Here is a 71,710-nt window from a genome sequence, read left to right as displayed (position 1 = left end):
GCGCCCGGGCTCCGCGGCCAGCCTTTCCTCCCCATCGCCTTTCCTCCAGCGGGCGGCTGGGGCAGGAGCTTTTCCCCCACAGCCCGCGGGGAGAGGGAAGGCTGCGCCGCTCCCGCCCCGAGTCCCCCATGCAGGAGCTGGGCCGCTTCCAACCGAGCAACACGCACTGCACCCCGGTCCCCGCGGCCGGGGGGTGCGCGGGGGCCGGGAGGAAGAGGAGGAGACATGATGTAATGCAGACAGCGATGGGCTTCGCCGCCGCGGCTGCGTTTTTTTTTTGGGGGGGGGGGGGTTGGGGGGGACCGGGGGGGGCGCAGTAGCTGCAGCGCGGTGCCCTCCCCCGGCCGCCCCCCCGCTCCCTGCGCAGTGCAGCTGGTGCCGGAGCCGAGCGGGATCCTCGCCCGCAACCCCGCGCCCCGCCCCGCAGCGCGCCCTGCCCGGCGCTGGGGCCATGGCCCCGGGGAGACACGCCCGGCCCTTTCCGCAGGGGAGGGAAGGCGAGGCGGGGTGGGAGGGCGCGGGGCCGGGGCGCCCACACGGCAGGCCCAGGGAAAGGGGAAGGAAGCGGCGGAAGAGGAAGGGCCGCAGCACCGCGGCGATCCCGCGCAAGGCGGCGGGGGGTGGGGAGAGGGAGAGTCCGCAGCCACCAACCCGCTCACCCCGCGGGGACCCGGGCGGGAAGGGCCCCAGCGCGATTCCCCCTCCACCCCTGCTCCTCCCCGGAGACAGCCCGGCTCCACCAACCCGACCGTCCCCAGCTCCGCAGCGAGCGCCCTGCGCACCAGCCCCCGCGCCAGCCCAGGCACCCCGTGCCGCACCCGGCCGGTCGAGCGAGCGAGCCCCCTACCATGGCGCGGCGGCGGCGGGCCCGGCGGCGGCTGCACGAACTGCGCGACCACGAGCGGCGGCGGCGGCTGCTGCCTCCTCCCGGCGCGGCTCACAGAGTGCTCGGGCTGTGAGCCTGCGCCGCCCGCTATATACGTGGGGCTGTATCCCTCCGCCGGAGCGGGGCCCTTTTCCCTCCTCCCCGGCGCGGTATGTGCGAGGTGACTGCGAGGGGCGGCCCTGCCCCCTCGGCGGCCTGGCCCCTCCCCCGGCGGGGCCGCTCCCGCTCCCCGCAGCCCCTCGGCCGAGCGCTCCCAGAGGGGCGAGGGCAGCCCGGTCCCGGTAGTGGCTCTTCGCCGAGCACTGGTGCCGGCGCAGCCCGCGGGGAACTGCCTAACCGCCGGGTCCCCGCCGTTCTCCAGGCTGGAACCCCCGGAGCGAGGGCATCTCAGCCAAGCTGGTGCTCTTTTAATTTTCTAGACAGCATCCTCGCCAGCGGGGCGGGCCTGCGCTCCCCTGGGGAGCCCGGAGGGGCACCTGGAAGAGGACGATGGCGCGGGGACGGGGGGAAACGTTAATAAAGCACTTTTTTTCGGTGACAAGGCGTGTGCGACAGCGACTGTAAAACTACAACGTTGAAGCGAGCACAGCTGCCTTTTTATTAATCATAGGGCTTTTGTCAAGCACCAAAATCCAGACGACGGCGAAATCCAATCCAGAATCGGATGGTCTGCAACTGAGGTGTCACTTCAGGCTCTTCAGAAGCCTGCAACTGAGAGGCAGCAAAAGCATGTCCTGATGTCAGAGGGTTTTCTTCATTTCTTCCCTGTCAGCTCTGAGGATTTTGTCCACACTGGTAATAACCCAAAAATATATTGTAGTATTCACATTGTACCTCCTTTAACAGGTATGGAAGCACAAACAAATATGGACCCACATTGGAATCTAGGATTTTGGTTCCATTCATGACAGGTTCCCTTAGATTTTTTTTTTTTTTTTTTTTTTTGTAGTTCAAGATATTTTTGGTTGAAGGTTTTAGTTTGGGCCTCTCTCTGGATTGGGAGGCTTGCAGTATTTCCAGTGTGGTCATAATTCTGATAAATCTGCTTGCAGTATAGCAGGAAATCTTTTGAAATTCATTTGTCTATTCTGTTTTTGAAAAATCATGCATACACTTTCAGTGTTTGCAATAAAGACAAAATCAGTTTGGTTCTGTTTAACAGTTTCAATAGCTCTGCTACTGAAGTTACAATTTATTTGCTTGCCTTTCTGGAACATAGTGATAGGTTGGCAAGCACAGCAGTTACCTGTTTGCAATGTAGAGGGATTTCTCAGCAAACAAAATAGCATATTTAACGTGTTATAGTTTGGTTCCCAAACCATTCTAACATTTGTTTAGCAACTACTGTATGAAATGGTGTCAGAAAACCAATTTGTAGCTGGCTAGTGTGCCAATGATAGGTTTACAGACAGCTTCCATTTTAGATGTGGAATGCCCAGCCTCCTATTTTTAATATACTTTTTTTTTCACTACCAAATAGTGATGCTGATTTTTTTTTATTATTATTTTTCTTTTTTCTTTTTTTTTTTCTGTAGAAGAACATGCAAATAATTGATCTTGCATTTTCAAACAAGACCAGCAATTTTAAGCTCTTGCTTCTCTAGCTTAATTTCTTTCTGGAAAGCATGGTGCAATGTTTGATTGGTGTGAGCTACAAGAGTATTTGCTTGGATAAGCGAATCTTGGAACTCTCTGAGACTCACAGGGATATGTAAAGAACAATTTTCATGTACAAATTGTTCAACTTATTGTGCTGGTCTTACACAGTTGAAGATCTCATTGTTAAACATTGAATTCTACATAATTATGGGGCTAATAAATGTGTACAATTATCTTGCAAAGAAAAGGTATTATTGGAAGAATAATCTTACCAACATTTAAATGTGACAGTTTAGAATGTGGGTGCTTTATTTCAGTCTCCTTAAAGTTAATTTTAAGCACACGTAATATGTTCTTCCATTGATCCAAACCTTCACTTGTTAAAAAGTGAAGGGATTAGATTTATCTGTTGATTTATCTGTTGAGGAGAGACTACAAGACAAGTAATTAAAATTTATGTATATTGTCTTACAAACTATCAGTATTACAGCATTTGGACATACGTGATGAAACTTGGAAATGTGAAGTAGAAAGCCACTCAGTCACATTCAATGAATGTTGCCTAAGATTAACAGGGCCTTTGAGTAGAAGGATTGCTGTGCATTTATTCCTATTTTTTTTTCTTTAGCCTTTTGTGTCTACTTTTCCTAACTTGAAGGTTCATGTTAATAATTCATTTATATTTAAAATGAAATTTGGAAATAAGGTTACTTTTAAAGTAGTTTGAAATATAGTTATCTTGCTTTATTTTAAAAAAATTTCAGGATGATCAAATAAGGTGCCACAGTTGGGTTCTGCAGTAGTTTCTGTTTAAATTGCATCATTCTGTATTTGAAAATATTTCACAGCTCATGTTCCGAAATACCATTCTGACTAAGGGGAATTTTTTCCCTAAATTGACATATGGCAATGATAAATGTACACAAAACAGAATACTAATCTTTTGATGCTTATTTAATGCAAATAAAAAATCGTCTAAACTGGCATCTCCCTGCTCCTTGTAAATCTGCTTTCACTCAATTGTACAGCTAGATCTTGATCAGTATTCTTTGTTCTCTTAAAATTTACATTTGGTTGTGGCCAGGCAAGAAATGCCCCTGTCATTCCAATGACATACAATGTCAAATGATTTGCCAGGATCTTCTACAGCCTCATTCAAAATCTCCTGAATCTCAGTGGGAGCTGGACTGGGCCATGGAATTACTCAGTGTTTGTGCCTGAGACCATAGAACTTGGCCATCCCATTGCTATAGAGCTTTTCTATGAACAGAGGGCTATGCAACAGCTATTAAGATGAATTTTGACTGTATAAATTTACTGTTCTAAATTACTTTACTCTCTAAGCGTGCTCTTGTTGACTTGTGTTTGAACTGTAACACTAAGAAAACACTATTTTATACATTTATTTGTAAAATAAATAAAATGGTTGCAGTGGAAGACTTGCAACCATTCTACCTAGTATACCTAGTATAACGTTCCTCAATTTCACCATGATGTGATAGTAAGATTACAGTCTTACAGTCGGTCTTTGTTTCGCCAGAGACTTAATACGTCCATTCCATGGGAACAGCCTAAGATATAAAGGAGGAATTCTGTTGAGAACCTGACAAAATAATAAACCTCACTACTTACATACAAGGTGTGCTTTTCAGCTCTGGCTTTGTTAACATAAGCACCGATGAACACGGCCTCACACGCATCACCTGTTTTCTTATATTATATATACATAAGTTAAACCCCCCCCGAAAAATAAATTAAAACATTTCACAGACATCTGTCCTGAGAGAATGGATGTGAGAACAGATGGACAGAAGTTGTCACATCATTTAATGCACAGCTGGGAGGCTGATATTATGGCAATAAGCATAGGTAACCAGTTTACAATAAGTTAGATGTACAAGAAGCCAAAATCAAGTATATATGTGCATGCAACATCTGTGCAACTGGAAAAATTAATGATTAGTTTTCATGGGTATAATATTGCCAGTGAGCTACCCAAACTAAATTTGTTGTACTGCTTTTCAAGTCAGGTGGAATTCTGTTGGTACATCAATTTTTTACACTGTCGACAAAATTACCTTCATATAAGAAATGTTTTTTGGGGAGACCATTTTCCATAACAATTAATGATTCTAAATGCCATTGGCAGCTGTGCAAACCTAAGCAAGTATCCTTATAAACTATAAGCATCACTAAGATTGCAAATAAGTGGGTGGAACTCCATTGAAATAAAAAGCTAGAACAGAATTGATTTTGACCACATTTATACAAGAGGTGAAAATAAAAGTTGCTTTCATCTGAACATTTAAAGTTCCACACCTGGAGCACTTTTTAATGGGTACATACATGTTCCTGTAAGTAACTGGGTTTTTTTCTGAAAGAAATTTTAAAAAATCCCCAAACTCCCCAATCTTTTATATGCTTGTGATTTTTTTTTTGCATTTGCCTCATTCCTACTGGTGTGCATCAATAATCACATACAATTATGGATTTTCACTGAGCATTTAGTGTTCAAAGGCCACCTATGTAATTGAATCATCAGTGATTGTTACCTACATTGAGTGTCTGTCGTCTTGTAAAGTTTTAGATGTTGATATGAAACTAATTAGTTAGAACTAAATTATTTACACATTGCAATTAAATTAGTGAATTCTTTTTCATGTACCTATGTAAAATGGCATCCTTGAGACCCAATAATTTGAAAGTTTCATGTTTTAAACTTAGCATAATTTGAGTTGGGAACCTTAAAAATCCTGTTGTAAAAAGACGTGGAAATATGGGAATTACAGACCTGCTTCCACACATAGTCTCACTCATATAGCTTGCAGGTTAAGCATCATAAAACAATTCTTTTAAACCAAAGTGCTTTTTCCTACTTTTTTTTTAACACTTGCAATGTCAAATAAATGAAAAAAGAAAAAAACTTTTCCGCATAGTCTTAAAACCCCCAACCTTTCTTCATTGTCCTATAAAGAGTTCTCTAGAGACATTGGAATATGTGAAAACAGGATTTTCCTTTTCAGTTTTTGCAATTGCCAGTTTCATAGAAAGGTAAACATTGGATGATTCATGATATAAACAAGTTACTCGCTCCATTTTTCTGTGTTTTGTTACCGTTAGTGTTTTTACAGATAAAAGGCAAATTGTATCCACTACTTTTCAAGAATCAAATGCAGAAGAGGAAAGGATATTTATGTATTATGTGTTTGCTGAGTATTTCATATTTTTCCATCACATTGTCAAGCATACCTAGGTCTTGCTTCTTCGCTGATAGACACACGTATAAGAACTATATTCCCTTACAATGAGTCCAGGTAATGCATCTGTCAAAGGAAAGTAATGTATTTTTACCATAAATATATTTTAAAATATTCTGTATAGCATGATACTTATAGGAATGGTTATTCTAATGATAGATGAAGAACTCTGTTTCTAATTTAAGTAGATGCACTCCTCAAAATTTTAAGTGCTATAATGTAACAAACCATTTTTGTCAGATTCACCTTATTAGGAATGTCTTGAGTTTGCATTTTATTTCTTAAGAATATGCTGGAAAAATGAGAGGGTCAAAAACTGGTTTACTTTATATGTTCAAATTTCTGCATTAGAACTGAAAAAAGCTGAACAGCTGTTGCCATTAGCTACAGCTTTTGAACTAATATATAGCTTATAATGGTACAATAAACAATGGTAAACAAATATCCTTCAGAATTTAAGTGCTGAAGAAAGGCTGGAAATCAGTTTGTTCATTCCCAGTAATGTTGCTCCTCATGTCAGTTTGTCCTGCTTAACATAGGAAAAAAATCTTCACAGATACTTAGAATTGCTTTTTTACATAATGGAAATTATTAAACGAGCTGTTTGCATTGTTTTTTATACCTCCCCTTTGACCATGAGTGATCAATTTTCATCTGAATACTCCTGTGGAGCAAATTGGGATATCAACTTTGCAATAAAAGTCCCAGATAAGTTTAACAAATATAGGAATATATATGATACAGGCAGACAGGTATTTAAAATCCACAGATACATCCTCTAATGGCCAAGTCTCCCTTACTTAACTCCAAATTGTAATTTTGTAGTAGGTCTACGTTAAATGAAATTTCTTTGGGTCAGGTGAATCTGTTGTAAAAGTCTGTCCATCAACTCAGGTTCAACCCACTACATCATGCCACAGCTAATGGTAAAAACTTCAACAACTCCACGTATACGGTTCAAGGGTGATCATAATTTTAAATCAGAATCATAATTTCTGCTACAGATTTTCAGCAATGTAAACATGCCCTGAAGTCAATAAATCCATGTTAATTGCATCAGTTAGGGATTTATTCTTTCCTTCCTTTCCCTCATACACTTGAATCGAGGTGTTTCAATAAGTTTGGAATAGAATCTTATCAAAGGATAAGAAGCTACAAGATCAAAACCACCTGAATTAATAATGGATGTCAAATACTGTCATCCAAGACACATCCAGCATTCTAATCTGCCATACTGCAAAGCTGGCCTGAGGTGGGAAGTATAGATGCATTCCAAATTACAGATGCTGGAAGGCAGCACCATTGCCAAATGACACTTCTTCCTTTGTCTTACATACAGGAAGAAAACTATGGAATCATTACACTTCTTTGGATAGCTATTTTATGTTGTTTGTGAATGCACCAGTAATAAAGCCACCTCATAATGAAGTAAGTTCTCCAACTTATCAACACTTCTGGGGAGGAAAAACCCCTACTTTTTCAGCAACCTTGAAGAGAAGATGCATTTCTAGTATAAAACTATAAATTCCAATCTCTGTAGCATATTGTCAGAGAGCCAATAGACTGCCTCTCCCCTGGGAACATTCCACGGCAGTACCTAGGAAGTCCTCTCCTAAGGGCTCATCTCTTTTAAAGTCTTGTGGTGAACAGGGACATCTGATGCCTCCAGAATGTAGGTTCTGATATCTCCCTTAATGTTTCTCTTTGATCCAGTTCTTTGTGTAGAACTTCAGCTTTTTAGTTTTGGGGACACTAGCACGTGTGAAGTTCAGCCTCTTAAAATGTCTAACCCTCAGAGTATGCGTCTCCATCGTAAAGCACCTCCCACCATTGTTGAAACTCCAGAAATTGTACCAAGAAAATCCATCTTTCTTTGTAAACTTAAAAAGTAGAGCTGTCCCATGGGGCTTTATATTCTTCCCCATGTTTTTGTGAGGGTACAGTTCACATCAGCTACCTAATTAAACTGTTCTGCCTGCTTTATTCTGAGGCTATCACCTTCTGTGGAATAAAAATATGCCTAAAATCCGGTCTGTCCCAGGCATGTAGCACTTTGTGCACACCTTTCCTAGCAAGCAGCATTGACCTTCCCCACAGTATGGCTATTTGTTGTTATTTCTGTGGTAGCAGAAGTATTCTAGATGCTAATGAAGTACTTATATTTAGTAAGTGCACTGTTATGTGCTGGCTGTGAAGCTGTCAGCAGCGCTGTTAAAGAGCACAAGCTTAACACAAAGGTGCACTGCACTGAGAATGGGGGGTTTTATGCTATATAGAAGGGAAGTACATTTAATGAGTTTATTTTGGTTAGCCTTTGGTTTAGTTTCAGATCTGCCAATACTGACATCATTTTTCCAGGCAGGGAGCACCATCTAAGACTTCTCTGCATCACTACCCTCAGGGTGGGCCTGTGTGTGGGCTGATGCAGTGCTCAGCACTCCAGATCATTTCACTTTGGCAACCATTCTGCTTCTGCTGTCTCTATCTCCATATTCTATTTTAGGGGCTTATGGAGCACCAATCCTCTCAACTAAAATATAACTGAAACAAGATATTCAGCATTAAATAAGCAAAAAGCAAAAGACTCAAAATAGGCTATTTTGTTATTACTATTATGGGGTTAAATCACTTAAACATAGATATCTTCCTACTCCTCCTCCCACTTCTTTCTTTAGTTTGTCTCCTCTTGTTATCTCAGGACCTACTGATGGCCCACAAGCTTGTGCAAAAAAAAGATGAACTCTGTTCTGTGATGGGTCCATGGGTGCCAAATAGTCATCTAGCTTAAATCTCAAAAAAACCCTGTTATTGCTAGAATTTTTCTGTCCTGAGATCCTTGCACCAATCCCTCAGCCTCCAGTGGGGCCAGGGAGTATCCTTTAGAGAGCGATCTCACACGGCAGAATTGTGTTGGCATGAAAACATAGCTACGCCTGAACCTGCACTTCAAAGTGAAGTGAATTTATTACTTGGTCAGCGGGTATGGGGAAGCAGGTGGATTTTTAAGCAGGTACACCTTTGGTAGGTGTTTGGAAGGATATAGTGGAACAGCTGTCCGTATGCTGGGGACTTCACCTTGCCACAGAAGATCCAAGTTATTTGGTAAGACACCAGGCTTCCCTCATGCCCTGCCCCTCGCACCTCTCCCCGGGGCCGCTCAGCACTGCGGCTGCTGCCGGCTCTCCCGAAGGCGCTGTGGCGGCATCCGCAATTAACCGAGAGCCACTGCAGGGCTCTCAGCTGTGCCCCTCGCAGATGCCATTTGCCGGCTTGGCACAGGCAGCTCTGCAGCTCCTCTGGAGGCACTTTAGGATTCGCCTGAACCGAGGCTTCGGCTCAGCTCGGCGCTGGTGATTCTCCCGCTCTCCACGCAGGAACCGCCGATGGCGATTAGCGTTACACCCAACAGCGGGGGCCCGGGCGGCACAGCACAAACCGCTTCGTTTTCCCGGAGCCTCCTGTGCCCTCCCGAGGGACCCTGTTTTCCCCCTCTTTCCCGCAGGCAACGGGGCCGCAGCGGGAGGGCTCTATGCCGGACTCGGCAGCCGTTCGCTGCCCGGGGGATGGCGGCTGCACCCCGCGCGCAGCCAGGTCCTGCAGCGCCAGCGAGAGGGAGGCAGCGCTGGAGCAGCCGATCCGATCCCGGTTCCCTCCGTCCCTCGGCGAGCAGTTCCCGCCAGCGAGCCGCTGGGCGGCGGCGGGACCTACATGCTCTGGCGGAAGGTTACCGCTGCCTGGCACAGCGAAGCCCGACGGAAGCGGTGCTGAGGCATCTGAGGCAGCACTTTGTCAAGGAGCGCCTGATTGGCTAACGGGACTCTGCAATGGTTATCTGGTAAGAGTCAAGGCCTCTGATTGGTCGCGCGGTACCTGCAATGCGTCAAGTGAGGATGCTGGGGTGCGCGTGCCAGAGCGCTGCCGGGGGGCGGCCGCGGCTCCGCCGGGAGCGGCCGCCTGCAGCCGGCCCTGCCCGCAGCACCGGCCGGCTCTGGGCGCTCTCGGTCCTTCCCGGCAGCATCAGCAGTCCCAGCGCTAGATTTCCCGCCTCTTCGTACCGCTGCAGCTTGCAGCAATAGCAGTTGCTTGGCTCATGTGCCAGAGCTGGCAGGAAGGAAGAAGCTGTTCCTTAGTCGGTGACCTCTTTAGCGCAGGGTTTTTACATAAAAAAAGCAGCAGAAAGACAAAGCCTCTTTTCTCAATTCTTTTCTACAACAGAGGGTGCCAGAGGTGCAAAATGTGGCAGTACAAACCTGCTTATGCTGCCCTTGCACTGTCCGTGTGAGAAGCGTCCCTTGGACCGCCATTCCAAGTGACAGCTTGAGTGGCAGCTGGGGGAGGATATGCACGGCGAAGTGATGACTGATCGCTGAAATATCTTGCTGAAACGCTGCAAAATCTTTCAACACAAAAGAGATGCTTCTGCAAAATTAGCTCCGAACCGCGAAGCTATGCTGAGACACGTGAGGTTGGTCTGCATTCATGTGGGACTGGTAGCCCCCTTGGGCCTGGCCAAAACCCACTGGCCCAAAGCTGTGTTGCATAAGGAGCTGCAGAGATACCATAACCACTCGTGTGGGGTCTTTTGTATGTCTCTAATTGAAATAAACATAGATAAACCAGAAGCAAACAAAATCGTCTGCACTAGTAAGACGCTTACAGGAGTGCTTTAAAAACGATGGGGGTTTCAAAACAGCAAGAACTTCCTGGCACATCTGTGAAGCTTGATGCAGTAAGTGTCTAAAGGTAGAAGTAGGTTACAGACGCTCATTATCTAAATTCTTCAGTATTTCTGTTACTGGAGTGTTTTCATTGCTCTTTTTCAAAATCTCATTCTTGAAGAGTGAGTCAGCAAGAAGCCTGTGAATGTGTCAGGGAGCAGTGTTTTAAATATGGTTTTGCTGTTAAGGAATTATTAAAGAACATGTTTACATATGAAAAAATTACAAATTTGCATATGAACATAACAGCCCAATTTTTTTCACTCCAATGAAAGTTTTCTTCCAAACTACAGTTCTCAGGATAACACACTTGATGTGCTAGTATAGGGATTGTGAGTTAAATTCCTTGGTAATTTGTTTTCTTTGTTCCACTTGCTTACCTGGAAGTAGATCAGTTTTTAATTTAAAATTATCGTGATTTCCTTTTCAGAGCCCTACTGAGTACAAACTGCTTTCCTGCTGGCATGAACGCTTCTTACTGTCTTTTTTCCAAAGAACTCTTTCAAAATATTAAAAACAATCTAACCACTTTTCCTTGTAATCCTAGCCAAGTGGAGCAAGTGCAATGAAACCTTTACAGGAAAATTATATGCCTGTGTAATTAATAACGTTTATGAGTCCAAGTTTGCTAAAGTGAAACATAAAAGTGAGACTGCAAACTCATTCTGTTTCTTACCTGGTCATTTTAAGTATGATAATGTTTTTGAAAAATTAACGTTTGAACACCTTAGATCTAAAGGAGGTTGACGTCTTAAAAAACAGAAAGGAAATTGGTATAAAGCATTGCTAAAGGCATCAACTCGTTCTGGAGTATTTTCCAGAACAACCTATATGATTCATAAAACAAATCTGTTGTATTAATTTGCTATAATAATACTATAATGACTGTACAAATAGTAGAACTACATTAATGTCAGAGAACCTGAAAAAAACTTTTAGAAGTGACATCATCCCATCATTCAAAATAAATATACCAATTTCAGGGTTAACAAATAAGTAATTGTTGCCCCAAACAGTCTCCTGTAAAGCAGACTATTTAAAAGATAACCTCAAGGCTTCAGTGTGTTTAGGGCAGCAATATATTCTACGAGTTAGCTTACAATGACCAAAAGTTCTAGAATGAATCAATGGGAATAAAAACCTATTATGTGTTTATTAGAAAGAATTACATTGCTCAAATCATGGTAGTTCCCAATCAATCAGCTCGAGTGATGATGCTACATTTTATTTTCTTATGAGTGCTTTATGTAGGCCATGTCCAAAGCCATCAGATTGTATGGCAAAGGCAGTATGGAGTGATAAGCAGAGTTTGTTACAGTTCTAAATATATCACATTCTAAACATTCTGACTGAAAACATGCCCCATCCATTTAAAGGAATGGAACCATTTAAAAACCAATGTATTTGCAAGCAATGTCATTACACCAACATCTGTTAAATGTATGCAGGTCTGCCATCTTATGGAGCCTGAATGGTACTGCCAAATAACAGAATGTGGAGCTACATGTTCATATTAGGTGAATAGTTTGACTTTTTCCTTTACAGGTAATGTGTGCTTTCTTCTGAAACTCACACCATTTGGATGTACTGTTTCTGTTTAATTTGTATATTTGTGGGATTTATGTGTGCATGCAGGTGTACACACGTAAACACAATCAAATAAAGGTATCACACTGCAAGTTCAAGCATACAAAAGCTGGGAAGAGTTGAAGCTAAAGTTGGTTGTTTACATTATATGACAGCCTGGAACAACATCATCATATGCAATTTTTTTGGGGAACCCTGTCTGATCTCTCTGATTCAGCATTCAGGTTAGATGGTGCTATTTGGTGAGTAGCTGTTCAGAATTTTGCTTTAGCCTCTTTCTTTGGAGTGTGACTGTGTTGTATTTGCTGCAATCTAGTCAAGGCCTGTTCTAAAGATGAAATTATTAATTCTTCTAATTAATTCTTCTAATAATAACAGCTTTTCTGCAGCTGTTATTATTAGAGTATTATTATGAGCAGTTTTGAGTTAAGTTTGTACAGGCCAAAGCAAACAATCATCATGGCAATTTTCAGCCAAAGTGATTAAATTCTGGCAAAGCTATTAAAGTTGCTAAAATGATGCTTGTTTGTTTGTTTTTATTTTCTATTTTTATAAAAGCTGATATCAGATAAACTTGATAAGTGACTTTTGGGTCAGCCAAGAACAAATGCACAAGAACACAAGAATGTTATAATTAGTACATCAAGTATTATTATACATTATTTTCTCTTTAACTGGTGCAAATTTATTTTTAGGTGAAAAGGATTCTTCAGGAAGACCTTATTACTTTGCTTTTGAAAAGTTTGGGGTGAGTTAGGAAAGTGGTTGATCTAAGTGGTTGTGATACAGTCAGATATTGTAGTGGAACACTTAAGATAGGCAAATTGTCCAGCATTCAGTGAAGTTTTGAAGAGTTTTACCAGCTGCTGGAAAATCTAGTAGTGCCTGGAATCTAAACACATAGGAGGATGCCTGATTTTTCCCAGTTGTACCTGTACTAGAAAATACTGTACATTATACTTCTTCCATTTAGTGTCATTTGCAAATAGTCACATCTACCCTGCTACTCTTGCTGGAAAAAGACACTAAGAACAAACTGCCATTTAGATTACTGTGAACTAACTTTGATGATGTGAAGTACTGCCTGCCACCACAAGGAATTCTTAGCATAATTGGTTTTCACTACTTGAATCAGTTCATTATTGTCATACATCATTTTTTATTTGTTTTTCATCTAAAGGTTTTCCAGTTTCAGATGGATGTTAGGTAAGCTTGGCATTTTGTTTGAGAAAGTTATCTTGTATCTCAAAGGTCATGCCACATGTTGCTGTGTCTTAAACAGTACAAAATAAGACATCTTTTTTTTTTTCAGTCAACAAGAAATTAACCTGTAAATCTGTAAGCCACCTATGTTATATGATAGCAGCAAATTTTTCCGTGTCCAAAATTTACATTATCTTCAAAGTGGGTCGTTTTGAAGGTGGATACAGATACACATTCAGACCCGTTGCCATATACGTCTCACTGGAGACCTGCTGCCAGATGCAGATACCAGAGGAGTATTTCATACTGCCTAATTCTTAGCTCTAGGCGTGCTCAGGCAGGTGCATCCTCAGCATGATAGCCAGTGAGCATAGGGTTTGCTAAGTGCATTGATGGCATGTATATTACAATGCAAACAATCTCCTGCTACTATAGGTATCCACATCTTTTTAGGAAAGACTAGGAATGACAGCAAATTGGCATAACAGTATGATTTTTATATGAGTGGCACTCATCTGAAAAATTCCTAAAAACTGCTATATGAACTCCTCTGTAGCTGCATTATATAACCCTCAGTATTATATTAAATAGTTTTAAGCCATCCTCCATTGAATTTACCTCTTACCAAGTTAGGGAATATAGTTTCTAAGATTTGTCTTTGACTATTTTCAATGGCTATCCAAATTTGATTAACCCGATATATGCTAGTTAGTTGAAATAGAATACAAGAATGAGCATAGCTGGCTTCTTGTGGTATGGTTTCAGAGGTTAGTAATGGGGACCACAGTGGTAGATTAGTGTGTCACTGAAGGTGTCAGGGACCTTGCCAGTCTTATATGGAAGTTTGTAAAGCTGTTGGTAGCCAGCTTGCAGTCCTTCTGAATACCACAGCTTTCAATTCTTGTAATATTGAGAATTTACTTGCTAGAATTTCTGTATAAATGAATTCATTTCCACCCAGCAAATTTGCATGGTACTTCTTTTATTTCTTTATCCTACTGGTGTGTGTTTTTTGTAGCCATCATAAAGACACTATATTCAGCACAAACTGATCATAAAGACCATTGCTTGTGTAGCTGACACACCCACCCACAGAAGAGCATTTACTGTGCTGGGAACCAGGGGCTGTTAAAGAGCAAGTTGCTTTATGGAAAGCCCTACAGTCAGTAGTTGTGTGCCATATCCTGTCAGGTTTCTTACAACTAGGCTGTTACACAGTGAGCTTTTTCTATAGTACCCTGCTGCTCCAATTGTTTGATTTAATTCTATCACAGGTTTTATGGCAGGAGGTTATGGTTCTGAGCCTTCTTTCGTTGTGGTGCTGGTTTGATCAGTCTCAGCATGTAATTGACTTTCTGGATGTAAACTTTTAACTTGTTTGCTATCCATCCTAGCATAGATTCCATGACAACAAAACAGACTAATAGAGAGCAGGGGCTCTCAGGATTAATCTGTTGGATAGGGGCAGGCATTTGGTGCAACTGGTAGCATTATACTTCTGTCCCCAGACTGATGTGCTGGATGTGCAGGAAGATACAAGCGTCCACACCGGCCCTCTTATGCTACTTCTGCACCCGTGTCCATGAATCATATACTGAGGTCCCAAATTGTAGCTTGCTTCCCTCATCTCCAGAAAAAGAAGTCGGCTTCATTTCCTCATATGCCTACACTCCATCCATGTCACATTTCTGAACTTGTCTTGGTCCCAAAGTCTTGGAAAAGGTGGCTCTTGACTAGGTTTAGACAGTGAGGGCAATGACAGTGCAGAGACAAGAGCTGCTAACCTGGACAGCAGCCAAAACACTGCCCATCAGCTGGCTGATCTTATCTGCTGGTTATACACAACTCCAGGGTGGAGGAGCTTCCAGGCTGCAGAGAACCTGCTCTGTGCCAAAGCATAGTGGAGATACACAAAAACTTCACAGTATGCATGGTTAGTGACTGCTTAGAACTACTTTTGCAGTGGAGATTGCTCCACAGCTTGTGTATATTCAATTTGTGGCCTCCTTTGCCACAAATAGTGGCAAAGAGTGTTAAAAAGGCAAAATAATGTTGTTAATTAATGGGATTATTGATCTTGTCTGAATCAGAGACCACTTTAGCCCTTAAACCCTCGCTGTGTTTCTCTGCTTAAAGTGGCCCCAAGTACAAGTGAAAGTAGAATGTGGGTCAAGTTTTTGTGCAGAGCTGCATTTAAAAAAAAAACCAACCTAACTGCAGAGATTAAAACATAGTTGATTTACTATGTTGAGAAAAAAAGATTATAAATTGGTTTCATTGTTTATGTGCCTTATTCTTAAAATGGTTGTTACTGATAAAGCAAAATGGGGAAAAAAATTACCTGAAATTGGCATCTCCTCTGCTTTCTTCAGCTCCAAAACAGCAGGGAGATCACAGGAAGCTCAGAGGTTGCTATGTAGAAAATACTGTTCTGCATCAGACTGGAGATCAGACTAGGTCAGTATCTTTCTACAGCCATGGCAAGATGAGGTCCTTGAATGAAGTACTTGTTCCTGGTAAGAGGAAACAGTCCATCCCCATGAAGGACGGTATTCTAAACCTTAACAGTAAGAGATTTTCTTAACTTTGAAGCATGACATGTAAAAAGGCTTCCAGAGTTATTGTGAGCAACCACAGCTCCAGGTAGTTTCGTATTCATGCCCGTTTTCAGAATTTACTCAGTTCTTGACCTTGGTGGATTTCTGCAGCAATATATTTCACCAAGCAATTACTTATTGACTTGGCAAACAGTAATCAAACACATTCTTTCTTCTACAAAAACGATGCAAGATTTTATGTTCCATTACAAAGGAGGAAACATTTTGGCTCTCTTCTTTTGTCTGAGAAATTGACATACAGCAAACTGCATTCAGCTGGCTGTATCTTTTAGATCTGATTATCTTAAAATGTCATATTGGGATTCTGGTGTTAATTTGCAGTGTCAACATGTCTTAGGGTGGATGCTTAGTGTTTTACTGAAACATAATGTTTTCTGGGTTTTCCAATAATTCAAACCAGCTTTATCTAGTTATTTTCAGCTGTCATAATTATGTGTATTTTCTTTACCTCCATGCTTAAATCAATGGGTATTATTTAGTCCAACATTTGGTTTACTTCTGTTTAACAATAAAAGCCTGTACAGATGGCTGCAAAACAGAACCTTCAGACACAGTTGGATTTGTACACTTGTGCTGATTTCTTGCTTAAGGGAGCTCAGTTCAACATGCTGTACTGCCAGATCCATCCCTGCAGAAATTCTCTTGGCTTCAGTGGATGGCCACATGGGATTGCCTGTGCTATCTGGCTAAGAGATTCCGTACAATTACAAAGGGATCTGTTTGACAATATGAAAAAATGAAGTCTGAAGAGCATGCTAACTGTGTTGGGTTTTGGACAGTTCAACCATTTTCTTCAAAGTAGGGGCCATAAGAGCCAGTTTCCATTCAGAGACCACAAGAAACAATTACAACTTTGATTTACATAATGGGCAGTAGAAAATACTGTGATCACACTGGATCCCGTGCAGGTGCAGACAATAGGAGGGTCAAAGAGTTCAGCTGATTTTCTGAGGATTTAGGAATAATTTCAGAACTGAGGCAGTCTTTGGGAAGCTGCACTAATTCTGTCTGTGTGGCATTAGAAATGATGGAAGTTTAGAATACAGCTGCCTACAAAAAGTCCAGGAACTACAGGTAAATGAATTGTTCCTATTCATGTGAATTTCTTTGTGCTCCATAAATCAGGTTGTAATGCCCATTATTCGTAAAAGAACAAGGATCATATCAAATTTCATCAATTTCTTTTCCTAATGGAAAAACCCTTAAAGATGTAGAAATCTGAGCAACTCTTGGGGCCAAAAGGAATTGATACTTCTAGAGAATATAATATTCCACAAGATTGCAACATAGGAACAGGCCAACAGCTTGTTTGGCTTTGTTTGGTATTGCTTATACACGGCAGGCAAAACATGCAGAACTGCAAGTCCTGAAGCTGACTTGTTTTTATGAAGTTGTGCACCTTATCTGAATAATTAGTTGTGAATTTTTGATCATCCATTAAAGGCAAACTGCGATAGTGATTCCGTTAAAGTAAAATTACTTGTGCTCACTTCTAAGTTGGCTTGCTTTTCTCCGGCAAATGATGTTCTTTTAAAATAATCCAAAATGGTAAGCACATTTATGGTGCAATACAAATAAAACAGAATAATCAGCTATCCAGCACTAAAATGTACTTCCACACTGAGAGGTGATCATAGTTTGTAGGAAACAACTGTGCTTGTAAGCAGTGTTAACACTGTAACAACCAACCAAGAAAGAGTCACTGTGTAACTTCAGCTGAATCCTGAGGGTCATGCCGCTCAGTTGGGCTGGAGCTGACCCAAAGATGGAATGCTTCTCAACACCTTACTCCTCCTAATTGTAATGTTTCTCATTTTCTTTTGCAAGTAATATTTTATAGTGTAAATGCCTCACTGGTGGTGTAACCCTATGACATTTTGGCCTTTTCATTCTGCTCCCATACTTTCCTCCAGAAACTGGCCAGGATTCTTGCTGTTGGTGTTTCAATGCTATCTCCCCAGTTCCTTGTAGGAGAGTTTGTTGGGTCAGATATCCAAACTGGATCCGTGCATGTGTATCATATTCACCTGACCTAAAAGGCCTCCCATAATCCTGCCTGCTGGGGATCATTTCCACGTGAAGGTGCCTGCAGCTGGCCTGAAGCCCAGCTAGGTTTGAGCTGTTCCTGAGGGGAAGCAATGTGGTATGGCTGCAGCATGTTGACTGTCACTCCTGAATCTGGGAGCATGGTGAGGAAAAACTTCAGCTGTTTTTTCACAGAGGTCACTTTGGTTTTACAGAATTTATGATCTCTGGCTCTGTGGGAAGGTGCATGTAGTGTTTCAAAGCCACGCACAGTCTTGCAAAAGATGTTTGTACAGTTGTGGGCTTCAGCTAATGCCTATGCTGGATTCAGGGTGGTTGGTTTTACACTTGTGGCACAGATAACCTGCAATGAAGATAATCTAATCATAGATAATTGAGAATTGGCTCAATGGGTGTTACAATCCTGCTTTCAGTTCTGATCTTGCACAGTCTGTTATTTTGCTGCTGTCCAGGCACCACTATCAGCATGAGGTATTCCCGTTTCCTTGCTCCTGTTCCTTCTTCTGCCCGTGGCATGCCAACCATTCAGTTGTGGTAGCAAGTGAATGTGCTAGTGATTATCACAATCAATAATTCTTTTTTAACTCTACTCAGTTCCTTGACTTAGTGCTGACAACTTTTTAATGAACCTCAGTTAAGAAGCCCTGCGGGCAATTTTGTTGGCACAGCTGAGGGGCACAGGGGTATTAAGAAGTTTTTAAGCTACTAGTGCCATTTTTTATCATGAAACAGTAGCCACAGTTTAACTGTATTTCTGTAATTCCACTGATTTTAGTAACTATTCCATTATAAATTAGGAGTAATCTCAAAACAATGCTTTCATGATCACCAAACATGTTTTGAGAAGGTGAAATATTAAAAAAAAAAAAGAAAAATGATGGTTGGTAGTTGGAGATTTGAGAGAAGGCTTTTTCTGCCTTGCAAATAAAATAATTTAGGAGTGGCATCAATAATAGAATTATTTGATTTCAGCAGATGAAAAAAGTATTATCTTCATTTTAATACTGAACCACCACTTAGAAAACTGCAGGGTTACAAAATCACAAATCACACACAGTACTCTCTGAAAATCCGGATTGCTTCACTGAGCCGTGTACCACAGTGCACTTCATGGCTTGTTGGGAATGAGAAACAATAGAGCCTCGGGTTTGCCAGTCATCTTTGTCATCCACTTCAGTGAAGAAAAGGCTACAAATAAAGTTGCCGCGGGGGCCCTCTGCCTCACAGCCGGGTGTGGCGGGGCCAGACATTGCAGAGAAATAAATGCCTTCTTGTCCTTGGAGCTGCCTCTCTCACACCACCCTGCTTGTGGCGAGGGGGGAGGGAATGGACAGGGTGGAAGGATACTGATGATCATCAGGCTTCAGAAATCCCATCTAGGAGTGCCATGTGATATGTCTAACTGTGGTTTTCCTTGAGAGGGTAAGAATCTTTGTGTGCAGAAAACATAATGGAAAAGGAAAAGAAATCCAAACAAAGGGAATAAATGCAGAGCAGGCACTTTGACAAGGAGCAAACAGATTCCCTTTTGACAAGCGATGGAACTGATGAATGTCAAGCTCTTTTCTTGACAGGGAAAAAAGATGTCAGAATCTGCCGCTGGAGAAATCTTCCACCCAATCTGACTATCAAAACACAGCTGGCAACCCCAAGGAAGAAGATCCCTGAACAACAGGGAAAAACAACACATGAAAATACTCTATTTCTTTTGACCTGAGAAGAACAAATTCTATTACCAGGAATTCTGTTTGGCTACAGCTATTAATTGACACTATTGGCATTTTCTAACTCTGGCGTTTCTTACTGCTCTCCTCCCTCCCTCCCTTTCCTCCTTAGTCTCTCCAAGCACCTCTCCCCATCTTATGTTGTTCCTGACAACTCACTAACTCACTAACTCACTGTGCTAATTATTTGAATGTCCTTCTCCCTGAGCTTGTCTGTGACTGCTAGTCCTAGTAATTTACCTTCTTCAAATAGTTATTTACTGAATAGCAATAAAAAGTAATAGCTTCTAACAGCCAAAGAAAAGCCCTGATGTTAGCATTTTACAATAGGATCCTTTACAGACAAGGTCTTAAAGTCTTCAGGGTTCATATTTTTGTAGTGGTACTCTAGTACAGGGCCTCTGTTAACTATTATGGCTGTTCAAGCACTTCTATAATGTCAACATTGGAGTCTTTTTCCTTTCTAGTATAGTGTTACTGATTTTTTTCTAACAATTATGGGATACCAACTCACAAGCTGAAGGTACAGTGTTCTATAAATGAACTTGGATGAACCTAGCAGAGCCTGCTTTATGTAGCTCTTCCTAAATGAAGGCTGCTTTGACAGTGTTTAGAGATTCCGCAGTTCATATGAGGCTACTGTGTGCTTCTGCCAAGGGCCGTAACGTAGTTTGGGGTGGAGTGCAGCTTCCCCTTTCAGTGTGAAGGTGCCGGAAGTTTTTTATTTAAGCATATGGTGTACTTTCTTCATTAAATCAGCAATGTGCTTAGCTCAGGAGAATACTTAATTCTAAAATTCACAGATACCCTTTTGATAGCATTGCTGGAATACCATTTCAGTGTTACTTGGATTTTAGGACTTTGAGCAGCCCTAAATATCAGGAATCAATGGTTGTGATTCCTGGGAAATACAGCTGCAGCGTTTCATTGCTTTCAGCACAAGATTGTCTACCATGATTAGCTATACTCAATGAAGTTGTTCTGGATATACTGATGAACACTAACAATAATTTCTTAGTCATTAATTAATTGTGTAAATTATCTGCCTTCCTATTTACTTCTATATGGATTTTCTATATTGTTTTATATATATAATATGATTTCTAGTTCAGAATGGTAACCTGATGTAATCACTAGGCTAAATTATAGAAAGAAGAGCTCATATCTAATGTGGATAATAATGGAAACACTAGACAGGAATTGTTTATCAAAGCAAAGTGTATGGAATAAGAAACTGTCACTGAAGCATCTTAGAAGTTTTCCATATTTACATGACACTTCGTGTAAGTAAAGTGAATTCATGAAAATAAGTGAGAAGTCCTCTGTCAAAAAAAACCCTTATAGCCAGAGGGGTAGAAAGTATTTCAGATAATGGTTGTAGTTGAGAAAATGAACTCAGGGTTCATGAAAGCCCAACAGTCTTGAACAAAATTTATGATCTAAGAGAAAGTAATGAAGAATCTGTGGGGAATTAAAAAAGAAAGTAATGTTTATTAAGGGAAGAAAGAGTATTTGGGATAGACAGTGAGATAAATGATTGGTGTACAATACTGAGTGTCTGGAAAAAGAAAGGAACAATATATGCCTGGCCATTTGTGAGCATCTAGATGGTCATGTGTGGTCATGATCATCCTGAATTTGATTACCAAAAAGGGAATAGTATATATGGGAGACAGATCTGTGCTACAAGCTTTTTGACAAAGGGTTGTCATCTGGTTTTGTGCATGTCTGGGTGTGGAATAGTGGTTGTGAAGAGAGAGAATTCTAGAGAGAGAATTCATACAGCATCATAGTACAGGTCAGCTTGGAAGAGCCTTCAGAATATCTTCTAGTCCAGCCTCCTGCTCACATGGGAATGGTTGCAAGCATTTTGATAAAGTTGTGCGTGTTCATATTAGTGGTACAGACTAACAGATTTTTGAATCTCAATTTTCTTGGGAATTTGTAAATTTCAAACTGCTCCACTCCTGTATGTGTGTATAAAATAAGATACAGAATATTAAAATTGTATATACATTTTCGCTCTTACCCTGATGCAAGTATATGGGCATTCAAATTATTTTGGCTTAGGCTATTCTTATTCTTGCACTATGAACTAGGTTTGAATTGCCATCATCCTTACTTTTCCTCCTAATCCATTTCATATATGTACAACTGGTTCCACCTTCTGAGCCAAAAGAACCGCTTTTATGCAATTTAATGGGTGTAGCAAAACACTGAGGGACAGGTAAGGTGAAAAAGAAGTGCATGAAAGAAGCACAGACATACCTTTGAGGAAGAACCATAAAAATAAAATTAATGTTCCTTCTTCTCTACATGAAAATTAATTGCCAATTGCTGTTATAGAGCTTACCCTCTGTACTTACCTATGCATTCTCCTCTTTTCAAGGTTGTGCAGCATACTGATGCTTTTTGGGTTGCAAAGAACAGCTCATCAGCAGAATAACTGCAATCTGTATGATGGGACTTTCACTGGTAGTAAGATAGAGGATTAAATTTTAATAAATATATAATTGATTAGTCCCAGTTCATACAGTATTATGACTTAGTGATGCCATCCATAATTTAGGTATATTAGGTTGGGTTTTTTATAGGTTTAATAATCTTCAGTGTGCTGAAAGAACAGTGTAATAGTTGAGGACAGCAGGATTTCAGGCCACTATGTTGTAGATTTTTTTAACTGTGTATTTATCAACTAGCTTCAATGCCTGTCACATCAGTTGTCTAGTGACAGCAATCAGCATTCTGGCAGAGAGGTGACATTGCATACAACTCAAGCATTATACAAATTGTCTGGTAATAAGCTTTTCAATACCAATAATAGATATCTATGTGATATTATTTACAAATTGAAATTTTCTAGAAAACTGGGGAAAATTTATGGTCTTGTTGGCAGTTGAATTAATGTTACTTTGCAGCACAAAAGGAGAGCGGAGAAAGGAAACTCTGTAGGCATCTGAGCTGAATTGTTGGTGAAACATAGGGATGAGGAAGATTTCTGACAAGGTTGAAGAGAGATTAAAAAATGCAGCTGTACAGTGGAAGACATGGGCTGCTAATTCCACTACAGCTCAGATACTTGTGCAAGTGTCAACAAAAGCTTTTTATTTTTCTGGGTACAAACTGATGCTATTTTAGACTAATTTATGTAGGTAGTAATGATGGGGAGGAAACTGGTTGTGTTTAAAGTCAAAACAGAACAGTCCTCTCTCCATCCCCACCTGGTTGAAAATTTCAAATGAAATGAAAGAATAAACAAAACTTTTTGGACAAAGTTTTAGAGGGCTTTTTAAATACTATAAGAACAAATATTGATAAATTAGACATAGTAGTTGAGGTAATAAATCAGAGGCTCAAACATGACAGAGATCTGGAATTTATCTAACTCAGATACAAAAAAATGTCTGGAATTTACATTCCAGGTATGAAAGAGAGATGAGTAACTACCTTCACAGTCAGAGAAAAAACAAGGAAAAGCTCTGTATAGAATGGAGAAGAGAAATGAATGAATCAAGAAAGCTATGATTTGGAGTCTTGGAGGTGCAGACTCAAGGAAGATTTGCCAAACCTAACTCAGAGTTAGATCTTGCAGAATACTGAATCAAAATGCAAAAGACTATTTAGCATTATAGGCAGCACATTGCAACTAGCACATAAAGAAGGGGGATCCCTAAAGGTTTTGTATACTCTAGTTGCATTCCCCAGCCTAATGAGTAATTTTTGCAGCTTTCAGAACAGACAAAGATGTAGAAAGGAAAGTCAAAGCCAGAAGAGGATATACGTGAAGTGAAAAGAACTGTGGGATGGAAGCTAAACTAGGAGAGCTCAACTTGTTCAAAGGGGTGGGGAGCATTACTGACCAGCGAAAAAACTAGGGAATGAAGTTTTATGGCGTATGGTAGACATTTTAATCCACCTGTGGTATTGTGGTGGTGCTATATGGCAAGCATCACTTTTATTTTATAAACATTTGCTATATTAGCAATTATTCTGTTAGTCTACAACAACACACAAAGCTTTAAAATAAAGTTTGAAATTAATGAAAGTATGGAAATAAATGGAAGATAGGATAAAATGCAGTTCAAGTTTACCAAAGATAGACTGTGAGTTTATTTTAATGGCAGCAGAATTTTTATGATGGAAACCTGTTAGATACAATTAATTTTTATTTGACAGTTTACTACTTGTGAGATTATTAGGTGAAATGGGAAATAGCACAAGAAATGTAAGTTAGATAAAGAAGTGGCTAAAAAGAGGGATGAGAATAGGCCTGTGCTGGAAATGGGACTATGAGACCAAAGAGGGAATTCAACAGGGGCTCCTTATACCAACATTTGGCCAATATTATTTAACAAAGGCAATGACACAAAAATAAGAGTGTGCTAATTAAACTTGCTGATGGCAAAAACAGAGGCATTGCTCACAACGAGCCGTATCAAAAATTTCAGTCCTATAAAACAGGTGATCTAGCAGCTTGCAGTAATGGAAGTAAAGCTGAATTTAATACAGAATAGAAGGGCATGTCCTTAGGGATTAATAACAAGATTTTCTGGTATAATAGGGGGAATTCATAGAAGGGAAGCAACTGTTTTGAAATGCCCAATTATAGTTAGTAATTATGGTCCTTATGAGCCACTAGTATGATTCAGCCAACTAAATGTTAAATGCAGGGCTGTAGAATATTTCCAGTAGAGACTGAGTACCACCGTGTCTTGAATACTGTGTACAATTCTAGTTCAGAATATGACCTGAGAGAAGTGCAAAAAATTCAGTGGACTGAGCAACGAAAAAATTTTAAATTGCTCATTTAATGGCAGAAAGGCTGAGTGGCATATGATTACTGTCTGTGCATAGATTACATCCAGGTTAGCACCCTCATGAAGCAGAGAGCTATTTTAAGCCATAGGAAATTGCTGGCCTAGAAACAGATGGATATAAACATGAATGTAATTAAGGAGGAAGCCAGGATGTTTCTAAGCATTGGAACATCGTGGTTCTGGACCTGTCTCTCTACATCAGTTGTGGGTAGAAAAACCCAACAAATTTCAAAACTGAATATATGAAAAGACTTATGTGGTGAGGTTTTCTACAGAGAAGGCTGAACTCGGTGACTTGGACCATCCCTTCCAGACATACGGTCACAAAAGGTTAGAGACTAGGGATAAATGCCAAGAAAAACTTTACTTGGGGGAAAAGTCTAATGATAAATTAGCATGGATTTTACATAAGAAATAAATAATGAAATCCAGGGAAAATGCAGAATTGCTAAATGCAATAGAAAATGGAAAATTCTGTTTGTGTAGCTTTTTTATTTTTTAAATACTATTTAAGCATGTAGGCTGCATTTTGAAAGGTTCATTAGGAATATGACTCCTCCTCCAAATTAACATCTGATCCTATGATCCCAAGACACTAAAAAACCAAAAAACTCACTTCATTACAGTAACTGGAAGCTTCACCTGTGGCTGCATGATGAAGCCATAAAGTCACCTCAAAATTATGCAGTAAGTTGAATGTTTTCTGACAAAATGGCATGTAACACTTGTTTTGATTTGAGAATAAAGAAGTATGTCAAAAGCATTTTTCTTACAGGACGATCTATTACTGTGGTATTTTTAAAAGAAAGATGGCAGAACTACAGGGTACAAAAGATACAATTAGGCCAAAAATAAGGGTGGATGTGGGGTGGTTGATTGTTTGTTTGGTTGATTTGGTTTGCATTTTTTTTGAGGATTAAAATTTGTCGCCTCTTTTCTCTGCAAAAAAGAAACTGGATAAAATTGCATGGGTCTGGATATATACAGGAAGTTCTGATCATTCTGAATTTCTTAAAATTCTCTAGTCTTCATCATGAGAAGGCCTGTATAAAATGCTAGTGGGCCTTTCTAGCAAACAAAATGCTCTGCTTATGTCTGCAAAATACCTCCTTTCTCTTCTACTGTGTTTTGTTCACAGTAAATGTACTGGGAACAATATCAAGACCCTCATGTTTCTGGAATCTATATAGAAATAACAGATTTATATTCACATATGCATACATGCATGCATAGCAGAACTTAAAATACTTTACAAGTCTGAGGTTTATGTCTAAACACCTCATAGACCTCTCTTGAGTATGGCTTTGATACAGATTTTTCATATTAATTTTGTTGCTGTTTCTGTTTTGTATAATGGAACAGTGTATACATATTTCGAACTTGCCTACAAGATCAGTCTGACCATGGCTTTAATTTGAAGTTCAAGGCCAGCACTGCCATGCAGCTTGAAGAATCAAGTAAAAAAACTCCTTTAGGTTTTTGAAGTGTAGCATCAGAATGTGTATCTGAACTGAACCAGTTATCTTTATTACGTGTCCATCACAAATATACCTGTAATAACTGATCTACCCAGCAAGCACTTGATAGCCCAGCAAGCTTTTTGTAAGTGAAGATCTTACAGATAGGACTTGGATCAGTAAATAAACCACCAGATTTATTAAAGCATTAGAAAGATGGCCTGACAGCCTTTGTGAAAATATTAGCAATAATGCATTGATCAACTTGTGTATGTTTATTTTCTGTTTAATTTTATCTGTTGAAGGAAAAACATTTCACCTTTTCCATGTAATTTTATATCCCTATTTTATTAATAATTTGAACCACTAAGATTTTATTCAGGTATTGTTTATTACATTGTAAGAAGAAGGCGGTAGAATTGCATTTTTATAACGTAATCTTCAAAATATTTGTATAAAATACTTTAGGAAGAATATACATACTGACCTGCAAAGTAGGTCCTTTGAGGATAAAATATGATACATCAAATATAATAGCAGTATTATATAGTATCATCAACTGGAATACTTACTGTACATGTAATATAGTAGATAATTAAAAACTGAAGAGGACATTAGTAATTGGAATTTTTTGCTAAATATGAGTTATTTCCCTTTAAAAATACAAGAGAAGCCCTTTTGAAAGACAGATGTAAAATTACTATACCTTCATATCCAGCTGTGTTTAGTTTTGATCTGTCAGTTTTGAGGATTGGAAGAATAACATTAGACATTTAAGAAGAACTTTTTCTTAGAAGACATCTTCTTGAGTTGCCTCTCTCAAACAACAGCAAAGCATGAGACGATGGAGAGCTCTACATCTTTTCCTCTGTGAGATGCCCCAGCCATGCCATGCCTGATGCAAGCAGCATGAATCTGGTTAGTTGGGAGAGAAAGCAGGCAGGGAGGAGAGCTGGTGGAGGTACATCAGACATGGGAAGGGTGAAGGGCTGGGAAGTGTAACAGCAGCTTTGCTGGGAAAGAGAGCACAGCCAGTCTCCAGCTCCCCACAGCCCTGCCCTCCCCAGCCATGGGCCCCTCCAGGCTGGGCATACTTGTGGGTCTCTGTCCCAGCCTGTCCTTGTCCCCAGGGTGGTGCCTGGTTCCAGACTAGGGCTGTCTCTGGTGCTGCCAGTGCTCCCTGCTCTTGACTGGGAAGCTCCTGTCCTGGCCCACACAGCTCCTGGGCCCCCAGGAGCTGCCAGCCCACACAGCACCCTGACAACAGGGTAGAAAGAGGAAATTAAATAACTATAGGGACTTCAATAGCACCATTGAAGTCCTAAACATGTGATGGTCCTGCAGGAGATAATTTTTCCGTGCTGTTCTCCTGGCAAGGCCAGCCATGGGATGGTGCTGAGGTTACAGCCCAGCAGCTACACGACGCACCTGGCAGAGCTGAAACCAGAGTTCTTGTGTTTCTGCCTGCTTGAGTAGGTGTCAATAAAAAATTAGCCCTTGGTAAAATTACTGAGTAGATCTCAATACATCTGAGTAGTGCTGGCATAGACAAAAGGATTTCTTAGTGAAAGAAACATGAGGAAGGGCTGGAAAAATGTAGAGTAAGGCTGGAAACTCCTGTTGTGCTCCACGAGTCCCACTGCAGGGAGATAACAGCTATAGCCCCTTCCTTTTACATTCACCCAGTTCCTCTCACTCTTGGAATATGCTAAATGCAGGGTATCAAAGCCATGTCGGAGTAAGCTGCACAAGCATTCTAATCATGATATGAGTGCATCATCACATGATGCTGGCAGCACTCAGTTCATCAGTGAGGTTTGAAAAGGCTGGAGCAAAAGCCTGCTAGTCCATCGCATTAGGGTTGTTCAGGGGAGCCAAAGATGGCTCCCAACTGTTCCTCTAGCTCTGTGACCAGAATGGAGATCTGAATTACTGCTTCACATGGCACCCATTTCACAAATGTCAGATTCACAAATATCCACTACAATTTCATTGTAATAAGGAAAATGGGTCTCATGAGAGGGCTTTTTTTTTGCCCCTAAATATAATGCCATGATTTTAATCGAATCATACAAAAGAACTCAAATTCTAAATCTACTGTAATCAATCACTCTCACATCTGTTTAGGCAGTTCAGTACATTACTCATTGTAAAGTTTTTCAAAGAAGAAAATCCTTATCAAAGAACAAAAATCCTTAAAATTGATTAATTAAAAAAAATTAACTCTACCAGACTTTATCATGTTAAATAGGTAGAAACAAAAAAAGCAGACCAGAGTGTTCTTAAGGGACTTGTTAGTTCCTCTAGTTGGTTAGTTCGTTCCTTCTTATTAACAAGGAACTCATGTTGTATGCACCTATTGTGGTTTTGCCTGCAATGTAAAAGGCTTGATGGTTTGCTTTTATTAGGATAGAACTGAAAAAAACTATGCTGAGTATTTTTTTACTCTAGACATCAAGAGGTCCTTTGGTTAGGTTTTTTAGTAAATCCTAAGGAAAACTGTGGCTAAACTCTGTTGAGGCAACTTATTTATTTAATACATTCAATACATTGCAGAAAACTACATTTCATCAAAATGGGCCCTGCTCGCTCAGTAATACAAGGAAATGTCAAAGTAGATTTTACTAGAGAGCCAACTTCTACTAACATTAAATAGCAACTATTTGTGCAATAATCTAAGAGCAACATTCACACAAGTTTAACTTCACTTGTGATAATGGAAGAAATTGCTTTCAATTTTGTGGTAGTGTTAAATATGTTTGGTTGGGGTTTTTTTGTCACAGTAAGAGATGTATGGCAACAATAATAACACTTCGTTAATGCATCCTTCTCTTTAGCCATAATTTGGTATGACTTTCAGGGACACAGGGCATAAATCTGTGTTTAGGATTCTTATAAACTCTATCTTTGGTCTTTTGCTTTACTCTCGAAAAGCACATTTTCTGTATTCTCTTTGTTGAGAAGCCATTAGCTACCATCACTGTGAGCAGCTGAGAGACAGTGTGAAAAATGACATTCAGCAAATAAACTGAATGCTTTTTAATTAAATCTATTTAGTTTCTCTTGCACTAGAGCATCAAAAGCTTGAAAGCGCTTAGAGTCTCACTCCTAAGAGAATAGGGAAATAATTATTCTTCTGTAGATTGGTGGTAGTTTTCCCATTGCTGAGGTATGCAGAATAAACACATTTACAGATTTCAGAAACTATCCAAATAAGATGATAACAAATATTTCCATGAACAGGAGAGTTCTGACTCAACTTTCTCAGTAGGACAGTCTCCCAATGTGAACTGCATGCACACTGGAGTTTTGCTCCCACTCAAAATCCTGCTCTGACTTCCTACCTGTTTTCATCTGATTTGCAGCAATGTAATAACCTGTAACCTTCTTTTAAATTTGGTTGATACTGATCATGAGTTCTAAAACTACCTGGAGAAATTATGCCAGGCAGACAGAAACACAAAATTACATGTTTTCTCAGAATAAAGGCTAAAAGGTGCACGTGGAAAGGTAATTACTTCTTAATTGTCTCTTCAAAATTGGTAATGTGCCTCTTTTAGGTGTCTTCCCTATCTTCTGTATCAGTTCTAGGTAGATACATATTTCTGTATGTTACATACTACATTTTCTACTTTCTAATGTTTTACTACAAAACCTCATAGATGTTAACATACCTGAACAAAAACTTGGCTTCATATCAGTAGGTGAGAATAAACTTAAAGCCAAACTTTCAAAGCTGGAAATCAGGCCCCACTCCTTTGATGACTTCCAGACTATCAGTGTCCATGACCACTATTTTGTTCTGAATCCTCTTCTCTCTGTACTTTCATACTTATCTGCTGTTGATGAATAGCATTTTATGGACTAACAATAAACTAAAGGTAGTAAACAAGGATTAAGAAATAGTTTTAGAGTTTTCTAAAGAATGAACTCATCAACATCTAAAAAAAGGCTGCAAATGGCAGCGACTGTAGAGTTGACAAAGTCTGCAGATGGTGCACAGGTATTCATGGCAATCAACTGGAAATCTGACTGGGAAAGGCTGCTGAAGTATTTAAAAAATAAATTATAAAATGACAAAAATATCAGCTCGGTAGATGTGAAGTAGTGTGTATAGGGAAGGTACTCCTATCATCTACACACAGTAGTTACCTATTACCTTTTGCCAATCATAAATGGTCTCTTGACAGATACTGTAGCTCAGGAGAAGACAAAAGCCGAACAGAATGATCCGAAGGTATTGAAAAAGGAGCACAAAACAAGCCAGTTGTCATAATTCCATACAATCCCTAAACTCACTAGCTTAATCATGACATGAAATTCTGGTCATGCATTAGTATTAATGTAAGAATTAGAAAAACTAAAGAAATTCAACAAGGAGACTATTATGGAGTGGCTTTAGCATACAAAGAAAAAAGGCAAAATTTTCAGTCTAGGAAGGAGAATACTGAACTACATTAATAAGATATAAAATTTTGCAGAAAAAGGGACTAGGGTGGTTATTTTTCCCCTCACAATGCAAGAATCAGGCATTGGCTAGAGGAAAAAAAAGGAAATACTGGTTCAGACAATACATAATTAAGAAGCAGAACATCCTGTCCCAGAAGGCACAAAGAAATAATTTTTCCAGTTCCTTTGTGGAGAGCAGGCTCATGGATGCTATCAGACATGATGGGTGACTCCCCGGTCAGGAGGCTGAGAGAGGCCCGACTGCAGCAGGTTATTTGTTCCCCGTGCCCTCCCTGACGCTGTTGAGACAGGCTACGAGGGTGCTCGGGCCTCCAGGCATACACTCACTAGTTCCCAACAGAAAGGCCACCTGGCCTTTTACAGCATCATCTTTTACACAGCTGAGCATTCCAGTCTCCTGGAGACATCGCTTGGGAGTTCTGTCCCGGAGAACCTCATGAAGGATGAGGGTGGTGGGAAGGAAGGGCTGGCTCTGGAAGCTCCATCCCGCCTTTTCCCGCAGCAGTCCCCTCCGCCAGTCCCGCAGTGCGGTGGCGGAGGGCGCACGATACACGAGAACCCGCAGAAAACCGGCCGCCCGCAGCGGCCAAAAGGCCAAGCTTTCCGGCCCTCAGCCGCCATCTTGGGTCCGGCCGGCAGAACTACCAGTCCCAGCGCGCTTGGCGCCGCGCCGCCATCTTGGCGCCGGGCAGATCGGGCGGGGGGCGGCGGTGGCCGCCGAGACATGGCGCTGTTCCCGGCCTTCGCCGGGGCCGCCCAGCCCGGGGAGCCCATCGCCGGCAGCTCCAAGGGCTCCACGAGAGGTAAAGTCCTGGGAGAACCGTCTTTCCCTTAACAGCTCTCCAGCGGCCCTCCCCACACACCGCTGGCCCCGCTCTGGTTGCCGTGCTTGTCCGTGCTTCCCCCGCCGTGGAGCGGCGGCGGCGGGGGCGGTGCTGCCGCTGGGCCCGGGCCCATCGGCCCGTAACCATCGCCCCCGGAGGCTGCGGAGCGCGGCGCGGGGGCTTGTGGTTTGTTGTTGTTACTTTCTTTTTTTTTTTTTTTTTCCTTCCCCACTATCTTTGGATATCTTGAAAAATGTTTTTTAATTCCTTGCTTATTAAGCCAAATCACAGTTGTGAAGGACGTGTTTTGGATTATGATTCATTCTATCACATTTACCTGCAGTTGCGAGTAATACTTCTAATAAGTAAATAATAATATTAAAGGAAATAACACTTTCTGGTGTAGTGCCAAGCAGTGAAGTAGGTACTACGTTTATTAATTCTACTGGACAGGATTTGAACTAACCGTTCCTTTTGCTTGCCAGGTTCTACCACCCTTAAATCTTCCCATTCTCTAGACACCACAGCAAAGGGAAACAAGAGAAGCATTTACCTAGGCTGAATTTCTTGTGTATTTGGTCCGGTCGGTATGGTGCGTTAGCTTCTTGTTCTAACCAGTTCTGCCTTACCCCGATGGCATAACAGTGGTTGATACTTGCTCTGCCAGTACAGAAATGTTCTAGCTGCATTTAGGACCCTTTCTGGTAATGACTCTTGGTGTAGGGAGTAGTGGACATAATAAGATACCAAATTACAGCTTCTAGGAATAGAGGAGCTGTTCTGCCAGGGAGAGATACAGTAAAACTCTCTGGTAATAAGACCTTGGTTGTATTTTAAAACTTTGGGAATTTAGCCTTTAAGGTTGTTACGGTAGTCTGTGTCGCTTCAGGCCACCTGTCTGGAAGATCAGATTATACAGAAAAAGATGTGAGATTGACTTGTGGATCCAGATTTCAGTTGTTAGCACTGTTTATGACTTACATTTTGGTATACTGAAAGATTTTTGTGTGAGAATTATTGACAAAACTGGAACATAATTTGTTTGGTTTATGTTTTAGTAAATATTGTACTTTGGTTTTGACAGCAACGTTTTAATGTAAGTTGTAAAAATTAAATATTAACTCAGAACCACATTTATGGTGGTGTATATCAAATTTCACACATTCAGCTTGTGAGAACTTGAGAACTTGACAGGCAACTTTAGTATCTCTCTGATAGATGGTTCTCTGCTCAGAGCTGCTGTGAAGCCAAAGTGCATCGTAATACAGAGATCCCAGAGTATTTTGATTTTAGTGTTATGTAAAACTGAGGTGCTTTTTGCAGACATTTAGGACTGCTTCATGGCTTTATTGTAAAAGTTGAAGTAATAATGTATATATGTTGGTCATGTTTCATTCAGACAACCACTTTGCATCATACTTTTAAAAACCTTCCTACACCACTTTTAAAGCGAAGGTGCTGTCTGAAACAGAAGTGGTGCTTATGCTTCCTGTGTTGCCCAGTTGCTGAGTTGCAGCAGCCTCTAGAGTGCTGCAATTTTGTATATGCTTTGTTACAATTATGTTGTCAAGCTTAATTAGTCTTTGGTGGAAGATAAATTGCAAATTTATCTGTAGCCATGAGGAGAGCAGTAGTAATTAGTAACCCTGATGACATTAGTAAGCGCCACATGCAGCATTATTTGCAGTCTGAACTATGCTATAGGTCAGATGGTGCAGTAAATTTTGCTGAAAGCAGATTTTCAGGATCCTGAGAGGCAACAAAAGGCTTCGTTTAGCTCTTAAAAGTTGTTGGTGTAGACATGCACTGTAATTTTGTAATTTTTCTTTTTGCTTGAGAAGGTATAAAGAGAATGCCATTGGATTACTGCTGCGGTTGTGCTCATAAACATGTAACAAGTACATGCATATTATCGCAAAATAGGTCTTTTATATCTGGTCTGTGAAAATGATAAACTTCTTAGACATTCCGCAAGAAAAAAGCCTAACAACTGAAGAGATAGCTGGATACAAGCATTTCGAACATCACAATGCATTCCAAACTTTAAAACACTAACTGATTCACTTGAGATTATTTACAAGCGGTTTGAACTTGCATGTTGCAAAATGGCAAAAATGGCTCATTTTTTTCTGAGTATTAGGTCAGTTTGATTAAATTCTTCAGAAAATACTGTACTTGGAGAATTCTGAGCTTCCCTGCTGTAGTCACAGATGTATATTGACTGTGCTACAGGGCTTGGTTCTCACAAAGTGATTCTTCAATGCATTAAAGATGCAACTTGATCTTAGCTGCTCAGGTAGAACCAAGCTACAGAAACAGGCTGGGAAATGGTGCATGGTGCTGTTCTGCAGCATGTTGGTTAGGCTCGTCGTGGGGGAGTGTGATTTGGTCTTGACAGTGCCATGAATTGTGGATTCTCCCATGCACAGAGATGGAGGTTCAAGACGAGCCAGGGAGGTGATCCCTCCTTATGGGGCCTTTCATAATGGGAGTGGACTCTTGGGAAACACAAACTGGAGCTTTGCTTTATCGTATGTACTTCTTGATGTGTTTAGCTTAGGTTAACAAGCTGTTTTGCAGTCTGCTCTGCTTTAAAATCCTTTTGTGGACAACAATTCAGGGACATGAGACAGAAGAAAGCTTTTCATACCAAAATTCTGTTTATGAAAAAAATACTTTAGAAGTAGGAGAGGTATCTGGCTTGACAGACAATAAGTTCATTCTGTTGAGGGGTAGAGGTCAGTGTAGTCAAGAACACAAAGACAGGAGTGTGACAGGAAGAGCACTGAGGCAGAAGTGATTGTAAAGAGCATGGAGGAGAGGCAGGGAGACCAAATTTGTTCCTTTTGTTATTATCTCTATCAGTGTGACACTGGAGGGGCTGCTGTTAAGTTCTGTATTTACACAAAATAACTTTTGTTGTTTAATAGCTAAGAAATTTCACATGCTTAAAGAATTCTAGAAATGAAATCTCTATGAAAATTGTTATAAAACTTTTAATATCAGTAAAATTGTGACAGAAAGTTTCCCTTCCACATCCTGTCAGTGTCTGATCTTATATGGTGACTGAAATGCAGAGGTCTAGGTGCAGGATGCTTAATGCTGACTAATATATACAAATTAGCATCCAGTGGCTTTCTTTCACACTATTGATAAGTCTAATGATATTTCAGTGACATGTTTTGGCCATGTATAAAACACTTGAGTGTTACTTATCAGTAATGGGTGTGCCTATCAATAAAATTGTGTGAAGAGTATTTTCTGCACAGTCAGTAATGTATACTTTTGTTAGTTTGTATAAATTGTATTGCATTCATTAACTACACCTTTTGTTTAATTATGCCTTTCTGTAATTTTTTCAATTTCACTTTTTAAATATGTAAATATTTCTATTCTATATTGTATATAGACATTAATGTATAATTAATATATAGTGGTAAATATATTATGATACAGTAGATCTTATATATATGTAACAAATTTATACATATATAAATATATAAAGTTAGAATTTTAAATGATAAAAATGAATGTTGGATAGGTTCTTTTTTTGTGTGTAGAGCTGTGTATTTTTGTGTATAGAGTTATGTATTAAACATAGCTTTCAGTATGAGCTAAATGGAAATTTCATGGACTGCTTTCGAATATGCTCAGTTATTGCACATGACTTAGTGACATTTACTGTGAATTTAGCTGTCTGCTGACTAGATTAACCCCTAACTTAAAAAAGCACAGCAAGCTAATTTGTGTTGATCTCACACTTTTTTTGACCTGCAGATTTAGACTGGCTGAGTAACCCAAGCTTCTCTGCAGAAGATGCACTATTACTGCACCAACGAACTACAGAAGATGCCGATCTCATTCCTGAAAAGTCACCATTAGTAAGGTAGAGTGTACTCCAATGTCTTTTGAAATAGCCTCTTTCTTTTGTCTTGCTTTTGTTATGTGAGACCAAATTCAGAATCTAAAAGCTTTTCGTTCTACTGTTCAGTATTTTAAAATGCTTGAACTGAGTCATGTGTAAAAGTATGAATAATGCTTCCAATGTCTTTTAACTTAAAATAATGAGAAATTGTACGTATGCAATTACATTCCCATTTTCTTTTTTTCAGAGCTGCATTTAAATGATTGTTATTTTGGAATGGAGAGGGAACTGAGCAATCATGATTCTTCATTAGCTTTTGAATGTCTTAAGTGACCCTTGAAATAATCTAAAGATTAAGCATTAGCTTTGTGATTTCTCTGTGGAAACCAGAGAAATCACCCATTTCACAGTTGAGTTTTTTATTTTTTAAAAAGCAGTTGACAATGTGAAATAATGAAGTATTACATGTATCAGGTTGTGTCTGGCTGTAGAATATGCTGGTCAACTGAAGTGGGTGATGATATCCTTTTACAGAAATGAGCTTTAAGCAGCCGTGTTTGCTGAAAAACTGTTTTTAATATGTTCACTAGACTCATTGCTATACTTGGCCTATCTACACTGTAACTAGCACTCAATAGTGAATGCAGTCAAGTTGTAGTTGTCGAGTTCAAAACTTCAGTCACTTTTAATTTGATGCAAGCTTCCATTTTTATGATGATTGGTGGTGGTCATGATATGGAAAATCTTTATAATACCAAGCACACCTGAATACATCTTTTTCTGTACTTATTCTTGCATTTACATGCATTGTGTGTTTGAAATGCAATCAGTGTTTTGTTTATCAGTCATGTATTCTAATTCTGTTTCTTCAAATCTTTGTAGGACTTTAATGTCATAAAACTAAGGATTTTGCAAGTTGCCATCAGGCAGAATCACATAACAAACCCACCATAATAATTTTATCTTTGAAAAAGACTGTGTCAAAAATTAGTGTGCAGAAAAATGTTTGGGTGTTTGTTGTTTGGGGGTTTTTTTTGCCTATTACTCAGGTACTTGGTTTAACAAAAACTAATTTGTTTTATCTCAGTTCAATAGAAACTAATTGCTCCAATGTAGTTGGTGGTTTTGAGAGGGTTTGCTTTGTTTGTTTGGTTTGCAGAAGTGTGTGTGTTTGTTTTAAAGGTCTGCTTAAGGTTCTTCCTTCGTTTCTTTTTTCTTTCTGTGTCAGGGCTGTTACTTGAGATACCTTGTTTCTGAAACACAGTATTTTCTTTTATTGAAATATTCAGAATACTGAGAGTTGTAAGAATTGAAATTAAATCACTGAAATCTTTCATTGAAAGATTGCAGAAAAAATAAGTTTAAAAAGAAGTTGTGCTTTAATTAAGGGTTAGAGAAGACCTCCCTTATTCATTTGATTATTAAGTGTGGGAGTTTATGTGGTATGTACAGTAATATACATGTGTTTTGCCAAAACTATGTGTCCTTTATGTGATCTCTCAATAACTCAGTTGTCTGTTGCACGTAGTGTTATTGTATTACATTATACTGTATTATATGATAACAGTTCCGTAGTCATAAAAAATTGTTTCTTGATTGGTGAGATTTGATTTTCTAATCTGGAAGTGATTTTAAAAGTGTGGTTTTGATACTTCCTGTGTAAGTCATAAAAAATCCCAGGGAAAACAAATCAGACTTTTTTCTTTTGCAGGTCACAGTGGAAGATTTCTCAGTCGTTTAGCTTGAGCTAAGTTGTTTAGAAAAGTTAGGAAATTTTATCATCTTGGTCATCTTCTTTAGTTTGGCAATGTTAACAGATGGATATTTGTGCAGATCACACATCAAAATGCCTTGACAATTAAAACGTTAAGGCTGGTTGTCAGTAATTCCAGCAGCTGAAAAATATAGTTGTTATTTAATGCAGATTTATATCACTTTTGCTGTATGTGTTACTCTACCTTCTCAAATAAAATACAGGGAGAAAAAATGTAAAGAGTAAAATGTTCTGAACTTTCTTTTTGTGGTATTCCTTAACAGTTTTACTGCTTAGCTGTATAGGTGTGTATATAGATGTATGTATTTTTTTCCGAGCAGGATTACTTCAAGATCTGAGTTGTCCGAGGAGAGTGATACAGATGAGAGTCTGAAACAGACAAGTAAGAAAAGGAAAAAGAAAAAGCATCACCACAGTAAGAAGACAAAAAAGAAAACCAAAGGAGATTCCAGTAGCAGTGAATCGGATGTGGACACTAAGCACATCAAGGACAAAGGAAGTGGCAAAAAGAGTGAAAGGGAAGCAGCAGCAAAGTATGTATATATTAATAGCATGCAAGATGTAAACTCATTGTGTTCTTGTGCTTGTCTCTTCAACTGAAATTTTTACCACTGGTTGATGATCTTTTTCTAAGCTTTATATGACTAAACGTGCATTCAAAGCAAGGGAAACAGATTTAGAACCACTTGTTTAATCGTATAAAAAAACTGTGACTAAAATATTCAGTGAAGTACTGTTGTGCAGAGCAAAAGCATGGTATGGTGATTATGAAATAAATTTTTAAAGTCATGTAGAGGCTTATGTTCAGTTTTTGTAAGCATCTTGTTTCCTGTCACAGATCTCTTGTGAGGGTTTGGAGAGGGGTTGCATTAAACATTCTTAATTAGTGCAAGAATCTTAATATGTGGCTGGGTTTGCCTTGTAGTGTAACTTCCTCCTCACAGAGTTAACATTTCCTTGTTTTTCATTTTAAGAGAAAATTTGTTGTATGATTTAATGTTTCTTTTATTTCTGCAGTCTAGGTAAGAAAGCATCAAATGTTACGAGCAGTCGCTCTATTTGGCTTGATGATATCCAGGCTCCCACAGCAGACACCTTTCGGATAGACAAGAAACCAGACCCTGCAAACTGGGCCTACAAATCCTTGTATCGTGGGGACATAGCAAGGTATGGAACATTGTTCTCTATTGGTATCCAAACTATCACAGAGTTGCTTGAGTCTGGCTGTGACGTTTTTATATAGAAGATGAGAAAAGATAACTGAGTAGCCTATTTCAAAATTTGACTTGGCTTTGGGCCAGTGTCAGTGGCAAGTGGTATCCCCTGGGGGTCTGTACTGGGACCTGTGCTATCTCATGTGTTCTTCATCAGTGACAAAGACAGCAGGATCAAGTGTACACCCAGTAAGTTTGACAACACCAAGCTGAGTAGTGCAGTTAACGCTTCTGAAGGATGGGATGCCATCCAGAGGGACCTGGGCAAGCTCAAGAAGAGGGCCCTCATGAGATTTAACAAGTGGAAGTGCTGCACCTGGATCAGGGCAACCCTCAGTGTCAACAGAGGCTGGGGGATGAACAGATCCAGAGGAAGGGCTCGGGGGTGCTGGTGGGTGAGAGCAATGATGAGAGCAAGTGGATGACGAGCTGGAAATACGCGCTGGCAGCCCAGAAAGCCAGTTGTATCCTGGGCTGCATCCCAAGCAATGTGGCAGTAGGGCAAGGGAGGGGATTCTGCCCCTCCACTCTGCTCTGGTGAGATCCCACCAGAGCAGAGTGCTCTGAAGTGCTGCATCCAGCTCTGGAGTCCCCAGCACAAGAAGGACATTGACCTTTTGGAGTGAGTCCAGAGAAGGGCCACCAGAGAGCTGGAGCACCTCTCCTATGAGTAAAGGCTGAGAGAATTGGAGTTGTTCAGCCTGAAAAAGAGAAGGCTCCATCCAGTACCTGAAGGGAGCCTACAAGAAAGATGGAGAGGGACTTTTTATGAGGGCATGTAGTGACAGGACATGGGGAAATGGTTTTAAACTGAAGAGTAGGTTTTGATTGAATATTAGGAAGAAATTCTTTACTGTGAGGGTGGTGAGACATTGGAATAGGCTGCCTAGAGGAGTTGAGGATGTCCCATCCCTGGAAGTGTTCGAGGCCAGATTGGATGGAGCTTTGAGCAGCCTGATCTAGTGTAAGTTGTCTCTGCCCGGGGGGTTGGAATGAGATGATCTGTAAGGCCCCTTCTAACCCGAACCATTCTATGATTCTTGGATAAATGTTTTAAAAGGCAAAAGATGGCATGAAATAATGGGCATAAAGTGCATGATTTTAGTTGTTTTTAAAAACGTTCTGTGTAGCAAACTACAGGGCCATCTGGAGATGGCAGCATGGGACGGATTCAAAGATAAGTTTTTGAGGTCAGAAATCCCAGGTTGCGTTATGAATCATCTTTGGGCAAGTGCTCTCTTTGGTCTCTGTTGTTCTGTTTCTATGTTTGAAAGGGAGGTGAAGGTATTGATTATTTTATACTAGATTTATCGTGAGATTTATTTGAGTAGTTAGATACCCTTGTAAAAAAGCCCAAAAGCTACAGGTATATTCTTAGCAAACAGATTTCAGCCAGGCCTTGTACTAAAATGTGTCTGTCCTATGCAATGCTGCATTTCAAGTTAGTAGAGATGAAATTGCAAGTTCAACATCCGTAGTGGGTTACTGGTCCTATGATGACCCTTCAGAACATTTCCTTGCATTAATACAGAAGCCCATCCAAAGGAGCCTACACTTGGCTCGTGCATTATGTATGTACACTTACTTCTTTATTTTCTCAGGAAAATTGTTTACTGTATATACAATAATACTGTGTATAATTCTTTGTGGAGGAGGGAGGATTTATAGGTTATATTTTTGTAGCGTTATATACCTTTGCAATAAAATTGGCTGGTTACAATTCATTTCAATTTTCTATCACCTTTGGACTGTCAGCTATTTTCTGAGATGAAGAGTGTTATTTTAGCATTGCACGCCACTGTATCTGCCACTGAAATTACATTCTTGGTAATATTTGAAGATGGTATTTTCCTATCTTAATCCATAGGGTTATTGTGGCCTTTATAAACATGGCCTCTCTTTTTCTCTTCATGCTTCTCTCCACTTTTTGATGTATAAAATGGACAGAGGCTTAGGGATGCAGAAGAAAATTACTGGACTGAACAACTGGTATCTTATTTTCAGTTTAAAATAATCTAATCTAAGTAACCCTAAATAATGTCTGTTGTTCTTTCTCCAGGTTTGTCTACATGGCTTAAAATGATAGAAAGGAAAAAGGGTTTTCTTCTGCTTGAGTATGACATACATTGTTGAACTCAGAGGAAGCTTAGTATGATATTAAAAGTGTGATGACACTGAAAGAATTTAGAAGTTGAAGTCTTAAATAAGGAGAAAGTTACCAGGTTCTTAAACTTTTGAAGCTCTACACATACATTATTTGGGTCAATTTGAATGAAAGTATTTCTTTCAAAAGGAGGTGTCTTTTCTAGTGTGTATTTTGGAAGATGTTTAATTCTGTTTTCTCTTTCAAGATATAAAAGGAAAGGAGAGTCCTGTCTTGGCATAGATGCAAAGAAACACTGTATAACTTGGGACAGTTCTGCATCAAAAAGGAAGCAAGTACAGAGTCGACCTGAGCGCTACTTCACAAAGAACAACGTGAAGATGCTGAACACAGATGGGATTCTTGTTTGTAATAAAAATTCTCCATCTGACTCGCCTGCTTTTATACCAGTTTCCCAAGTGGAAACTGATGATTCTTCTGACACAACAGAAGTTAATCCTCTTGGGATTTATGATCAATCAACCACAGTGTGGCTACAAGGAAAAGGGTGCAAGAGTGCAGACAATGGGTCTGTAAATACACAGCAAACAACTCAAGAGCCTGGGATAAACATGAACTCCATTCTAATGACAAAAGTGGAAGAACATAACAAGAAAGTCAGAGAAAACCCAAGAGATATTAATGCTTGGATGGAATTTATTTCCTTTCAGGTATGTATTCTAATGGACCTTGTTGCTTATTATAAGTAATGAACATCATATTGTAGTTTCATTTGTTTAGAGCTGTATATCTTCTGTTGGTTAAGAATGAGCTGTTAACTCATCTTCACAAATGGCAGCATTCTTGTGATTCTAGTGATCGTTCTTCCTAAGGTTGTAGTGATGTTTCTTTTTGTTTTAAGGATGAATTAATGAGAGGACCTAGCCTGTATGCCAGTAGCGGAGAGCAGGAATTAAGAAGAAAATCACTCAAGTTAATCCTGGAAAAGAAACTGGCTATTTTGGAGAGGGCAATTGAAAGCAATCCAAGTAATATTGATCTAAAACTTGCCAGGCTGAAGCTTTGCACAGAATTCTGGGAACCACCAGCTTTGATCAAAGAATGGCAGAAGCTAATTTTTTTACATCCCAATAATCCAGAGATGTGGAAGAAATACCTTCTGTTCTGTCAAAGTCAGTTCACTACCTTTTCTGTTTCAAAGATCAACAGTCTCTATGGAAAGTGTTTGACAACACTGGCAGCTGTACAGGATGGCAGCATGGTATCCCATCCTCTCCTGCCTGGCACAGAGGAAGCTATGCTGGGTAAGGTACTTTCTGTTTCATATTATGGTCAGATTGGTCTTCACAGGAGCTAACTGCATTAAGAAAAGATTTTCCTATGTATTGCACGAAGCTTTTCTCCTCTTCAAAATGCCTGGCATCCTGATTTCTTAGCTGAGAATTAAAGCAGATACTCCAACCAAATATGGATGTAGCAGATCCTTCTCTTCCCCAGGAGAGCTTATGATACAACATCCAGTAAAGTCTAACGTGTTGAGTGGTTTATAGTACAATGTCAAGACTGGAGAATTGCAGCCAACAGCTGGAGATGTACTTTTATAAAAAGGAGACTTGTGAAAAAAACAATTATCTTTTGTTCAGAAGTTTTACAGCTGATTACTTTAATCCAGAAAAGAGAAGGAACATTACAAGTCTGGTGTGAAATATTCTTGAGAATCCCAGTTTGTAGATGGAGAATTCTAAGCTGTAATACCATGTGATCATGCCTTTTGTATTTATTCTATGCATACATCTACTACTTCATAATTTATTATATAATTTTCCCTGGAAGGAAAATAAGTCGGATAGTTAGGATGCTGGAGTGGATTCAGGGAAGAAATGAGTTCATGCTCAGTTCTGGCATGGTCTTTAAATTTATTTGGAGCTAAATGACTTAGCCTATCCATTTCAGTATTGCTTCTCTATCTTGGTGTGTCATTGTGATTATTAATCTGTGAATAGACTGAGGAGGGGAAAATATTAGTGTTACCATAAATATCACCATGTCTTGGTTTTTTTTCTTTTAAAATTAGTTTTCAATCTAAAAGAGACTATTATGGAGGAGTCCACTTTTTTCATGTACATCATAGTCCAAGAAACCTCTTGTTTTTATCCAGTCCTGTAATTCCTGTTGGAGTAACGATGTTATGCAATATCCAGTCTGGACTTACAGATTGAGATGCTGGGTTACCAGATTAGTTTTAGGTGTTCAGATCTCATACGATCTTTGGCTGATTGATCTTGGATCAAGCACTGGAAAAAGTGCTGCAAAGGGAAAATGCTCTACTGACCAGTGGATATTGTACAGCCTCGTAGCTTCTAATTACTTCTGCTATCTCTAATTTCCAATATTTCAGTCACTTTTGTACACTAACCACAATGAATGATTCTCAGGACAAGTGTTTTATTCAGAATCTATTTTTGGAAATGGGAAGTTTTTTCTTTCGTTTTGTTTTCCTGTACATATTTGAACATGTGACTCATGAAATACAAACTCATGAAGCAGTTTGCCAACTGCTATGAGAATTTTTTTTTTTTAATAGAGTTTCTTTAGCAAGTTAACTAATATTAGATTGAAGTTTTTCTAAGTACTTTTTTGCTGGCAATATCCACAGATAGGTTAAAATGAAAATGCACTCAACTTCATGAGTGGAACAGCAACACAAATAACTTCTTGTTGTTCTCTTTTAAGCCTATAGTGATTTGTTTATGAATGCTCTCAAGTATTCTATTTTTCCCCTTCAGAATTCAAATGATAGGATTAGAGAAATTTCCATTGGGAGACTTCTTGTTTTGAGATTTCTTTATTAGTGACTCAACTATGTAATTCTTGGGCTGAGTTTTAATTGACAGTGTACTTATGAGGAAGGTTACCAAGTTGTTTGTTAAGCTGAAATAGAATATTTCACAAATTAATTATGAGGTGAGTAGCAGTGTAGGTGTACATTAGGCTTGTATCTTCAACCTTTGACCTTTGCTAAGGACAAAGTGTTAAGAGCTCTAATTTTAAATAGTGCAGAACTGTGCCATCTAGTGTTCAGTTCAGTATGCAGTATTATCTACTTGGAAATAGGTAGGTGCTTTTTAAAAGTATTTCTAAATCTAAAAAAGGTAAAACTGAATTTAATTAAAATGGTAGATCAGTCTTAATGTAAATTTTGAGATAAGAATTTATAATACTTTAAATTTACTAGGAACTGTTAATATAAAGCAGATGATAAAGTATTCTTAATTTTTGATGTGTAAAGGGAGTCCTGTTTTTCAAATTATACCTAGTGGTTGGGGAGAAACATCCTTATCTTTTAAGTCAGTTCAGCTGCAGAAGTGTCTTAGCATCGTGGACTGAATTAAGTATGTATTCATGCTTTTTTCAGTTTTTGCCACAAAGAAAATGCTGATCTTTGCATTTCTTCAAATACCTTTTTGTTTTTTCTAATGCAGAAAATTTTACACTCTAATTTATTTTTGGCACCAGTTTGGCAGCAAATCCTGATGAGACATTCTCTACATTCAGAGTATTTTAATCAAAGTTCATCTCTGAAGCTGAGAGACTAGGAAAGGACAATTTTTTCAGTGTAGTTGGACACAGTGCCTAAATCGATTAAAATACTTGGGAAGATTGTATTATAAACTTAATCATTGTTTTTGTTGTTAAATACCTTCAGAAGTCTCAAAGTTTTTGTTAACAGCAGTAATCATTGACTTTACAGAAAAAATTGGATTAAATGCCTACTTTATATCTTCTAGCTGAAGTCAGTTTTTTATGTGCATGCATCTTATATACATCTAAATTCCGATAAAAGGAGTGAATAACTTCTCACGTATTAAATATAAGATGATGATTAAGAGCAGTTGATGCTAACCTATGTTGGTACATGTGTATCTAGACACCTAAATATTTGGATTGTTTAAAACCCTCCAAAGCTAATGTGTTTAGTGAAGGAATAGTAGTATTTGAAGAACTGTTTTACTGTTTTCCAAGCTGTGGGTGATTTATTTAAGTCTTTATGGGCTTGGGGTTTTTTTGCAAGTTGATTATGATTTAAAGCAATTTGAACAGCTTCTATTTTGTTAGGACTGTAATGGAATTTGGAGTGACTGAGTGTCACTGAAATGTCCTTGAGCTGCCTCATAATCGAGGTGTTTGGAACACCTGTTATTTCTCCAACTCTTCCGTTTAAGACTCTTGTTGCAAAATACGAAGAGAAACACTGGGACTTTGCTTCCCTTTTTAAGCTGAGACTGAGGCTCAGTGTGTACTAGGGATATGGCAGTCTAGGGATATAGACAAATAATTTGTTGAAGAGCAAGGGATAGGGCTCTTCCCTAATTATAAGCAGTAATATTTTGACCAAAAGACTGGTCTTCTCTTAACTCAGGTCTTACATAAAGGAAAAGGGAATGACAATTGGAATGAAAATGATATATTGCAAACATATTATCAATGTAAATATGTCACGCAAAACTGAGACAAAAAGGATTTTTGTTGTTATCTCCAGTGGCGTGCATTGTGATAATGCCCAGCATCTTCAAAGAGGGCTATGACCCACAGGCAGATGTTGGATACAGTGACGTTCAGGCCATTGTATTTAACTTTCCATCAGTAAGGACAGTGCGTGTATGGCATGAATAAAAAGTGACCTCTTTGGCACATTTAAAGTGGGCAGTCCTAAAGTTAATTAAACAGTGACGATTTTGACATGCAGTTATGCTAGTTACTCCCTGTGTTTTGGATTTTGATACTGTTCCAAAACAATTATGTTCTACAGCATGTTGTGTATGTATTTTTATATTTGTGGGCTGTAATAAAATACTTTGAAACAAAATTTGAAATACTAAAATTTTATCTTCTTTACCTTACAGCTATATTTATTCAGCAATGCCACTTTCTGAGACAGGCTGGCCATTCTGAGAAAGCAGTGTCTTTGTTTCAGGCTCTGATTGACTTCACCTTCTTTAAACCTGACAGTGTAAAAGATCTGCCAACAAGAGGACAGGTAGCAATTTCCATTTAAATGGGTGTGTGTCTTTATGTATTTCAGAGAATCCTGTACCAGAAAAATGTTGATGAATTTTTAAGGACATAGGGAAATATTTTGGATAACAGTTTACTTAGAGGTTCTTCAAGGTGATGCTTGCATTGAAAAAATGCTTGTGAGTCCTCTGGAACTACAGGCCAAATGGCTTCTTCTACTGTATATTATATAAGTGTGATAACCAGTCGTTTTCTATCTTTTTTAATAATTAAAGATGGAAAAAATTGAACTAGCTGACCAATGTCTGTGTCTAGTTAGCACTTGCCCTGCTTCTTTTCCCCCAAAATGCTGTTGTTCTGTTACTGTTGATGGAGAGAGCAGATAGGCCATAAAATCTTTCCGTTCCATACAGTTTTTGCAAAAGTCTCTTAGGTTCTCTGTTACCTATTTCCATTAATTTGGTGGCTATATTAGGAAGACTTTCGTGCTTTCAAGTGCCTTTTATTCAACCCATGAGATACTGTTCAGTTTATAATGGTAAATGTTGAAGTACTAAATCACTTTTTCTCTTAATTTGTTCAGGAGAATATTGCACGTGCACCCCACTAATAGTAAGGAAATATTTGGATGATATTTGGATAGTATTTGGATGCCAGTAGCATCCTCCCACTGAACTGTTAGGAACTGTTTCCTTTTTAATGAGTGGTAGAGAGGCCACCATTTAGGCAGCTGGGCTACTGTAGAGGATAAAAATTGAATTTGCTTCTGTTACCTCACTGTCTTCCCCAGAAACCCAGACTCCAGTTCTTGCTCTCTCGATTAATACTGTTACCCACAAATGGAGCAATCTTACAGGTTAAAAAATAGTGGTGTCTCCTTAAAGAGCTAAAATTTAGAGTTCAGTCATAGCTGTCATGGAGGATTTGGTGTAATTGCACAGATACACAGTTACGGTTCCAATCATTTGAAAAACTGCATTATCTGTAGTATTTAAAAAATCTTAGAGCAGGATGAAAAGGAACCTCAATTCAAAAGGACCATTTTTAGGTTGGAAAGTGCAGTTCTTGAAAATAGGAAAATGCCGGATTTACAGCTGATCACACATTCTGCTGTCTTACAGAAGTGTTATGACTCAGTCTGGAATTACTTGTTTCTGTACTTTTTTCACAGTTCACTTTCTCACTTGCAGCAAAGAATAAATCCATGAGGAGCAGAATTATATTTTGCAGTTGCTGTAAGCCCTGAATTTTCTGATGTGTTGATGCTTGATTTTTCTTGGAGTAAATTTTATTGTTAATATTTGTACTAACAGTCACATCTCAATGTCCAAGCCAGGGGTTGGTACACAGCAGAAGCATGTAATAGGAGAGGGATGGTCATTAGAGCTACGGATACACAATGCAGAGGAGGGCTTGATGAACATAGAGATGACTGATTGCATACTGGCAGTGACAAATTCACTAGGACTAGAACCCTGGACTTCTGATTCCATGGAAAAGCACCCTGACCTTGTTGACCACCTTTAAACCTGAAAGATGAAAGTCCTTACTGATCTTTTTCTCTTGTCCTTAGTCCAGTCATATTTATGTGCAACTGTAACATTTCGATTTGACCATAGGTGTGTGACTGAGTTATCATTCCATTAGCCAAACTCTTCATGGTCCCGTGGAAGTTAGGGAGGAGGGGAGTTTTGGGTTCTGAAAGCTGCATCCTGGGGACTTTGGATCTTTATCTTCGAAGGATCTATAAAGGACTGAGGCACAAAAGTATTTTGCTTTCTTTAAAGCCTGTTACCTTTTAAAACAATCTTTATTTTCACGAGAAGAGCTGATGACAGTCCTTATGTGCCACAGGCATAACTGAAGTACTCAGTTGTTCCTGATGAATCTTAAGCAGCATCTAACAAAGTCTTCAGATACAGAAATTATATCCAGATAGGTGTTTTTAGGGTCTGGAAAATTTAAGTTGACACAGCTGATGTCTGTACAACAGCAAAAATTATTTTTCAATATGTTTTGTTTTGGTCAATCCTGTCAAAAACAATAGGTGGAATTCTTTGAGCCCTTTTGGGATAGCGGAGAACCACGAATTGGAGAAAAAGGAGCAAGAGGCTGGAAAGCATGGATGCACCAACAAGAAAAGGGTGGCTGGGTTGTTCTTAAGCCTGGTATGTGTGTGTCAGTATGTGTAGTTGTATGTCCATATGTTCTTCTAAACATTTTGATTAGAATTATATAATCTGATTTTTGTCATGTTTTTGCATACAAATTTAAAAAAATATTTACTGAGATCAGGATGATGTATATCACACTTCACAGGGAATAGCATGTTTTGAATGTTCCGTGCACGTTATTGTTTATGGAACATTTTTGTCCTTTATACAGTGAGAATTAAGGAAGAGGGTGACATATCCTCCACTTTACGTTGAAAAACTCAAGCTAAAGGTGTGAGTACTTGGTGGAGATTCATGACCATCAAAAGTGAAAGGAAGCTACTTCCCTTAAGACCCTTTCACCATATTAATAGATGAGGTGGTATTATATTATTAGATGACAGTTGCCTCAAGGATACCTAGATTTATGATTCCATTTCTAGAATCAGATTTCAGTTTCTTAAGCAAAGGTGTAGTTAAAATAGGAGGAAAACCTTTCCTTTCTCTTTGTGATGCAGAAAATGAAGGAATTGTGTCTTCACTTGGCTGGATTGCTTCTGGATGAGCAGGGATGCAGAAAACACTCCCCGCTGCTTAGCCTCACTTTGTCATGTGGTCTACAGCACTTCCTTTCAAGTCAAGGACTGTTTCTCAAACAGCTAAAGCTTTCAGGGAAGCAGGAGGCTGGAATGTGTCTGACCAAAGATGAGCAGTCTTTGCTTTTACTAATCCTACTGCTGTAGCAACTCTGATGAAGCAAGTTTGGGTCTGCTTTCAGTAAAAAAGGAAGTGAAAGTGCTCCCCTTGTCCCTGGTTTAAGATGGAATTTCCTTAGCCTGTTACTGAGGTCAGCAGTTTTATTTTTGATGGCTCTAGACATTTTGTTCACAAATTGAGAAGACTCAGTACAGAGAAGAGGACCACTGTCAGTCTTGGGCAGATCCAATATGTACCAGTGCTTTCCCCATACGTGTCAACCCCTAAAGTTCAGGTGCAATCTACAATTGAGTGTTCATCAAAAACCATCAGGTTTCTTCAGACTTTGATTAGATTGTGGAAATGCTGTCTTCTTTCATAGAGTTGCTGACTAAAGGAGATACTGTTGATCACAAAAATACATAGAGAGTAAAAATCTTGCAACAACCTGGTTGTTTTACCTCAAATTTAAGAAGAGGTGGGATTGGGAGTGTTTCACCTAGTTAATGGCAAATGTCAGGATCAAGAATTTGGACGTGGTGTAGAAATGGCTTCATTTTTGTAACCATTAAGTTTTGAGGGCTATTTCTTTTCCTCATCAATAAAAAACATCTCTACAAGCTTTCCCTTCGCCTATAGGTGCTCCTCAGTTTCTGCATGGAATTAATATATTGCTGTCAGAGGAAAAATATGGTAATTTTGTCCAGTAGTCCAGAAAGATTATAATAGTGGCATGTGGTTAAGCATGTCCATTTTTGTGTATGTGTCAGTACATGGGTTGTTTCAACTGCACATTAATTAAAATGCTGAAAATACCACATACTATAAAGTAACATGGCCAAACTTGTTTTGCAATGTTTAATGTTAAAGTACCATTTTTAATACACAGTGGTTTTCTTAAAATGTTTTATGCACACTAGTATTCATAGAGCATACTTGAAATTTTATGCCCAGGTATGAAGAATCTAAATTGCACAAAAGGATGACTGACTCTTGGCTGTTGCTTGCAAATTGGTGTTGATAAAAGTGGTCCACAGCCTGTCAGTGTTTCCTTTTCTCCTCTGTGAAAAAGTTTGAGTGCTGACACTAATTCACAGCTTTTAAAAGTTTGGAAGCTTCCTACCTTCCTATTTTTACAGACTTGGTGTCAAAACCCAGAACCGTGATGTGGAAGTTCTCAGCTATGTCTTGTATGTTGTTTTATTAACACTGTATTTACTTCCATTGTTAAAGTAGTTAAAGTGTATGTCATGTCTGGCCTTTGGACTTGGTGGATTAATTTTTCTTTAATAATTTTGTGTGTTTATATATTGATTTGATTTTAGATGATGAGGATGATGAAGAGATAGATGAGGATCAAGAAATAAAAGATAAAACTCTTCCCAAGTGGCATATTTGGTTGGATGTTGAATATTCCCGTGAAGCAAGGCACTGGTTACCTTGGAGGCCAGACAAAACCAAAAAGGAAACTGAAGAAGATTGTGAAGATCCAGAAAGACAGGTCACTGCGCTATAATAGAACAAGGGGAGATGATAAGACTAGTTATCCTTTATTTTGAATTCATTGCCATGTTTTTGGGTATTTTAGAAGAGTAATACTTTCCTTTGTTTGGAAAAAAGATCTTTTCTTTGAAATTCAAAATTTGCCTGAGGTTTTGTGCTGAGACTTCTGAAAACCATGGGAAGCTCATGGTAAACTTTGGAAAGTCTGGAGGCAAATAGCCTGTCTTTGCTGTTCAGTGATTCCTTTCATCTGTGTGGAGAAGTCTCACAGAAATATGTGCTTAAGAAGAGATGTGCATTAAATGAAGTTTTCATTGCCTTCAAGTCAGATAGTTGGATAATTTTTATTCCTTGGGAAATAGGTCAAGTCAGACACTGATTTTCAAATCGGAATGTGTTAAATGGCCTATGCATTAAAGTCTTCAGACCTTCATTTTCTAAGTTTTCTGTGGAGGTCTTTGTTGCTCACAGGCAAAGAAATCTCTTGACAGCAAATTTACAGTCTGACTGGAGAAACAGATTGCTTGTTTAACTTGTCCGTTTTTAATTTAAATGACATTCTGATACCATTTAATAGTAATTCTAAATCATATTGATTTGAAAAAGTTCTTTAATTATATAAATTATGGATTTTCTGCTTTTATTTGATTGCATAAATTAATGGAATTTGTTTTAATTTCGTTTTTTTTAGGTGTTATTTGATGACCTTGGACCATCTTTAATCCGTCTTTCTAATCCAAGGCTTCAGCATCAACTATTGTACTCTTTTTTGCAATTCCTGGGAGTTCCATGTACAAGTAAACCTTTTCCTTCCAGTCTCTATGTTGCCATGGATGAAAATAACATCTTTGACAGTGTGCTTTATGATGATAAACCACTGACTTCTGTTGATTTTCCACTTTCTGGATTCAACAGTATTGGTCATATGGATACTATGATACGAGGCAGGCATCAGATAGGCCACTGTAAAGAAGGAGAGGAGTTCATACAGAATGTCTTCCAAGTTCTGTCCCAGATATTTACAGGAAAGGAAAAATCTAACCTGGCCATTTGTTGGCTACAGTATGAAATATCTAAGGTAATGAAGAGTCTGCATATAATCAATTTTGTGATGTGTGGCTTTCTTCTGTTTTAATGTTTATATTGAATTTAAATAAATTTTCATGCAAGTTGTCTTGCAGGACTAAGTATTCAAATCGGGAAATGCCAGTTAAGATTGCACAAGGGGAAAAAAAAGCAAAAACCCCTTTTCTTCAGTGCATGTTACAGGGTGGCATGCTTGTAGCAAACTATTTTGAAGTTTCGGATAAATGTTATTATATGATACATTGTATGCTGGGCAGGAATCGCTGCAAGGGGTTTTTTACAGTGCAAAATGAGTCAGCCAAGCACTGCTAAGTGAATAATCCCTGATACCATAACAAAAACACCTAATCAAGAAACTTTCTGCCTCCTATACAAGTTACTTTTGTAGTGTTCTTGAAGGATATAACACCATATCACTTTCCCCAACTTTGGCAATGTCCAAGGCCAGGTTAGATAAGGCCTTGAACAGTCTGGTGTAGTGTGAGGTGTCCCTGCCTGCAGCAGGAGGGGTTAGGACTAGATAATCTTCAAGGTCCCTTCCAACCCTCAAAATTCTGAGATTCTGTGCATATGGGTTTATTCAAGTAAAACTTCTCTAATAAATGCCCACAGAAGGGCAGAGGTTCCAGGTTGCCTTTCTAGTTCTTAAGAAAGTTTGATACTGTGTTTCCTTATGGGTAAGCTCACCCTCTCTTACCTCAACACTACCTGACAAGAAGATCTCATGTCCTGTAGTCTTCCCATCCAATCTCCACATTTGTCTGTTAGCATGTTCCTGATGTGAAAAGCTACTTGGGTTTATTTGTGGTAGTCATAAGCTACATCATTTTTTTTCCTTTTCTCAACCATCACAAGTTAGCAGCTCTGTGTTTGAGCAGCTGACCTTTTAAAAGAGTGAAGTTTGATATTATTACTTAATGTCAGCAGCAGGAGTAAGAATGATAAACCTTTGTAATTTACTGTGTTGGAGGGAGCTGACAACAGGCAGTTGTGACAACAGTATTCAGTAGCAACAGATCTGGCTGGTGGTAAAATATGAAACAATATGAAAACAAAACACAGTAATGAAATAAAAAAATTGCTGTGAAGGTTTTTTTTTCCTTTCTTCTTCCATCCCTCTCAAAATATGCTCTGTTTATTTTCTCCTGCAGGTAATTCAGTGTCTCCAAGCAAAAAAGAAAAAGAAGCTAAAAGCACAAGGGAGGAAGAGTAAAAAGTTGGCCAAGAATTTCCTTAAAGCACCTGACAACCGAAACAACCTTTGTCTCTGGAAACTTTATGCATACCTAGAGTGGCTGCTTGGTAACACAGATGATGCCAGGAAGGTGTTTGACACAGCTCTTTGCACAGCAGGCACAGCAGGATTGAAGAGTGCCCAGCTCTGCAGCCTCAGCCTGCTTTATGCTCAGCTGGAAGTGGAACTGCTAGAAAGTATTGAAGGAGCTGTTATGTCACGTGCTGTTCACATATTGACCAAATTGACTGAAAACGGACCATATGTGCCCTATAGTGGACAAGTGTTATCTGTGAATGTCTTGAAAGCTCGTAAAACATATGAGCATGCACTGCAAGATTATTTAAGTAAAACACCAGTTTCTGATCAGGATCAGGTCAATGATACTGATCAGCTGGTTAACCTGGTTGGTTGTTATGCACTGTTCCAGTATTTGACTGTTGGGATTGATGCTGCAGTATTAATTTATACCCAGGCTTCAGAAAAACTTGAAGCTTCTGGTTCACAGAAATGTGAAAATACTGGAGAGAATTTTGGCATTCTAAATTTTCCCACTGCTCTTGAAGCTGTCACACTGCTGCATACAAATTTACTGAGATTCCACATGAAAATTAGTGTTTATCCTTTGAATCCCCTTCGAGAGGCACTAATGGAGGCTCTGAAACGGTATCCTAGCAACCAATCTCTTTGGAGGTCATACATCCACATCCAGAGGAAGTCTCACAGTGCGAGCAAAGCACGAAGATTTTTTGATAATGTCACAAGGTCTTCTAACTCTTTAGAGCCATGGCTGTTCGCAATCCAAGCAGAGCAGATGAGAAAAAAACTCACAGAGAAGGTCCAGAGGTAATACCTTGCAGCTCCTTACAATTACGCTTTTTTGAATCTGTCTAATCACCTAACAGAGGAGAGAAAATGCTATCACAGTTCTCATTTTTCAGATGAAGAAGCTGTAGCCTAGAGGTTTTTTGTTCAAGGCCGAACAGGGAGTCAGTGGCAGAATCTTGAACAGAATTGGAGCCCTGGGTGATAGCCTTATGTCCTTTCTACTGAGCCAGATTGTATTTGAATTTGTTTGATTACTTGCTACTGGCATCAGGATGATACACTTTTCTTTAAGGAATTATTAAATAACTAAGCCTTCTTAGATGGTCAAGATAGACACTGTGAGCTTAGAAACTGCTGTATTTTAGTACTACAGCAATAAAGAGCATAATACAGAGAGCTACGCTGCAGTTTCTGTCTGAGCTGGCTGCCCTACTTAACTCCTGAATCACAGAACACAGTTGTGGCAGATCTGTTTCCATAGTGAGTCCTTGAGAGTTCAGTTTTCATATGGGGCTGTTACTAGGTAGAAGAGGCTGAAAATTCTATGAATTCACAGTGGTCTTGGCTCAAATTTTTTGCTCCTGAGAAAGGTGAAAAGGGTAGGAGATATGGGGAACAAGGTACATGTTCATTCCTAGAGCTCAGTCTCCTAACTGTTGTCTTCTCGTTGTTTGGAGCTACGTATCCACTGCTACCTACGTATCTCCAGTGACATCGACAGCTTGGTTGGTTGTGTCTGCACATAGCAACAGATTTCTAGGGAAGAGTTACCTGGAAGTTTTACATAGCTGTAAGCTCACAATATTCACACTTGGTGAAATGACGTAATTATCAGTATATTTGCAATTATGGGGCATCCACTTCTTTGACTGCTGCAGACTGGCAGCAGGCATTCAGACATGCTAGTAACATTCCTGAGCTGTTACTACAATTTAGGATGACACAGACTAAGGGTTCTACAGCCACCAAATGTAAATGAAGATTGTACTTCGATTTTCTGTTAATTACAGATTAACACTATGATAGGTTTTCATTATTGTTACTTGGAACTGAAAATTTCAGAATTATTTTCTCAGTGACGTTGAGTTCCTTTCCAGATTGTTCACTGCTAGTAAAGCCTTTCCTATACATTATATTTATAAGGAATAAGTTGGGTGTTGCAAGAGCAGAGCTGAACTACTGCAGCAGGGAGACAAGTGGCCTGTCAGTCATGCATAAAACTAATGTTTTGTGATGTTGTGACAAAATAAGAAAATGTCTGTGCTATGTCTGACTATTTCATATTCTGGTTTGTATTTCTGCTTAAGTGCATGGAATTCAGATGAAAAAATGAACATGAAGGGTAAAACAGGAACGTTCGTAAGTCAATGTTAGGTACAAGGCTTCAAATGTTTGACTACATGCAGAGTAGGTTACATAATATTCCCTTATGGCAAAGGTTAAGATGAGAGGGAAAATTACTTGAAAGGCACATGAGAAAAAGAGACAGCTTAGGAGCCAAATGTTAATGGGGAGTGGAACAAGCTAACAGGCTAAGAGAACATACACAGGCAAGTGATGTTGCCATCAGTGCTCCAGTCTTTTTCTTCAAGCTCAAGCATCAAAAGTAAGCCAGTCCGTATCAACTGTAGAAGGAAATCAGTGCTTTGGTGAAAACTACATACCTTCTTTTGTGTTCTGCCTGGAACTTAGGGGATTTGAATCTCTGGGTGAAAATTACTGTTGTAATGGTGGTTGAAATCCAGAGTTGTAATTTTGACCTTGATCGAAGACCAATGTATGGCCTTATAGAAGTGAGGGGTAAATTTGAACAAACTTGCCTGGGCACCAGAAGAAGATGTGCTGATCCAGACTTGAATTTCTTTTGAGCTGCTGTGCCAAGCTTAGAATGATCTTGGAGGTAGACTAAGACGTTTTAAGATCATATGATAGTGGATTATCATGTTCAAAGATAAATGATTTTTGAACATGCTACATGAATTTTCAAAAAATATTAATTTATATTTTTTCCCTAATTTTCCTATTTAGAAATGTGTTGATTTCATTAGCAAGTTCTAAAAATTTGGTTTATAACATTGAGTTCATAGCATGAATTACCAAAGCCTGGCTATATACGGTGCTGTGAACAGACAGTACATTGTTCTTTACCCCTTCTTACCTGGATGTGGTCCCTTGGCTTAGGTTTAAAGGACTGTTGTTTCTTCTCTCCTCTGTGTTTCAGGGCAGATGTTGGTGAAATACACTGTACTATTCCTGAAACTGGATTAACAAATCGGATTGTAGCTCTATTTGAACATGCAGTTCAGAGTGAAAATGGTACCCATTGTCCACTGCTGTGGAGAATGTATTTGAACTTTATGGTAAGAAGAGTATCAGTTTTGTTTTGTTTTGGAATTCTCACAAGCACAGCTGGAATACTGCTTAGGAAAATGAATACTGCTTAGGAAAATGAAATAAATGCTGCCATGCTTCTGTGATTTGCAAGGTGATATTTTTGAACTGTACTGCTCCTAATTGTTGGGAACATTAAGGAAAAGGTAATTCACGTGGATTAGGAGTAATAGCTTCTGACACTGTAGTCTTAATACAGATGCAGACATTGTGTCTGTCATCTTACACAGATAAAAAGTATGTCATATCAATAGATGTCAAGCTGCTTGCCAGTGGAGTAGACCCTAGCATATATTGGTGAAGGAATTTGCACTTCCTGTTGAACTTCGAAGTTCCTGTCAGCTGATTTCTTCATTCCATTGTGATCCCTTCTGGATGGCAACGTGACCCTTGGGTGTATCAGCCACTCCTCTCAGTTTTGTGTCATCTGCAGGATTGCTGAGAGTGTACTCTGCACCATTAGCCAGATCATTAATGAAGCTGTTAAATGAGATTGGTCCCAATTAGTGTCCCCCAGGGTACTGCTAGTCACTGACCTGCAACTAGACTTGATCCATGGATCACCACCCTCTGGGCCCAGACTTTGTGACAGTTTTCTCACTGTCTGTGCATCCAGTTCTTTTGTCAACTGCTTATTTAGGGGGCTCTTACAGGAGACAGTATCAAAGGCCTTACTGAAGTCCAGACAGACAATGTCCACTGCTCTCCCCTTATCCACCAGGCCAGTCATTTAATCATGGCAGTTTATTGAGTTGGTCTGTCATGAGCTTGAGTGAATTCACAGTCTGCTGCTGAGTTTCTTTTCACTCACGTGCCTGGAAATAGTTTCCAGGGTTAGCTGCTCTGCTACCTTCCCAGGGCACAAGGTGAGGCTGACCAGCCTGTAGTTCACTGCATACTCCTTTTTCCTCTCCTTGAAAGCAGGAGTGATGTTTTACTTTCTTCAGTCTTTGGGTGCTTCTCCCAGTTGCTGTGATCAGTCAAAGATTGTCAAGAGTGACCTCTCAGTGACATCTGCCAGCTCCCTCAACACTTGAGGTTCAGTCCACATGCAAAATAAATGCATGGTAGGCAGAACATAGCTATAGCTTCTATAACTTGCCTTCAATTTTGACAGTCTTTTGAAACTTAAAAGCTGCATGTAAAAGTTCTGTTAACTGGTGTTGCAGTTCAATGCTAAAAAGCAATAATATTTGTTTCTTCCATAATTCCCCATGGAAGTACATAAATAAAATCATATAGTCGGCTTTGCTATCTTGGTTTTCTGGCTTCTCCAAAGTACAATATGGAAGATGAAAACACTACGGTAATGACTTTCATTTCCCAGTGTTACTCCTCTGTTCACATCCCCTGGTGTAATGAGTTGTCAGAGGGGGATCCAGAAGGCTGTGAAATACAGAGGAGGCAGGGGAAGGAGAGATCTTGTTTTGTGTTTGAGAAGATCTCTTGCATGAGACTGTTAATTGTAACCATTTCTACACAAATACTTGCTTGTAAATATTTTATACAACTTCCTTTGTAGGAATGTACAACTGAATTACTGCTATTCTTTACAAACTAATAATGACACCCCAGTATGCATAAATGCTAAAGATCGCCCATTATGTATTTTATCACTAGTGCTTCATTTGTGGAAGATACCTTTCCACAAGAACAACAAGGAGTATTTACTAGATGCTAATAAGATGGAGGAAAATACTGTTACAGTAATAGCTTGGAATAACATTGTTTAGAGAAGCAAAATCAATTAGAAATATTAAAATTTTCAGATATAGTCATAGAAGAACTTGTGATTGTTCAGTATTACACTAAGTTCTGTAGATCTCTCTGTTTTCTCTTTGCTGATGAAACATAGGTTGTGGACAGTGATATGGGCTGGACTCTGGCTGAACTGCCAGGCTCAAAGGCTTGTAGTCAGCAGTATGAACTCTGCTGCAGGCCACCCACTGGTGCTGTACCCCAGGGATTGATACTGGGACCAGTGCCCTTTAACATCGTCAGTAATGATCTGCATGATGAGAGTCTGTACCATCAGCAAGTTTGCAGCTGATAAAAATCAAGAGGAGTGGCCAAAGCACCATGTTCTGCTCTTGGTCTGTCCAGGCTCCTTTTGAATAGCCGAGAACCATGCAAATGAATGAGGGGTTGGAGCATGTGTCATACAGGGAGAGGCTGGGGATTTTCGGTCATTCATCTTGGAGAAGTGAAGGCTCCTGGAAGATACTGTCAAAGTATGGAAATACCTCATAAGAGGGTGTGAAGACAGCCAGAATCTTCTCAGTGCTGCCTCGTGACAAGACAAGAGGCAATAGCCACAAGATTAAATATGTAAAATTCCATTCAGACATGAGAAAAAGCTTTTTACTGGGAGGGTGATGAAACACTGGAATAGATTGTCCAGAGGTTATGTAGTCTCCAACCATGAAGATACTCAAAACCCAATGGGATGTGGTTCTGAGCAGCCTGCTTTTGCTGATCCTGCTTTGAGCAGAGGGCTTGGAGCAGATGGTCTCCAGAGCTTCCTTCCAACCTCTGCAATTCTGTGAAAAAGGCAGAGGCAGGACACTACTGAAAGCTCTTTGCAGAGCTGCAAAAGAGTTCCTAAATTTCAAGAACTGACAAGGGAACCTTTTGATTTTTAGCAGCAGTACTGATGTAGTCAGAATAGAAGAAAACATAAACTCATTATGAAAGACTTCTCCAAATATCACAAAATATTTAGTGTATTTTCAGTATTCTGAAATTAGTGGGGTTTTTTTGTTTTGCTGTAAAAACCCATTTGTTAAGTGTTCTTTAAAGTATCTCAATTCAAAATATTTCTTCACAGGAGATTGTAATTATTTCTACCTGTAACTGGGATGACTGAAGCTAAGGGACTGTTCAGTACTCTGACCTCTGCTGCCTTTCTCTTTCTAAACTTCATGATAGCTGTGTGCTCTGTACTTGTATCACATAGTTAAATGGGTGCTTTGAGGAAGAAGTTTTAACTCCTTCCAGACAGTTGCTAATTTTTCATATCCATTTTTGTATGGAAGGAAGTTCAGCTGTACCAAACTGCTGCTGAGTAAGAACACGTATGTACACGATTTGCACTGCTGAGTATTACTGTCAAATCTAGGCAAAGGCACTGACTTGAACTGAAATACTCAGCAGAGGCTCTTTCTGTGAGTCCTTGTTCTCCTACTTGTCTTTAAAGTAAAGCCCTGAAACTCCTTTAAGATGTCAGAGGAGTGTAACCTGACAAATTGCATAGCTACCACAGTGCATAGTAAAAAGGAGTTCACAACAGAAGAACACTGAGCTTTTCAGCAATCATTTCTTTCTCTCAAAAGTAATTGTTTCAATATTTCACCTATTACTGCACTAAAGTATGAACATTTTTTTATCACACAGGCTTCACTAGGAAAAAAAGAAAAAAGTAAAGGGTTGTTTTATAAAGCCCTTCAAAACTGTCCTTGGGCAAAGGTAAGCACAGAAAACAGGTAAACTTGTCATCATACTTTAATTTTTGAAGTTCTATATTTGAAAAAAAAAGTTAATCTTTAGTAGTTGTTGTAAGGACTTAGATGCAAATGAGAGGTTTCTGAGGAAGTAATGTTAGGATTTTCTGCAAGTAAGAGATGCATCTTAAATGGAAACAGGGTCAGTAGTCAGGCAGGTGTTGCATTGAGGCACAGCAGTAGTAAATCCTGTGTGATCTAGAAATGACTGAGCCTTTCAGACTTTTGTCATGAGCATGGTAGTATCAGAAATACACAGCCAAATAAAAAATTATTTATGTAATAATATATAAAATTATTTAGGAGAACCTGCAACTCCTCAGGTAATGTCTGTATGTGCTGCAAATGCTCCAGTGCCTCTTGACCTCCATTTTATCTTTTTGAATGAAGTTATTTAGTAAGAGTTGGAAAAGACTTGCTTAAACATCTACTTGGCTGTCACTTTAGAGTACTAATCCTGTTTGTATTACTTTAAAGAATACTTATATAAGAATATTTATGTTCTTGCTACAGAGTTGTTGCTGTTCACATATTTATACTGTGTTTCTTGCTAGAAAGGTTGCACAGAAAATGTTCTTGTTGTCTTTCCAGGTACTTTATATGGATGCTGTAGAGTATTTCCCTGATGATCTGCAAGAGACGCTCGATCTAATGACTGAAAAAGAATTGAGAGTGCGGGTACCTATGGAAGAGCTGGATCTGCTACTAGAGATTTAAAAGAAGATTGTAGCAGAGCAGAAAAAGTACAGAGGCTACTTCCAGAGCTAACAATTAGATCCATCTTTTTTCATCCAGGAACTCTGTTGGGACTTGGGTACTATGTACTTGATATTTTTTTGTTGTTGTTAAATCTTTTATATAAATTCCTATCAAAATGGAGTTCTACCTGCAAGTATTCTGGAATCAAGAACTGCAATTTGCCTACAGTAATGGATCCATTTCTCTGAAGTATTGCTGACTCCCACAGAAGGATACCCTCTAAATAGCCTCCTGTTGAAAGTTGCCTGCATTTCTTATTCTGTTGTTTGAAATTACATTCCCTAGGGTTCAGAAGAGGTTCAGTACATGCCAGCTATGACTTGGTGAGCAGCACAGGAAATAAACATCTGCCAAATGGATGCTCCATTGTCCTCCAGTTGGCAGACTTCAGTAATTTCCTTCAGCTTGGTATGCCTGGTAACTACCCAGTCAAACAGCCATTACATCTGTACATTACAATCTGTATATACACTGTGAGTAAAAAGTAAATTTTTTGTTTGAGCAGGCACCTGTTTTGCTGTGCTTTGACAGATTACTATTTTAATATAAATATTTATGAAAAGTATACCTGAATATTTGAAAATTCAAAAGTAACTTGTTTTTCATTTTTTAATTTAATAGAACTCTGAGTGTATTAAAAATGAAAATGTGTCCATAATGCATCTCTGAGCAGCTCACTTCTAAACAAATTTTTGTAATTGATTACTTGCCTTTGACCCAAATCCAGGCAATTGTCGTAAGAGAAGTGGAGGTTTGATCTGTACTTGATTCTCATCAAAGAAGGCCCAGTCTTCTATGATTGTTTAAAAAGCAGTTTATATTCCAGGAGACTTTAAGCAAGCTCCTAGAGAAGTAATACGAAATGTGGTAACAATTTAAAGATACAATTATGTTATACATTTATTTTGTAAGACAGAATATGCTGAAATATGGAAAGGACTGTTTAGCTAAGAAACTGGATTTTCATCTGAAACAAGCATACCTGCAGCCACTGAATACCCAAAACTGCTTCAGAGGCTTTTCATGAGAAAACTAATTGTCACTAGCAGCACTAAAGCAATTGGGATCATCCAGCAGGTGAGATCTGGTTACACATGAAACTATGTCTGGACAAAGACGTACAACTTCTGGCTTCGGTTTGCCACCATGATACAAGATACAATACATTTTAGTTCAGGCTGCATTTCATTTATTCCTTTCTAAAATTTTTTTAAATATTGCAGGGAGTGTATATAATTTTAAATGATATTACAGCACTTCTGAAGAGCCTTATAATACTGATGTAGTTACAAGTGATGCTGGTTTTGCTGTGAAAGTAATTGATTAGACTTTGTGAAAAATATATAGTATATTTTTAAAATCTATACTTCCTACAAAAATGACAGAACTCCTGAATTGGAGGTAGAAGTTACTCCGTACCCTGAACAGTAACATGACAAATTATGCCTGTGTTTGTTTATGCTTTCCCATCACAGCAGAATGCCATTTCCTCTAAAGCCCTGAAAGGGCCATGGAGAAGGGAGAGGCTTGATTGTGCTGCTGCCCAGGTTGGGAGGGAAAGATCATCTGGTCCAACCTTTTGTGGGACAAGTAGCCTAGATGAGATTAACTAGCTCTCTTTCCAATCACATTGGAAAACTTCCAGTGATGACTTCTGTATCCATCACTTTTTTCTTCCATGCATCCTGTCCCAAGTCCTTTCCTTTGCACAGTTTCTCCCAAAGCAGCAGCTGGGCTGTTTCCTTCATTTGAATGGTCAGAGGCTTCCTGGAGCAAGTCCTGCTTTTTAATTCAGACTCCAGTAGCTTTCCTGTCCTTGTGGGGAATGTACTTGCTGTTCACTTTCTCCTGATATTTATTACTTTTGTCTTGATGTTCAAGTTCAGAAACTTTGGTCCAAGTGGTAGAAGTAATTCTGCTGCAAAAGCTTAAGAACTGAATTTTCAAACGTGTATGTTTTTCAGTTCCTGTGGTGGCAGACAGGGTACTAGAACAGAGTCCTTGGGTTCATTTAATGCAGTGCAGCTGCTCTTCAGGGACCTGAACCCACCTCTTTGTGGCTGTTGCTTTGAGCCAGCAGTAACAGCCCTGTCCCAAATAAGAAGTGCCTTGCTTGCCACACGTCATAAAGCTCTTCACCCTCGAGCAATGATGAGATCAACTGCCATGATTAGAAAGTGCAACAAAATCCCTAGCTTTTTGTGACCTTTCCAAGAACACAGATCTCCTAAGGTTTGTAAGAATGGGTAATAAAACTTGTTTTTCTAGCTCCAGATGAAAAACAATTCTATTTCAGGGTTTCTGTCATCCAGATTAAATAAAGGGCTCCATTCATCTGTAGGGTTCATTTTTAACAATGGGCTACATAATTTTTACACAGAAAAATAGAATCCCTTGGCCCTGCTGCTACCACTGTTGTTGGAGCACTGGCAGTAAGCAAAGGCATTGCTCTGGGTATAACTCTCCACTGTCTGTTACTGGTCTGTGTTTGCTCCCACAGAAATTTCCCAGAACAAAGACTGCATGTTGCATAACTGGTTTGCATGTGGAACTTTTGTATAAACATTAAAGATCACATGTACAACATTTGGAAATTAATTAGAACTTGACAAACCCTTTACAGAAGTGTACTACCCAGGATACTTCATAAGGAGTATATGCATGACTACAGCTGCTGAGCCAACAAACATCCAGCCCCCATGGGAATGGAGCTGCACAGATTTGTGTAGAGGGGAAGAATTCAAGGTTATGCTGTAGAACACCAAGCATGGGATGTGTAGTTAAGAGTTTCTCTGTGCACATCTGCTGCATGACAGACCTGGCACCTCTAGCACTGGGGCTGGTGCCTTATGAGCACACATGTCCTGCCTTGGGCAGCATGGTGCTCCTATGTTGGTTCCTTTCAGAGACATTCTCTAGCTTGGATACTTACATAATGAACTGTAACCTTTTTGGGAAAAACAAATTTATAATCTTACAAGTACCCTATCCAAACGTTTTGATGTTTAAGATTACTAATGAGCATCCATCTTTCTCTCTTAAAAGCTGCAAGTGCTAGAGATGGGTACCTTTAAATTGTACTCAGTGTTACTCAGGGTTGCACACTTGTTGATTTTTGTGTATAAATGACTGATGACAATGAGGTTACTTAAAAGTCACTTGTCCTAGTTAGCCCCTAAAAAAAGATAAAAGAAGGTAATCAAGAACAACAGCAATTCTAGAGTAGTTGTAACAGACTGCCATGCCTCAGGAGAGTTGGGGCACCTGCACTGCTCCCTGCCCCATGTGGTGTGGGTCGCTGATACAAGCACTCTTGGGGCACCAGCATTTGTTCTTGAACGTAAGTCAGAGAATACAACAGTTCCATGTAAACAGCAGGACTTTGCCACCAAAACAGTTCAATTCAAATAAATGTTTTATTGGGAGGTGAAGAGTTACACTGACTGAAAACTCACAGCCCACCAGCTTTCAACCTGTTCATGAATGCAAACTAGCTGTGTGGTTTTACAAGACTCTCATCAACACAGAGAGTTCTGTGTAGTTCCCAAAGAGACAGATGACTTAAAGATACAGTCCCTCAGGGGTTCCCTCTTGCTTTTTATAGAGAACGTTCTCTTTAGACTTTTTGAAATCTTCATTTGTTACTTTCATTCTCCGTTCCCTCAAAGCCATCAATCCAGCTTCTGTACAAATTGCCTGCAACACAGAAAGCAAGAATAGTTACAGGTTCTTTGCACCCCCTTCAAGCCACACCCTCAAAGGCAGCTGCATCTTCCTACTGCTCTGGTAACTGTAGAAGTGAGGAGTGTTAACAAGATCTACGTTCTTAAGTTTGATACTGTTCTGTAGAACTGAAGCAGGCTGGATAAAAGCAGATGAGTGTGTCCAAAAGGACAGAAGTAGTCAAGAGTTACACATCCCTGACAGAAAGGCAGCTTTGTAACAACAGTAATTTCCCCTGTGCAAGGAAAGACATGCCCAGCTGTGTGATCCTTCTACAGGGATGTGAGGGTTGTGTCATCTTGGTTTGAGGTCAAGAGTGTGGTAACTGTAGCAAGGCCTCTATCGGCTTTAAAAAGAGCAGACTGGGTATGGCTGAAGCTTCCTAATAAACAGTTACATTTTTATCTGCTTGCAGCCTAGTCCCTAAAAATGCTACTTACCCTGCACTATCTTAAGTAACGTTTAAGATACCTCACACAAGAGTCCACATTCTCCTTAGAGTTTCTACTTTGCTACTTTAAAATTTCATATTCAGATAACACAGGTACATACTCTTACCACCACAAGCTACCTCACAATTAGGATTTTGATGATTTCCCATTTGTAAAGCAGAGCAAATAAAAAGATGCAGCAAAAATGAGATTTGATTTTTGCATTGAAGTATAAACAATGGTGATGTGCACTGACCTTAATATCTGCACCACTGAGATCATCTTTTGCCATAATCAGCTCATCCAAAGTCACATCATCTGCCAACGTCATCCTACTTGTGTGAATCTGAAAGATTCGTTTCTTCGTCTTCTCATCAGGTAGAGGGAACTCTATTTTCCTATCAATACGTCCTGTGCAAAAGAAAAATTCAGTCTTGGATTTTTTGCATGCAGCCATTGGAAAGAGCAGGAAGAACACCTGACGGGTTTGACTGACAGTAACTGCTAAGCTGCAGCGTGTTCAGAGAAGGGCAATGGAGCTGGTGAAGGGTCTGGAGCACAAGTCACATGAGGAACATCGGAAGGAATATCTGGGGATGTTTAGTCTGGAGAAAAGGGAGCTCAGGGATGACCTTATCACCCTCTACAACTACCTGGAAGGAGGTTGTAGCCAGGTGGGGGTTGGTCTTTTCACCGAGGAAACAGGTCAAGAGAAAATGGCCTTAAGTTCACATGAGGAGTTTTAGGTTGGATATTAGGAAAAATTTCTTCATGGAAAGGTTTGTCAAGTATTTGAACAGGCCACCCAGGGAAGTGGTGAAATCACCATCCCTGAAAGTGCTCAAAAGAGGTGTAGAAGTGGCACCTGGGGACATGGCTTAGTGGTGGACTTGGCCATGTTAGCTTAATGGGTGGACTCAATGATCTGAAAGGTTCTTTCCAACTTAAAACAGTTCTATGATTCTTCCTGCCACAATGAATCATGACTTGGAGTAGAAAGTGAGGTCAGACTATTTGCAATGAACAGGAAGTTACTGAAGCTGAAAGATACCATGCTGCTGAAACAGCCTGTCATTGCAGGGAAGAGACCCCTCACCTGGGAAACATGAGAAACCTTCCTTGAGTCGTATATAAATACAAAAAATTGCACTGTCTCAGTACAGGGAAGTGTTAAAGAAATACTTAGGTTCTTGTAATATATTTTATTCTACACTTAGCTTACATTTAGCTCTGAACTTTAATTTTCTGCTGCATACGCACACAGAGAAGATAAATCACTGTGCCAACTTTAATAACTCGCCCTATTAAAAAAAACCTAAAAAACAAACAAAACCAAAACCAAACTGAGGAAGAAAGGTTTTGCAAAAATAGTTGGAAGTTGCTACTTGCTGTTTCCTCTATGTCAGTAGGGACTCTGCATGTTCTGATACCTGTTGTTTCAACTGAGCAATCTTTTAAAATGTGTTTTCCATCTTCAGATCCCTCCTTTTTTTCTTTACAATGCCTTTTCTGAAGAGGGTGATGGTACCTCATAACACAATCCAGATTATCATAAATCCAGACAATGGTAAATCAGTCCATCGAGCTGCTCTAAGTGCCCTGGTTGCTTCAGCAGTAGTTGTAATTTAAATACCTGATACACAGGTGTAGGAAGCTTCCTTCCAACAACTTCCAGATCATCTTAGCTCTCTTTCAATACTGGCATAGTATTATCTCCTCTGTATTCTAACAGCACTAGGTCTGACCTGAAGGGTCTAAAGCTAAATGATGACAAAACCAGACCAAACACACACCTCAGCAACTTCATACCATGGAAGTATTTCAGCTTATTCCATTGATCTCTGTGTTGTTTTCTACCTTCCAATTTAACAGACACCACAGACATACTGTGCCTTGGTACATTTTTAGTGGTCATTTGGAAATACTACCTGGGGGCCTGCTCAATATGTAACACACGCATCTCCCTCACTCATCCCCCAAATGGCAGGAGTGTGCCAGGTCAGTAAGGAGCAGCCTGCATTCCTTGCACCAGAATCCAGGCTGTCTCTGGTGAGGCTTAGGCTCTCACTCCCAAAACACAGGTGGTACTGCCCTGCCTTCCCCAGCTGCTGCAGGTGTGCTGCTGCTGCACACAGCCTCCCTTAATAATTACTTAAAATGGCTGTGCCATCTTAATAGAAAAGAGGAATATTCAAATTGCTTATGTATATGTAAAGAAATTAACAAGTTTCTTCTCTCCCAAAGATTTTTCTCCTATTTAGAATCTTGTGAATGGGTTCTGATTTTAACAGATGCAGCAGCATACATGAGAAGGTGAATAAGGACAAACTTGCAGTCTTTTTACCAGCCTGTGTTTGTCAAGTTAAGACAAGTCCTTTCACACAAAAAGTGGCTTAAGCATACACAGCAGGGAAAGTCCCTTACCTGGTCTAATTAAAGCTGGGTCCAGTGTTTCTATTCTGTTTGTAGCCATGATAACTTTAACATCCCCCCGAGAGTCAAACCCATCCAGCTGGTTCAGCAGCTCCAACATCGTGCGCTGGATCTCTCTCTCACCCCCTGAATTTGAGTCATACCTTGAAGAAAAAAAAGCGTAGTCAGAAAAAGCACTATGTAACTGCCAAAAAGGTATAAACAAAAGGGGGAGAAAAGTATTTTGTCTGTAAACATCCGTAAGAGATTTTAAAAAAAAAATTAATGTTTATCCATATAAACAAAATGCAGGTTTTCAGAATCATGTTGTGACAGCTAGGGAAGTAAAGAGACACTGAACTATTTTTGTAGTTGGGGAATGTAACAGCCATCATGTGAAGGAAATCTGTTCTTTTTCTATGTTTGTTATTTATTTGGAAATCTCTTTTCCCCACCTAATAAAGTTAACATAAAAAAGGGAAAAACTTAATTCTTAAAAGCACAGACATCCATACATAAGGCAGCAGCTGGTTCTTTGGGCTAGTGGCACTTTGGGCTTATACTGGCACTTCAAGCTAGTTGCCATGTAGTAAACATGTATGAACACCTTTTTATTTATTTAAAGAACACTGACTACTTTAAAGACTATTTGCATTAGACAGTTCCAACAAGCCTAAAGAATTTTTGAAGTAATACAGTTTGGATATGGGCTGAACAAGAGTTTAGTGTGGCACAAGCAATGCTTCTCCATGACCTACACTGTAACTTTCTGTAAAATCCTCTCAGAGCATAAGTATTTAGTCACCTACTCGAGAGGGAAACAACAAATGGATATATTCTATATTAAATATTCTGCTTTACTGTTGGATTACTAAAGCCAATTACTGTATATGGACTTGCAGCTAGAGGACCCCATATACACAGTGTCTCTGGTTTTGACACTCTCTCTTAGAGATTCTGCCATGTAGCAAGACAACAGAGGTTGTCTCTGGTCATGTCTATTTAGTATGAAAAGGCTGTGATATATTGTGTTTCCATGGAAATTATTTGAAGTGTTACTTGTTACAAATGCTTACATCAAAACAGTATATGCAAATGGTAGCAGAGCAAAGAAACTGAGTCTCAGTACAGTTACAAAAGAAGTGTTTCTAGTAAAGCTTTGGTTGTGCTGGCAATCCCTATGTGTGAAGTGGAGCTCACAACTGCACCTCTTTGTACCGATGGCATCAATTTCATCAATGAAGACGATGGATGGGGCGTGCTCCTCAGCCACACGGAACAGCTCGCGCACGAGCTTGGGGCCGTCACCCAGGTACTTCTGGATGAGCTCCGAACCAACCACTCTCAGGAAGGTTGCTGAAGTTTGGTTTGCCACTGCTTTGGCGAGTAAAGTTTTGCCTGTTTTCAGTTGGAAAGAAATATTGTAATTAGTTTGCAGAGAAAGGAAAGAAAAAGAGAAGGAAAAAAGTGCCTTAACAAAACAGTTGTATGAAATTTGTGACAGACTTGGCAATGCTTTAAATACTAACAAAGTGTAAATTATTTTACTTGCGTTATCTCAGCACAAGTGTTAAATAACTGTAAAATACCTGTCCCAGGTGGGCCATACAGAATGACTCCTTTGGGTGGCTTTATACCCATCTCTTCATAATATTCAGGGTGGGTGAGAGGAAGCTCCACAGACTCCTGCAGCGTAAGAAACACGAACGTGTTTTTATAAGAGTGAGTGGTCTCCAACAAAGATCTACAGGGATCTTCAGAACAGCAATAATGAAAGCAGTAAAGGCAAAAAGAACCTAACTGATTTCAAGCCAGACCTTAAAAAGCACGGCTTTCTGGTGCATCCATTTCAAAGGCAGACAATTACTCTATCTGCACAGGTCTTCCTATTGTTTCCACTTGATGTGTGGTAGAGCAGCAGTGAATGTTCCCCCTCCTCCATCCTCAGTGCATCATCCCAAATTTAGAACCCTGAACCCCAAACACTCATGGATGACCTTGGGGCCAGGGAACCCTTTATGAAAAGATGCTTTCTATAAAGAGTTACCAGATACTACAGATCAGTATTTTAAGAGCATTTGTGTTTTTAGACCCCTACCCAGAAAAATAGGGTCAAGTTTTAGCAAGGTTCCGATAGAGTTCTGCTGGTAGGGAAGAAACCAACCAACCCAACCCACCCCAACCAAACAACAAACAAATGCAAAAAAACCCCAATCAATCTCCGTCAGAGACTAAATCTTTAGACTGCACAGCATCAGACACTCAAAATAACCTCTTCAGTTTTTACAATTTAACTTTCATCTTACAACAATTGAAACTCTACATGTTGCAAAGTAATAAGCTATTAGAGAGATTTTATGAGCGCTGGGCTCTATGGGTTCCTGAGCGACTGTGAAAGGTTCTTGTGCACACAGCCCCTGGTGACCCACTTAAAAGACTGAGGTCCACAGGTCTGCCAAGTGAACTCTAATGAAGAAATGCCCCACAGAAAGACAAAGGACACCACTACAGGAACAGCAGCCAGTCCTGCTGTTTCCCTTAGCTCTTAGCACAACAGCTACATTTGTAAATGAGTACAACTGAGTACCTTGATTTCTTGAATTTGGTTGTCAAGGCCACCAATGTCAGCATACGTTTCTTGAGGAGCTTTCTCTACTTTCATCACAGTCACTAAAGGGTCTGTGTCATCCATCAGAACTCCTATCACAGCATGAACCTAATTCAAGAATTAAGAGTTGTCAAAGAAGGCAAGCAGGATTATTAATACAAGCTGAAGTCTCATCCCTATGACCGCCTATTTAGGTGTGTGAAATAAACAGCATTCTCTCTCCTGTGGTCTTCAGAAAAAAAAAGACCAGTTAAAAACAGTACAAGAACTTGCAAGAAACTTCATTTTATAAAAACAACTCACCTTATGATTTAGCAAAACAGAGCAGCCTGGCTCTAGCAGGTCCTTGTCCACAAAAGACAGAATACTGACATAGTGTTCTGATCCCACTGATGTGGACACAATTGCGTGGTTGTCATCAATGATCTCCTCCAAGGTACCCACCGACATCGGTGTTCCTCTCAGATCATCCACCTTGGATCGTTCTTCCTGTTGTCAAGAAGAATCCAAGAAACAACTGAACAACACAGCCAAAACATTCTTGTACAACACTGGCTCAACAACTCAGACACAACATAGCAGAACCAGTCTTTCTTATTGTTGTTTCACTGCCCCAAAAGGCATAACAGCAGAGGTCAGTAACAAAATCCACTATTATTTTAGTCCTACCCTATAGACACTATTTATATGGATGTAAATAACTAGAATCTTCTTTCACTGTTGATGGGTATCTGGGAGCTGCACTTTGATAGAGCATTAAGAAAATGAAAACTCATGTGGCTTTATCTGTAGTGATCTGTGCTTGGTCTAAAAGAATTTAGCCAAATAATGAGGAATTGCGATAAACCTCATATGTTTGCATCAACTTGCACACTGATGGCACTTTATTTCCACTGCTTTGGTATGAAGTAGTTCACATTAATTAAGAGCATTTCCTGTAACATTAGAAGTAACAGTTCATTCAAACCTCACCTCTTGTTTTTCTTCCAAAGGTTTCATCTGTTCTTGATTTCTGATAAATTCTTCCTCCATTAAGAGGTAATCTTTAATTCTCTCCAATTTCAACAACTTGAGTCTGCACTGTGTGTGAGGAGTCACTGTAACCAAAGCAGAATCACAGTATTTTAGAGCAAGTTTGACATGGTACCAACTAATCACTAATTCATTACTAGAAATCCTGCTTTATTTTCCTCACAGTAACTTCTACCTTACTTGTACCACTGTAATTCCAGGTGAAAAACAGATTTAATGTTTCCCTTGCATTCTTCCTCAGTTTAATTTCTCTCTCTCTCTTACCTGGGAATTCAGGGGCTGCATCTTGCAAAACAATAATCTTTATTCTATGGAGGGCTTTTCTATGTTAATTAAAAATAAAACTATATTTGACTTTGTGTCAGTGACCTCCACAGAGCCAGATCTTGAGGAGAGAAGAGCTCTGCACTTCCCAAAAAGCGGATAGTCCGCAGCTCTGCAGGGGAGGAAGAATGCTTACCCAGGGGGAGTTTGCTGGCAGCATCTGGTCCCTTAGTCTTCTTCTTCTTTTTCCCCACTCTGGTAGGAACTGGAGGTTCATATTTCTTCTTCTTATCCTTATTCATAAAAAGAATTCCATAAGAAGACAAAGAAATCAGGATAATAACAAAGAAACAACACACACAGGTGTTAAGTGCACAGACTAAAAGAGAGCTCAAGGTGAAAGACTTCATAACAAAACTTTCTCCTTATGATCTGCAGCGAGAAGCCCAAAAGAAATATGACTCTTGTTTCTCAGGAAAGTTGAAGAATTTCTTCTCCTGCTTATTTTACACCCCTCTTTCTAATTTAGACTTCTGCCAGTTTTCAGGGAGTATAGACCATGGAAGGCTCAAGACTGAAGTAAATCACAAACAAAACGAATAGATGAGACAATAAGGAAAATACTGAATCTCCACCCTTCTGCTGCACTCTAATCAGTAAGTAACACACATTCAGTTTCCCAGCCTAGACACTGCTTGCTGTGTACACTGTACTTCCAGCTCCAAATAAGACCAGAGAGGCCTCTGATGTCCCACAATGTGAAGTACAGACCTATTGCAGATCATTGTGTGGTATCACTTTCAAGCCAATAACAGTTCCTTTAGTGACAGCTTGAAGGCAACTAGTCTTTCCTAACCCTGACACATTTATACTTCTATTTTTTTAAAAAAAACATGTCACCGTCAAGAAATTTCAGATTTTCTTAAGCTCCCTTTTCTATTTATGAACAACAACTGTTTTCCCCAATGTGCACCCAGTAAAGACATTCATCAGAACCAGCAAGAGTGTAATTTTATGCAGTTCCAAATACAAGAATAACAAAAAAAAGTAAATTAAAAAAGCTTATTGCAGCCAGGCTCCAAAGCAACACACTTGTAGTTCATTCTGTAAGTATTTATTTGGGTTTCAGTTACCTTGTCATCCTTCTTGCTACCACCAGGACCATGTCCACCACTCTGACTTTGACCCTAGACAAAAGGTAAAAAACAAACGAAAAACCCTAAATATGTGTACAGTTCTATAAATCGAGAAGCCTATGGGCAATTTCACGTACAGAAATCCCATAACTGGATTTCTCCTATCTAAACAAAGCGATAACATATTCCAACTTATTGTCCAAAAATAAAAAGAAGTGTCCCGCCCGGCCCGGCCCCACCGCCCGCGCTCCCCCCCCTCGCCGGGCCGCGGCCTGGAGGCGCCGGCGGTGACTCCGCAAAACGCCGGGCGCTGGCGGCGAAGCCTGAAGGGGCTCCCGTTGGGCGCCGCAAGCAGAGCCGCGCTGTGCCCCCCCGAGGCCGCGCTCGGTGCCGTCCCGGGCCGGGGCTGCCGGGGCCGCTCTCACCATCGCCGCGACCGCCCGGAAGCGCCCCGCACCGCACCGCTACGGGCCACGGCGGCCGCGTCACTACGGGCAGCGGCGAGGGACAAGCGAGCGGGCGGGGCCGAGCGCGGGTCCCCGGCAGCCGCGCGCCTGTGGTGCCGGCAGCGGCCGACAGAGGGCGCCATGTGCCCGCGGTGTGTGTGTGAGGGGCGCCGTGACCCCGCGGTGTCGGTGAGAGGGTGTAAGGGTGGGGTTGTGGGGGGTGTGTGTGTGTGAGGGTGTAAGGGTGGGGGTGTGTGTGTGAGGGTGTAAGGGTGTGGGGGTGTGTGTGTGTGAGGGTGTAAAGGGGGTGTGGGTGTGTGTGTGAGGGT

At 39.7% G+C, this 71,710-nt stretch overlaps 3 protein-coding genes across 3 annotated transcripts in view; 1 reads left to right on the top strand and 2 right to left on the bottom strand.

Annotated features, from left to right (window-relative positions):
• Positions 1-1,059, bottom strand: part of LOC121673256 (calmodulin-1) — an 11,755-nt gene extending 10,696 nt beyond the window's left edge. The window contains exon 1 of the mRNA XM_042046418.1: positions 848-1,059. Within this exon, the coding sequence (XP_041902352.1) occupies positions 848-850 (3 nt within the window). The 5' untranslated portion in view covers positions 851-1,059. The remainder of the gene's footprint in view (positions 1-847) is intronic.
• A 29,969-nt stretch (positions 1,060-31,028) lies between these two features.
• On the top strand, positions 31,029-59,837 carry LOC121673254 (nuclear exosome regulator NRDE2-like). Its single transcript, XM_042046416.1, has 14 exons — positions 31,029-31,185; positions 34,984-35,092; positions 37,166-37,378; positions 37,863-38,012; positions 40,411-40,873; positions 41,065-41,467; positions 45,068-45,201; positions 47,227-47,347; positions 49,354-49,529; positions 50,223-50,609; positions 51,769-52,697; positions 54,901-55,039; positions 58,464-58,535; positions 59,162-59,837. Exons 1-14 carry the CDS (start codon positions 31,107-31,109, stop codon positions 59,285-59,287), a joined length of 3,501 nt encoding a protein of 1,166 aa, XP_041902350.1. The 5' UTR covers positions 31,029-31,106; the 3' UTR covers positions 59,288-59,837.
• Positions 59,838-62,726: 2,889 nt separating this feature from the next.
• LOC121673255 (26S proteasome regulatory subunit 4) lies at positions 62,727-71,435 on the bottom strand. The gene is made up of 11 exons (XM_042046417.1): positions 71,361-71,435; positions 70,933-70,986; positions 69,996-70,092; positions 69,476-69,600; positions 68,807-68,992; positions 68,483-68,611; positions 67,485-67,581; positions 67,104-67,293; positions 65,908-66,059; positions 63,740-63,894; positions 62,727-63,025 (listed from the first exon to the last, which is right to left on the bottom strand). The coding sequence occupies exons 1-11, from the start codon at positions 71,361-71,363 to the stop codon at positions 62,891-62,893; spliced, it is 1,323 nt and encodes a 440-aa protein (XP_041902351.1). The 5' UTR covers positions 71,364-71,435; the 3' UTR covers positions 62,727-62,890.
• Positions 71,436-71,710: the final 275 nt, after the last annotated feature.

Source organism: Corvus kubaryi, unplaced genomic scaffold (genome assembly GCF_017639235.1).
Source record: "Corvus kubaryi isolate FWS band 111438036 unplaced genomic scaffold, C.kubaryi_AGA036_p1.0 65297, whole genome shotgun sequence".
In the NCBI taxonomy this organism is placed as follows: Eukaryota; Metazoa; Chordata; class Aves; order Passeriformes; family Corvidae; genus Corvus; species Corvus kubaryi.
This window is presented reverse-complemented; position numbering and strand designations above follow the sequence as displayed.

What these genes read in the sequence shown, in the direction of transcription:
- LOC121673254 (XM_042046416.1), top strand. Translation starts at nt 31,107, where the DNA reads ATGGCGCTGTTCCCGGCCTTCGCCGGGGCCGCCCAGCCCGGGGAGCCC. An exon ending in CACAGAGGAAGCTATGCTGG is followed by an intron (nt 41,468 to 45,067) that starts GTAAGGTACTTT and finishes TTTACCTTACAG; the next exon opens with CTATATTTATTCAGCAATGC. An exon ending in GAATGTATTTGAACTTTATG is followed by an intron (nt 55,040 to 58,463) that starts GTAAGAAGAGTA and finishes TTTATCACACAG; the next exon opens with GCTTCACTAGGAAAAAAAGA.
- LOC121673255 (XM_042046417.1), bottom strand. An exon ending in TGCCAGCAAACTCCCCCTGG is followed by an intron (nt 69,601 to 69,995) that starts GTAAGCATTCTT and finishes CTTTGGTTACAG; the next exon opens with TGACTCCTCACACACAGTGC. An exon ending in GATGCCATCGGTACAAAGAG is followed by an intron (nt 66,060 to 67,103) that starts GTGCAGTTGTGA and finishes TTTTTCTTCAAG; the next exon opens with GTATGACTCAAATTCAGGGG.